The 72,089-nt window shown below is 37.9% G+C and overlaps 3 protein-coding genes across 3 annotated transcripts; all 3 read right to left on the bottom strand.

The window, feature by feature from the left end:
* Nucleotides 1–32,399: 32,399 nt before the first annotated feature.
* On the bottom strand, nt 32,400–34,147 carry LOC128870558 (UDP-glycosyltransferase UGT5-like). The gene is made up of 2 exons (XM_054113212.1): nt 33,855–34,147; nt 32,400–33,784 (listed from the first exon to the last, which is right to left on the bottom strand). The coding sequence occupies exons 1-2, from the start codon at nt 34,102–34,104 to the stop codon at nt 32,463–32,465; spliced, it is 1,572 nt and encodes a 523-aa protein (XP_053969187.1). The 5' UTR covers nt 34,105–34,147; the 3' UTR covers nt 32,400–32,462.
* Nucleotides 34,148–50,886: 16,739 nt separating this feature from the next.
* Nucleotides 50,887–53,092, bottom strand: LOC128870548 (uncharacterized). The gene is made up of 2 exons (XM_054113204.1): nt 52,837–53,092; nt 50,887–52,776 (listed from the first exon to the last, which is right to left on the bottom strand). Exons 1-2 carry the CDS (start codon nt 52,990–52,992, stop codon nt 52,219–52,221), a joined length of 714 nt encoding a protein of 237 aa, XP_053969179.1. The 5' UTR covers nt 52,993–53,092; the 3' UTR covers nt 50,887–52,218.
* A 42-nt stretch (nt 53,093–53,134) lies between these two features.
* Nucleotides 53,135–55,270, bottom strand: LOC128870536 (UDP-glycosyltransferase UGT5-like). Its single transcript, XM_054113198.1, has 2 exons — nt 54,985–55,270; nt 53,135–54,914 (listed from the first exon to the last, which is right to left on the bottom strand). The coding sequence occupies exons 1-2, from the start codon at nt 55,232–55,234 to the stop codon at nt 53,596–53,598; spliced, it is 1,569 nt and encodes a 522-aa protein (XP_053969173.1). The 5' UTR covers nt 55,235–55,270; the 3' UTR covers nt 53,135–53,595.
* Nucleotides 55,271–72,089: the final 16,819 nt, after the last annotated feature.

Here is a 72,089-nt window from a genome sequence, read left to right as displayed (position 1 = left end):
GTTACTGTACATTAGGCCGGGTCGATTTGTGGGAAGGCAAAAAAATCGCCCATTGCTCTGTGAAAATCATATTCTAGGGATCAGAATAAGAAATTTTGCCGAAGGAACCATACCTCTAAAACGATTTCTGATGTCCCCCAATATGGGTCGAACTTTTTAGTTTCTTTTCTATAACTCACATTCATTCATTTACATATTTCTGACTAAATAAATTTCTTAAGAGAAAAAATAGATAATATTATAAATAAATAAAAATAAAGAAAAAACATAGCCATTTAGATGATTTTTTCATGTAAAGGCCAAAAATGGTGATATTTTGAAATTGGGGGACATCAGAATTCGTTTTAGAGGTATGGTTCCTTCGGCAAAGTTTCTTATTTTGATCCCTAGAATACGATTTTCATAGAGCAATGAGCGATTTTTAAATCGACCCGCCCTACTGTACATGCAATGCTGTGCCTATGAATGTGCGCTGTGCCTATGAATGCGCGCTGGATTTCTTGAGAAATTTTACCGTATGTTTTGCTGTGGCGAGGCACATATGTACATACACACAACATCTATATGTACATATATCCGCATATATACATACATATATAAATTCACAAATTTAAATTTGCTTATGCCATCCTTCTGTGTGCCTGGTAATGAAGCATTTTCTATACATACATAATATACGTATATCTTTTTTCTTTTTCTTTTTGGTGTCGCTTTTTCGTTTCATCGAGTCTCAAATCACTCCCAACGATTCTAAAGAAGTTTTCACTTCATGGTAGGTAGGTTGGGTGGTTGTCGTAGCGACACACTTAGACCTTTCGCAGGTCCATTGTGATACCACTGGATCTTATCCGTACCCTACGTGTTCCTTTTCAAATCAACCGGTAACTTTAATAAACTAGCAGAGCTTCGTTAGTTTTATATGCGCTATGTCCGCTACATCAGTTAAAAATGCTGTATCAAGAGTGCACAGCCCTCTCATAGCTAAGCTTTCACACTCACATAAAAGGTGTCTGACTGTTTCCTCTTCTTCTGTATTAAGACAGCTTCTACAGAAATCGAAGGAGTCCTAACCTTCTAGCGTGGCTGCCTATTAAACAATGACCAGTTAATACCCCTATCATTTTTCTTATAGCTTTTCTGTTAAATCTTAACAAGATCTTCGATCGACCGCTGTTCCAGTTCGCCCATGTCTGTCTGCTTAGTTCCCGTGCTGTGAGGTATTGCCAGCTTGTATTTACCTTTTTGATGGTTTCCCTGTCTATAAGTAATTTACAAGTGGCTATTGGCATGGGTATCAGCGCCTTATCCGGGTGGAGATCAAGCGTTGTACCGGTTCGAGCAAGCTCATCCGCCTTGCAGTTTCCAGCTATATTCCTGTGGCCTGGCACCCAGATAAGGTGCACTTTGTAGCACTTAGATACGTAATTTAGAAGTTTAAAACATTCTAAAACTGTTTCTGACGAGTGTGTTTTAGATTCAAGCGCTTTTATTGCCGCTTGATTGTCCGAGTAAATGAAAACTTCATTTGTGGATAATACTCTCGTTTTTATTACCGTAAGTCCCTCTTCTCTGGCAGTGACTTCCGCCTGAATTACACTCCAATGATCAGGTAGGCGAAATGATTGGCTAACTCCGAGTTTATTGGAGGGACTACTCTGTTATCTAGTTTTGAACCATATGTATAGATGTTTATACCATTTTTCTTAACAATAAGCCCGTTATCCTCTTTGGAAGGAAATACTGTGACGAAGGATTTATTTAAGTTGATATCCTTGGCCTTACAGAAATCCGTTGTGCTAGGAATGCAGAGGAATTTTTCTTGAAGAGTGTCCTCTTTGGTTCGTTCTGAGTAGGCCAATTTCTCCTAGTCTGAGAGCTGCTTCGGCAGCTGTTTGCTTACCGAATTGCTCTATTGATAAAAGGTTAAGCACAATATTTAGTGCCTCTGTGGGTGTAGTCCTAAGGGCCCCGCAGATGCAAAGACTGGCCATTCTTTGTACATGTACCATGGTTCTTTTAATATATAACTTATCTAAAGCCGGCCACCATACTAGTATGCCGTATGTTAGAATTGGTCTGACAATTGCTGTAAAAAGCCTAAAGGGTGGTTAAATTTTAAAGGCCGATATTGAATGTATACCACACCTAAACGTCAAGTTTTTTTCTGCATTTGATTTAACATTTTCTACTCCCAGACTAACTCAATTTGAACCATGGAAAGATACACAATCGAGCAACGCGTTAAAGTTATTCAGGCTTATTATGAAAACGGGCGTGCAAATCAAAATGCATATCGCGCACTTCGTGAAGAAAATTATCTTCAGTGAAGAGGCACAGGATGGTTCCATGTGTAGAAGTCCACGCAAGTGGGGAAAGTTACTGATCGCCATTCACTTGGGAATGGCCAGGACGATTCTTCTGCATATGGTTCAAGCAGCTCACAACGGCCGGGATTAGCCCACGTATCCTCTGGGTAGCTTCCGAACACCCGTTCGGGAGTGAGCTAACGTGAGAAGGCGAAACATTCCAGGATAGCTGGTTGTGCGTTGGGTTTGGGACCCACCACTTAAAAATCCCCCCCCAATGAAAAATTTGAAAAAGCCTCGGATGAGACCTCCCTATACTGATGACGACCCCTGCAAACGAAATAAGGAATATGATTTGAGGGCATGCACCTGGAATGTCCGGTCCCTTAATGGGGAAGGTGCCTCTGCCCGGCTGGTTGATGTCCTCGTGAGAGTAAAGGCTGACATCACTGCCATCCAAGAGATGCGATGGACGGGGCAAGGTAAGAAAACCATAGGACCTTGCGACGTCTACTACAGCTGCCATGTAAAGGAGCGCAAATTCGGTGTCGGATTTGTTGTGGGAGAGAGACTTCGTCGCCAAGTACTGTCGTTCACTCCGGTGGACGAGCGTCTCGCAACAATCCGCATCAAAGCCCGTTTTTTTAACATATCGCTAATTTGCGCCCACGCCCCGACGGAAGAGAAGGACGATGCGACCAAAGATTCTTTCTATGAGCGCCTGGAACGCTCCTATGAGCGCTGCCCCCGCCACGACATAAAAATCGTGCTTGGCGACTTCAACGCCAGGGTGGGCAAGGAGGGAATTTTTGGTCCCACAGTCGGAAAATTCAGCCTGCACAACGAAACATCCGGTAACGGACAGAGGCTGATCGACTTCGCCGGGGCCCGAAACGTGGTAGTCTGCAGCACCAGATTCCAGCATAAGAAGATTCACCAAGCCACCTGGCTGTCTCCTGATCGAAAAACACGAAACCAGATCGATCATGTTGTGATAGATGGAAGACACGCTTCTAGTGTATTAGATGTACGTACGATCCGAGGACCCAACATCGACTCGGATCACTACCTTGTTGCGGCCAAACTGCGCACACGCCTCTGTGCAGCAAAAAACGTGCATCTACCTACGCAAAGAATGTTCGACATCGAAAAGCTGCAATCACAACAGACAGCCAGAAGATTCGCCACTCGACTCTCACTCCTGCTCTCAGAGAGTACTGCCCAACAAACCGGCATCCACGAACAATGGAGCAACATTTCTCGTTCTTTACGTACCGCCGCCGAAGAAGAAATCGGATTCCGGCGAGCCCGAAAAAACAATTGGTACGACGAGGAATGTCATGCTGCCGCAGAAAGAAAGGATGCCGCCTATAGAGCCACGCTGCGATCGGGCGCAACGCGAGCCATGTGGGATCGCTACAGAGAGCTGAAAAAGGAAGAGAGACGTATTATCCGAAAGAAGAAACGAGAGGCCGAAATACGTGAGTGCGAAGAGCTTGAGATGCTGGCCAACAGGAACAACGCCCGAAAATTCTACCAGAAAGTTCGGCGGCTTACAGAAGGTTTTAAGACCGGGGCGTTTTCCTGTAAGAACAAAGACGGCGAACTGGTGACTGACGTACAGAGCAATCTTAAATTATGGAGGGAACACTTCTCGAACTTATTAAACAGTGACAGCTGCGCATGTCACCGAGAAAGTGAAGATCCCGATACCCCAATCGTTGACGACGGAATTGTCGTTCCGCTGCCCGATCATGACGAGGTGAGAATAGCGATAACGCGGCTAAAGAACAACAAAGCCGCGGGCGCCGACGGACTGCCGGGTGAGCTATTCAAACATGGCGGCGAGGAGCTGGTAAGGTGCATGCATCAGCTTCTATGCAAAATATGGTCGGATGAAAGCATGCCTGCCGATTGGAATTTAAGTGTGCTCTGCCCAATCCATAAGAAGGGCGATCCTGCAATTTGTGCCAATTACCGCGGGATTAGTCTTCTAAATATCGCCTATAAGGTTCTAGCGAGCGTATTGTGTGAAAGGCTGAAGCCCACCGTCAACCAACTGATTGGGCCTTATCAGTGTGGCTTCAGACCTGGAAAGTCTACCATCGACCAAATATTCTCAATACGCCAAATCTTGGAAAAGACCCATGAAAGGAGAATCGACACACACCATCTTTTCGTCGACTTCAAAGCTGCATTCGACAGTACGGAAAGGAGTTACCTGTATGCCGCGATGTCTGAATTTGGTATCCCCGCAAAACTAATACGGCTATGTAAGATGACGTTGCTCAACACCAGCAGCGCCGTCAGAATTGGGAAGGACCTCTCCGAGCCGTTTGATACCAAACGAGGTTTCAGACAGGGTGACTCGCTGTCGTGTGACTTCTTTAACCTGATGTTGGAGAGCATCGTACGAGCCGCAGAACTTAATCGCTCAGGCACAATTTTTTACAAGAGCGTACAATTGTTGGCGTATGCCGATGATATTGACATCATCGGCCTTAACAACCGCGCTGTTAGTTCTGCCTTCTCCAAACTGGACAAAGAGGCAAAGCGAATGGGTCTGGCGGTGAACGAGGACAAAACGAAGTACCTCCTGTCTTCAAACAAACAGTCGGCGCACTCGCGTATCGGCACCCACGTCACTGTAGACAGTTATAATTTCGAGGTTGTAAAAGACTTCGTCTATTTAGGAACCAGCATTAACACCGATAACAATGTCAGCCTTGAAATCCAACGTAGAATCTCTCTTGCCAACAAGTGCTACTTTGGACTAAGTAGGCAACTGAGCAGTAAAGTCCTCTCTCGACGAACAAAACTAACACTCTACAAGACTCTCATCATGCCCGTCCTAACGTATGACGCAGAAGCTTAGATGATGATAACATCCGATGAAGCGACGCTTGGAGTGTTCGAGAGAAAGATTCTGCGTAAGATTTTTGGACCTTTGCACGTTGGCAACGGCGAATATCGCAGACGATGGAACGATGAGCTGTATGAGCTTTACGACGACATAGACATAGCGCAGCGAATAAAGATCCAGCGGCTACGTTGGCTGGGTCATGTCGTCCGAATGGATACAAACGCTCCGGCTTTGAAAGTATTCGATGCGGTACCAGCTGGTGGTAGCAGAGGAAGGGGGCGGCCTCCTCTGCGTTGGAAAGATCAGGTGGAGAAGGACTTGGCTTCACTTGGTGTGTCCAACTGGCGCCGGTTAGCACGAGAAAGAAACGACTGGCGCGCTTTGCTAAACTCGGCCAAAATCGCGTAAGCGGTCTTTTTATGGCCCGAATTGGAAGATATGGATGTGGACGATATGTGGTTTCAACCGAACGGTGCCACTTGTGACACAGCTAACAAAACAATGGCTCTTTTGTGCGAAAAATTTGATGACCGAATAATCTCACGTCGCGGCGATGACAATTGGCCGCCAGATCATGTGATTTGTCACCGTTGGACTTCTTTCTTTGAGGTTATTTGAAAGAAAAGGTGTACGTCGATAAGTCAGCAACAATTCAAGAGCTAAAGGATGAGATAATTCGGCACATTAACGGCATAGAACCTCAATTATGCCTCAGCGTCATCGAAAATTTGGACCATCGGATGGAGGTGTGCCGCCGAGACTGCGGCGGCCATTTGGCCGATATTTTATTTCATTCGTAATTGAACCATACCAATATTATCATAATAAAGAGAAATGATAATAATTTCTTAAACAAATTGTATTTTATTCAAAATCAACACCGGCCCTTAAAACTTAACCACCCTTTACGATAGATGGGGAAAGACCCCAACTTAGTCCTATCAGCTGTTTACAAGAGTAGAGTGCTATTGTCGCTCTTTTTACTCTATCTTCGACATTTGCCTTCCAACTTAGTTTTCCGTCTATTATTAGACCTAAGTAGCGGGCCTCATCACTGAATGACAGTGCCGTTCCACCTAGAGTCGGGGGAGCTATATTTGGAATTTTATGTTTCCTGGTAAATAGGATGAGTTCAGTTTTACTGGGGTTGACGCTTATTTGGAATTTTATGTTTCCTGGTAAATAGGATGAGTTCAGTTTTATTGGGGTTGACGCTTAGCCCATTTGCTTTTGACCAGTTTTCAACCATGTTTAATAAATCTTGTATGACTTCTCTAAGTGTATTGGGAAATTTCCCTCTTGCTACCATTGCAACATCATCCGCATATGCTACGACGTGTTGTCCTCTCTCCTTTAGGCTCTTTAGCAAGAAGTTTAATGCCACCACCCATAGGAGAGGGCACAGCATACCACCTTGAGGTGTTCCTCTGCTAACTTTTTTATTGATCTTGATCCCTAGGGACCTCGAGTTGCGATAACAAATCTGCTCAAGAGCATGTTTTTGATGAACTCAACCAGAGCGCCAGAGATGCCGAAATCCGTCAGTGCCTTTATTATGGTATTCGGTAGGATGTTGTTGAACGCGCCCTCGATATAAAGGAAGGCTACCAGTGTGAATTCTTTATTATAAATTGACTTCTCGATTTCTGTAACAAGAGAGTTAGGTGCTGTTTCAGTAGATTATTAAAAATCAACATAATTTTTAAGTACTCACGCTTGAACCTATTTTTCGCTAAAAATTCTTTACATACAAACAAATTTTATAAAAATTCAGATTACAGATTTAAAAACGTAAATGAAAAGTGGTTGCATTATTTTAAATTTTGTATAAAGTTTAAAAGTATGAGTTATATGATATCGGTTTAAATATGAGCAAATATTTTTTCAAAGATATAATAAATAATTTTTTAACTCGAAAAACGTTGCAAATATTTTGAAAAAATCACCAGGTATCCAGTCAGACGGTCGCTGTAGCCAATTATATGTGTATCTATAGTTACTTGTAACGTACCAGGCCGTAACTGGTCTAAAAATTTATTCTACCTGACTTGACTTTTGAAAGAATGGCGCCTGGATAAAAAAAATACCGGAATAAACGCCAGGTGACGCTTTAACTAAGGCACATTGTCAAGCCAAATTATTGGCAAATTAGAAAACAAATAATGAATTTGTCTTGTTTCATTATGGGCTGACAGCCACATGGACACGGCGAAAGAAAAAAGCAAACCAGCTGATTTACCGATGTAACCTTTAACAGATTCGCCTTGGCTCTAACTCAACTGATTTGAGCTTTGCTTTTTTTGCCACATCTGTGGTTAAATTTCCCACTAAAATTGCTTGACATTTGTAAAAGTTACGCCCTCTTGAGTAAGTCTACCTTAGTACGTGTTTTCGATTTTTTAGTTTTAAAAATAGACCTGAATTTGCAACAATAAGTTTGTATTAATTTTGAACTAAAATTGGGTCCAATGGTGCGAAAACATTAGAAAGGTTGGGAAGGTGTTTCGAAAATAGCTATTTTAAAGTGGTTTCAACGCTTCAGAAGAGATCGTGATTCCATCGAGGATGACGAATGTATGACTAGGCCGTCGGCATCGAAAACAAATGAAAACATCAATAAATTGAAAGAAAATTATCAAAACGCAAATTAACCATCACAGAACTGGCAGAGGACTTGAAAACTGCTCTGTTCACAGATCCGTTCAGGGCATTCTAGTTAATGATTTGGGTTTGCACCGTGCACCAAAGAACCTGAATTTCATGCAAAATGGGACGCGTTGATATCACCAAAGACATTATTTCCAAGATGTTGTACACCACGAATTTTTGCCAATCTCTTAATAAGGATTATTATTTGGGCGTTATGAGGCAGTTCGCCAAAAATTGAAGGATTTGTGGGAAAACATTTTAGTAGTTTTGTACCGGCGCACAGTGCTATAATTTTCCGTGAAGTTTTGACCAAAAACGAAACGAATACCATCCAACAACCATCGAATTCACCTAATATGGTTCCTTGTGATTTTTTTGTGTTTGATAGGGTCAAAAAACCATTCCTATAAACCATTGCTCAATTTAACAGCCAAATACGGCTCTGATGGCTATTCCAAAAATAGAACTCCAGAAATGTTTCGAGAGCTGGATCAAACGCATAGCATAAGTGCGTTGCATTTGATGGCGCGTACTTTGAAGACGATAATATCAATTTTGAGGAATAAATTTGTATATTGCATTTTCTGAATATATTCTGAGAACTTATTTTTATTCGTACTTTTCACATATTGTTTTATTTAATAAGATCAGAGTCCATCAAGTGCGAGTTTTTTCGCGTTTTTTATTGGTAGTTTATTTTGGCTGATATAGGGTACTGAAAATCTACATGTCATTCAAGAAAAAACTATGCAAACAACGAGTCCCTGTTTGGTGTGGTTTTTGGGCTGGCGGAGTCAGTGGGAAGTTCTTCTTTGAAAATAATGCCGTTAATGCTGTTACTGAACGGGTGAATCGTAATGTGATAACAAAATTTTTACGGTATGAATGAGATGACATGGACTTGGAAAATATTTGGTTTCAACAGCACTCTGAAGGAAGTTCTTACGACGCGCTATCTCACGAAACAACGAGGTTAAATAGCAGCAGAGATTGACACCAATGGACTTCTTTCTCCGGCGCTACCTGAGAAGTATGGCCTATGGCAGTCTATTCCAATACTGAAGAACGAAATCATAAGTGATATAAATTATAAATTTATCGCACGAACTAAGCCAAAAAGTCATGGAAAATTTTGATATGAGCATCCTATGGAACCAAAGGAGTTATGCCGTCAATTGCTGTTAGGTGTTCCCTCCTTTCGTTGCTTTGTCAGCTATCAAACACCAAGTCCATGAATCCACTTTCGTCAACTTATTATATTGCAAATGTAACTATTGTCTCTGTTAATAAAATTCGGGATCTTGGTTTTATTTTTGAGTCATCTTTTATGTCCATTCTGGTGATTTTAAAGACGTATACACTAGAAAAATCGTATATAATGCTTTAGTTCGATCGAAGCTGAAGTATCCCTCCGTCTTCTGAAATCCGATGCACTCCTCACATTCTCTTAGAATTGAAAGAGTTCATCACAAGTTTCTACGTTTTGCTCTTCAACCTTTACACTTTGATAGTCCCTTGTCATTCTACAGTGCTAGGTGCATGCTTATCAATGTGTCATCACTTGAGATTCGACGGCATGTTCACAGTTTAATGTTTATATATTATATAATATACAGGGTCCGGTACTCGAAGCGTAACCAACTTAATACTGCTCGCACAGCTCGATGCACGGGATTAAGCTGTCTGTTAGTTGGCTAAATGACAGTCCAGAGTATTGTTTACAAGTGCGCGGAAGCATTTTGCCGAGAGTAAACGCGAAAAAAGAAAATCAATAATGGATTTCAAATGTAAAAGTGTGATTGCATTATATTTGGCTAGAAAATCACAACCAGCGATTGTTTGTGAGCTCGAGGACCTTAAAGTAAATAAACTTTTTGTTCATCGCACCATTACTCGATACAATGAAACTGGTAGCATCGTGAAACCTCATGGAGGTGGTCATCAAAAGACTGCAACGTCACGTGAAATGGTCCAAAACGTGAAGAAGCGACTTGAGCGAAATCCTCGACGAAGTGTCCGCCGTACACTAAAAAATGATCTCAAAGTCAAACCTTACAAGATCCAAAAGGCGCATAATCTCACACCAAAGCACCAAAAAGTCAGACTTGAGAGAGCGAAGGAGTTGCTTCGCTTGGCCGAACGCTATAAATTTCCGAACATTGTGTTTTCTGATGAGGAAATGTTTCAAATTGAGCAATTCGTAAACTACCGAAACCATAGAGTTTATTTGACCGACCATTCATACGAGAATATGAGTCATTGATTGGCCTCCAGGAGGTAGCACCCGCCACAAGTAATGGCTTGAGCCACTGTAAGCGCAGATGGGCGCTCTCCAATCGTTTTCATCGAGCCTGGTGTCAAGGTAAATGCGAAATATTATCGGGAAAGTATTCTGGAACTTGCTTTGAAGCCGTGGGCAGACAAACTTTTCAGTGGCAGACCATGGACGTTTCAACAGGACTCGGCACCATCTCACAAAGCTCGAGTAAACCAAGAATTGCTAAATAACAACGCCCGGACTTCATAACGTCGCTCTCAAATTCACAAGACGTGAATCCGATGGATTATTCTTTTTGGGCCATTTTGGGTAGTATGGTCCGAGCTAAAAAATTCACCAGTCTCCAGGCGCTGAAAAAAGCCATTGTCTGCGAGTGGGTCAAAACACCTGCAAGTCACATTCGGGCAGCTTGCGGTTCATTTCTGGACCATCTCAAGGCCATAGTCAAGGCGAAAGGTGGTTACATCGAGCAAAAGTAAATTGATTCTTTAAGGGGGGAAGCTGGTCTAGAATTTTGAAAAAATCGAAAAATTTTTTTTTGTCTTAAAAGGTGCTTTAGGGTCTTAGAAATAATATACCAAATGAGGGATACCAGCAAAAATGTCTAAATGTCCAAATTTTTCATTAGACGGCAGTGCCTCGCAGGTATGCCCCGAACGCTACTTACAACTTTAAACGCGTTTTTCTCGAAATCACTTTTTTTAAACTGGCCGAAGACATAACTCGAACAAATCTTTACCGATTCTTACGAAATTTTGACAATACATTCGAAATACCTTTCTCCGGAGACGTACGTAGGATTTTTTATTTATATTACATAGCTTTTTTTTTTAATCAACAATTTTATGTCGTTCTTTATACTGAAAATTGTAACTTTTTGTTCAAACGTGCACCATTTCGCGAAAAAACAAAATATCGAAAAAATCCTACGTACGTCTCTTTCTGTTGTTATATAGAAACTAAAAAAATTTTATTTTTTGATCCAGGACAAAAATTAAGGAGTTTACGTCTTCGGCAATGGGCCCACTAGAAAAAAAGGCGCCTTAGGAGAACTGCTGGACAGCGGCCATTTTGAAATTAATTCAGACGAAAAATTTTGTATTTGTACCATGAAAGCTATATTATTAAACCTATTTCACAGATTTTCGATTGATTCCTTTGTTGAGTCAAAATAAATTCATAAAATATGCCCATTTTTTGCGCTCTAGACCAGCTTCCCCCCTTAATTGTTTCACATATTTTTTAATTTGAATTGAATAAAAGTAATTTTCCCAACTAAATTTATGGACTTTTTAATTGGTTACACTTCGAGTGCCGGACCCTGTAATAACTGATACCTTTGACGGTTCAGACCTACTCGGCCAAATAAAGTACTTCGCTCTTATAATTCATTTTAGGTTGAAGTTCTCAGATCTAAATACCTTAATTTCGCCCATTTTATATTACAAGAGGGCTTGAAGAGGTATATTGGCTTCCAAGAAGTCGGCATCTTGATTTTGCGATGTCAAGGCCTCTTTTAAGTCACTTACTGCGACTTATCATAAATTAATTAAACTATCTATTTAATTCTAGTTCTTATTTGCTTTTGTTTATTTTACCCTGTAAATCTAGTTTGTAAGGTTGTAACCATTGACTTAAATAAAGAAATAAAATTGTGGACGTTTTCGGTCATATGCGGTCACTGTTCGGAAAGTGAGGATTGCATTTGCTAATAATGCAGTACAGTATTTTGTAGAGGCTTGGGAAATCCATTAGAAATATGATATAAAGTTATTGCAGGATCACTGGGATAAGTATACTGAAAATGAGAGTGATTTTTTTTAGTGAAAAATAATAATTTTATTACAAAACTGGCATTATTTGATTACTGATTTCTTAGTTTTCAATCAACTTGTATTTTCCTGATAGCTAAAGACTGTGATTTCATTCAAAATTAAATCAGTAGACTCAATATACTCTTACGCATTATTTGTTGTTCATTTCTAAACGATTATTTAGACAAACGAATAGCCTAAATTACATTTTTTTATATCTTGAGCTGTTTAATAAAGATTGGCAAGCAAACTCCATTGAATTACGTAGAAATATAAAATAAAACTCACGAGCAATCTTTGCCTTAAAATAAACATTCCTCGTATTTTGTACCAATTGTGCAACATAGAAAAACCAAACCATAAACCAAAATAATAAAACAAAGGTGTGCTGCTGCAGCTGTGTGAGCGAAGGAGTGCAGAAGCAGCGCGGAGAGCGGCATTATGTGCATTTTAGTGTCATGTCTGCACATAAATTTAATACGAATAATATATACTTCTCATCATGTTTATGTGCGGTGGTGTACGTACAAACAAGAAATGAGAATAATAATAAAATCTCAAATGAAATACAAAATTGCATAAACGTAAATAAGTCAAAGAAAAAAATAAAAATAAAAATAGGAAATAGTATTATATAAAAACAAAAAAGGAAGCACCACAAATGAAACACGAGCAATCACAAAAGGATACATAATTTTCTGCAATATAAAATTTGCGCATATCAGCAATCCTTCCACCGCCTTCGAGAAGTTTGCTTCACATTTTACCTCATGCGTTTCTCTCACGCAATGTTGCATTTGACGCATCATTTGCTGTTGACTTTTGACTACATGCATACGCACATAATATATGTATGTATGAGGTGGTTCGCTGATGAAGATGGTAACTTGGTCATGTTACGAGTACTCACTGAGCATACGAGTACAGTAAATTCTGTGTAAGTTAGACACTGCCGATGCTGGAAATTCTGTTTAATTTATGCAGACGAAACTCCTTTTGCAATAGCAAGATTTTTTTTGATCAATGCACTGCTCTTCAGATTCAGAGGTTTGCAATTCGTTTTCTACATTTAAAAAATACTGCTTGGCTAACGAGCTGGAACTTATGAGATAGTTCAACCGCGCATGGAGAGCATTTTTGTTTCCCTTGACTACCTGTACTTTGCTGCTGAAAAGCTGGGCATCGTGTTAACTCAGCGAGCGCTGAGCTGGAAGGCCAACTTGCAAAGTCGCGATATCCATCTGGTCGTGCGTGGATTGAAGATACTCGAGATAACTTCTAAGGCTAACGAAGTGCGGAAGCTTTCAATTGCTGCAGGTGTTCTATGCAGACTATATTGTGGCGAGACTTGATATTACTTCGTGTTTCTTTTGCATCAGCTATCTGGAAGTTGGATTGGAATCATCTTACTCTCGCGAGACTCAGATGAAGACATCGTGGCTCCTACTGTTTTGTTAATCTTGGGGAAATAACAGTTTTGTATATCTGCTTGATTTGCATCAGCAACACGAAGCGGTTAGTACATACGTAAATGGGCATCGTTCGGTCTTTTCCCCTTACCAACTTTTCCCTGGCAATGTTACAACAGTGGATGAATTTGTTCAAATGAGCCTTACTATCCTAGGGAGCAATCTGATCTAACCTAACCTAATCTTATCGTAGCCAAGTATGATAAAACATTTACAAGATTACGCAGGATCTGAAAGAATTGAGCGTGAAATTGCTGTGGCGTTTTTACCGATAAAATGTGAGAGAACTATGAAGAAAGTATCAAAATAGTCAGCTTTTGTAAGTCAAAACTCAAAAGTTAAATTAGGTTAAAATAAATACGGAAGATTATATAAAAGAGAATAGAGAGAAAAACGTTTTTTTTTGCAAAAAAGAAACAGAACTTTTAAATTACTTCAGCTAAACGGCTGATTATGCCAAAGCCAAGGCCTAGTAGCGGTACCGAGATGTACGCAACCACGTCTTATAAAAAATTCCGCTCACAAGTGAACTTCAATGCATTTGACTGAAAATTTCAAAGAAATTTACTCGGAAGTGAATTAGAAATCCTGCCCAACTGGAATTAACATAGTTAGAGCTCTTCGAATTAGATACAATTTTCGCAGCACGATAACTTTTGTATATAATATTTAAGAGAAAATTTCATAATACCGGAATTCAAAGAGCACTTGTCTCTATTAGTAAAAAACTTGACCAACTCATTTTGAACAACTCTTTTGAGGCCAGTTTTGTACTATTAAGAATATTTAAAAGCTGGTAAGCCCTTAAAATCAGATATGGACTATTCGGCGCTTGTGATAGAACCTTCCGTTCAAGCTCTAGGAGTTCGCTAAAAATGTTTGAGGTCAGACGTTGTCTTAAAGGAAATCACCCTTCTTTCTATTCCTAATTTTTTTTTGCAGTGTCTGGTGTATCGCCTGTTCCAATATGGTAAGTTTTGTGTAGTAGATATACGAATTGAGCGTTTGTTTCAAACGGAGTAGCTCAGAGTAGATGATTCTTATTCGATTCCATCAAATAAATACATAGCTAAATCTTCTTTGTTGTCAATCCCGGTTTGACATTTGTTTGGGCCGGCTCAACGCGATTTCACTACGATCTTTTACAGCTGTTGTGCTTTATGAAACCCATTCTTCACCATCAGTTATCATTCGCTCCAAAACTGGGTGTACTCCGCAATGTTTCAGCAAAGAATTGCAGACATTAATTTGGACTACGAGAATCTTGAGCGTCAATTATTGTGACACTTACTATGACTATTATTGGGACATAACGGACTGCGAGTTGACTTGTACTTGACCACAAGCCTATATAGTAATTAAAGGCCTCCGACTTGGACTTTTTGTTCCATATCCCCAATGAAATTAGAGTCGCATCACCTACACGGGTGCACGAGTGTGTATTCAAATGGTTCATAACGAGTTTCTGACTAAAGTTCCTGGGAAATGGAATAAGAAGTGCACATATGCCAGTCCGACTGGATGATTTCCATAATTTTATCAATATTTTCGACGATTCGATAACACGAGCGTGTCGACGTCTATATTACCAGAACAGGCTATATCACTTCTCTGTTGCAGTCGACACCTTACTGAGACCATGAGAAGCATACAATTTTTGGGTGCGTGCTTCGACATTTCATCTTGTGCACGGTGGATTCGAATAATCAATGAGATTTTCTCTATTTTTGACGCCATTTTGGAATGCTGTAATATACAGGTATACTAGGTTCATCAAACACGAAAGAGTTTGATTGCCATATAGTGGGACCTAATGCGATGTATGCAACGAGAGATATGGCTATGGCAGAAAATGGAAGCAAATTTTTACTTCCCCTAATATCAATGATTCTTTTTGAAAAAAAATAGACAAATTGTGCCCCATTTGTTGTACTAATTTATTTTGGTGTAGCACTTTTGCCCAATATTTGTGAGTGTTCAAATTATTGGGTATGGGAATAAGTTTCCGCCCTCGTAGAAGAGATGGTGCTACTGATACTGTTTTTGTGTTCACTGGTGATTTGAAGGTGTATATGTGAGGTCTCGATCGCAGTAGTTGACATTCGTTTGAAGCGTAAATATCCTTTCTAAGCTGATGTCAAAAATGTCTACGTTCATCCCGAAAAAACAGCATTTGCGTGAAGTCATGCTTTATTATTACTTTTTAAAGAAAAGAAAAGGTGAAACGTTTCGTATATTGATCAATATTTACGGTAATCGCGCTCCATCAAATACAACTTGTAAAGAGTGGTTTCGACGCTTCCAAAGTGGCAATTTCAACGTGAGTGATAAAGATTGCGAAGAGGCACCGAAAAAATTCGAAGGTACTCAACTACAACAATTATTGAATGAAGACAAATGTCGCACTCTTAAAGATATGTCTAAAGAGTTGGATGTTGACAGATCAATCGTCGGTAAACGTTTGCACGCGATCGGAATGGTCCAGAAAGCAGATAGGTGCCACATCAATTGAAGGAGAGGGATATCGAGAGACGTTTGGTGACGGGTGAGATGCTTCTTGAACATTGAAAAATGAATTTATTATGATAACCCTAAGTGTCGATAATGTTGGAGTCTTTCAGGTGAACCACAGGTCCATTGACAACGAGAAAAAATATTCATGCTTCAAAGGTTATGTTGTGCATCTGGTGGGATCAGAAGGGTGGCATCTATTATGAGCTCCTTAAACCATTTGAAACCACACTGGCGATCCTTACCGACTACAGCTAATGCGTTTGAATCGAGCTCTCAAAGAAAAGCGGTCGGAATGGAACGGTAGACATGACAAACTGATTTTGCTGCATGACAACGCCATGCCACACGTTGCTAAATCGGTCCAGAAATAGTTAGAGGGACTGAATTGGGAAGTCTTGCTCCACCCGCCGTATTCCCCAGACATTGCACCTTCGGATTACCATCATTTCCGAGCAATGCAGTCAGCCTTTATTGGAGAGCGGTTCCCTTCTTACGAGAGCATCCCAAACTGGCTCAATGAATAGATCAAGTCAAAAGAACTCGAATTTTTCGTCAGAGGAATCCGCATATTGCCTAAAAGATGTAGCTGCCAAAGGCACATATTTTACATAATATCATGTATTATTTCATTGTTTAAATAATTCGTAACTTTGGCTAAGACGGAAACTTATTCCCATACCCATATAAAAGTGCCCAATTACACGTGGTTTTACTGTATATCCGAGATGATATACACGCGCACATTTCCGCTTTTGATTTGCAATGATTTTTCTTCTGCGTCTGTACAGTGCAGTAGTAAAAATACAAGTATATGTGTGTGTGTGAGTGCCGTCATATAAATATAAGCACGCATTCGTATATAAATGTTTAGCGTATGTATTATATATTGTATATGTATGCATTTGTATCTCCGCCATAAAACGACTGTAGCCAATTTTGTCGCGTTTTTATTGCACACATTTTTATTAGATTTTATTAGAGCTGTGAGATGTCATGGCAAAAACCAAAAAAGCAAATGTGACTTGCGTGTGTAAGTATGTGCTCTGCCACGCCCAAAACAGCAGCTGCTGCGTACAGGAAGCACATAAATGTCATGATTCGCCACAGAAAAGAGTTCATCATAATTTTGTAAATTTGCCAAATTTCATGAGCTAAATCATAAATTCAATGTTGTTCATTTTGGTTTGTGTGTGAAAGTTAAATTTAAAAGGAAATGAAAATCTGTTATGACACATGGAATGTTGTCAGCATAAATAGAGATCCTAATTGTGTGCGATGCGAGTTGTACTAAATTCAAAGTTATGCTCCACTTAAACAGTGCATTCATTTTAAAATCTGAGCTCAGTATTAATTTTGCAGTAAAGTAAATATGTTTAAAAATACGTAATAACTCTTTGTGGCGCACTATATGGATATATCAACTTAGTAGGAGGAAACATTTTGCGAGGAAACGTTGCTCGTTCCCACTTCTGCAAGAGGATTACCTTGTAAATATGTAGTAATTTTGATTCTTCAGATAAAACCCTTTTCGTTCCAGTTAAATTTTGCCTTAAAATATGTACCTCTGTGGTAGCTCTGTGTTTATTTGTACTTCTCTTCCATTAATTTTTATATATTTCATCAAATAAGCAGTTAATTAATTCTCAGGTTGGCTCTCATGACATAACTGGTAGCTAAAATTTCTAAAAAGCTGGTTAGTTAGTTGCAGTGTCTTCCAAGTGACTACTCAGAAGTTAATAAGTTGCGGATGGGTCCAGTTCTGGCAAATACCATTAAGATATTTTTTTAATCGTTTTTGTAAAAATTTCAATAGTCTCCTCACCAGCGACAATTTACTTCAATTTAACTTAGAGATTGATCAACTTAATTTAATTTACCAATTAACCATATTAACCATTTGAATTGAATTTGAAAAGGTCGTGCCAAGGAGCACCAGGAGATTTGGAAGAGGGGGTAGATAGTCAAGGAGGGAAGGAGAAAAGTATCAGAGAAAGAGATAGGAAAGAATAGAGACAGAGATAGAGATAGTTAGCATATTAATCATACTAAGGCCATTGGCTGCCGACGGGCGACAGCTATTAGAAAAACTACTTCTATCATTCAATGTCTCACAATGGGATGCAAGCCTGGGTTTTACCTAATCGTAGTAACGCACAAACTATTCGATTCAAACTACAAATTGGTGATGGGCTTGGCTGTAGGCTTTTCAGACAATTTTGACTCTAATACATTTACTCAAGTATACCCAATATATGACGCTTTTCACAGTAAATGGTGGTCAGTTTCTTCGACCAAAGTGAAAAGTCGAAGCGGATGGTAAAAAAAATTGGTCTGTATGTATATATACGCAATATAGCATTGAGGACAAGAGAAAAGCGGGGATTTAAGCGGTTCCATTCTCCTAAGCCAATCGGTGAAAAAAGAACCTGAGAGTTTTTAGTTCACCTAAGAGTTACTTAAATTCTAAGTACGTTAGCTCTTTGTCCTAGTTTTGTCTTAGCAGATCTGAAGCCTTAGCTTCTGTAGAAGTTAAGTCAAAGCTAACTCTTTGTATTAAACCGAGAGAGCGTCCGAACGAATTCATCTTCGCTTAATTTTCTACTGTCTTGAGAACCGAGATCTGAGAGGAAAAATGATGGCATGTGAAACAAAGTTTTTCGTCTTTAACCACCAGCACCGCAGTCCACCTTACCAGTATCTACGTCAAAATCGCAGTTACTTTGTTTTTACCGCTGACTTGATCTCACATAGATAGAAAACACACCTGGTCGTGCCACTGTGAAGTCCAAAGCTGCATCACTCTAATCATCTAAAATTTCTTAAGCCACGGATTATATTCTAAAGTGCAAGACATTCACGGAACAGGCTGCCCCTGTTACCTCATTGCCGTGATTCAAATAAACTGTCTATTAACTACACGCTTCAGGTAACCTGTGACAGAGCCAAACGTCATCAGTGCTAATTGGATGTCTAAATATATCAATAAGCTTTTATTTGTAATGACTTGTCATTTTGATTGAGCACCTTGTAAAATTTACTTTCCCGAGTTTTTAGACCCGAAATCTTCCTAACCTTTCCACAGTTCTTTGTTTCATTGAAAGTTTGTGTTGCCACAAATTACAGTCTGAGTCAGAAGAAGAGATCCGGTTTCGTTCAGCTTTTTTCTGCGTAATAGTTCCACTCAAGGGCTACAACGCCAGTGCTAAATCAAGTTAGTGTCGTTCGAAACTTTCCCGTAAGCGCAACCGAAAAAAAATGAGTGAGAAGTACGCGAGGCGTTTTTTATGCACGCATTCGAAAGGGCCGAAATTATCTTACGCCGCGGCTGCAAACGTAATTAAAAAATCAAAAAAATTTGTTGTGATGTGGAATCAGCGGTATAAGGTGTACAAAAACTTTGATGACTTTTCCGAGAGCGGCTTGAAGCGAATGACGACAAAAAAGCAGGATAAAGGATCGTCTAATTTTTTAAGCGGGACCCTTCTTTGTGACTACGCCAAGCACACACAATTCTTGCCAAAAAGGGAATAGATGTGAGTATCAACACCATCGAACGTCGACTGAAAGAGGCGAACAGATCCTACCGTCCCACATCATCAGAAAAACGCATGAGAAACAACAAAAAAAAAAAAAAAAGAAAATGGCGTCACAGTATGGGACTGGCCTTCCCAGTCTCCAGGCGCCCACCCCATTGAAAATGTGTGGGGAACTATGAAAACGCATCTTGACGGAAGGCCAGTCCATGATTTAAAGCAACTCGTGCATCAAGTTCGCAAAATCTAGTCCTGTTTGTCGACGAGCTACGCAGAAAAGCTGGTTCATAGCATGAAGAAGATGTCAGGCTATACTCGACAATGATGAAGACTACTTTGCTTATTGAGTAATTGCGATTCGAAGTTGTGTACATACTTTCATGTAAAAATAATTTTAAATATATATCTTTTATACTTCATGAATAATCGCGGTTCCTTTTTTCTGACGCAGACTGTATTTTGTTATACTTACTAGGTGTATTTCATGAAGTTTTATAGAGCGCTCATATCGTGCAGCTATGCATCTGGATACCTTCTTTAACCTTTGTATTCCCGTAAAATCGAATATGCTAGTTCCCTTTCAATAAGGTTTCCTGTAGCGAGAAAAGCGAGAACTTATCCGTAGTCCCCTTTTTTGGCTCACGTTCAAGTCACCACCAAATCGTCGGAATATGCTATGAACTTGTAGGGAATCATCTAACTAAGGTCCAAAACCGCAACAAAGCTCTCAAGTCAGTAACTGGTAACATTTTGGAAATTACCTAGAAACCTGGCGACATTCAAAGTAATTGAGCGGCTGGCATGAACTAGGCAGCGTCCATCTGTAGGACGCAGTGGACAAAGCTACAAGCCTGCCAAAGTACTACACACGGAAAAGCGACTGAACACGATTTTCGCAGTGAGGCGTCTAAGCTCCCCGTAAATGTGTATAGTATCATGGCCAGCGAGCAGTTTCTGTCAACTAACTACCCCATCCGTCTTCTCCTATTTCAAATTACGAGAACCAAATGTCAGATAAGCTTCTTATGACATTCACCTATATACCATTACCATCTTAATTCCGTGGGAGTGCAACCGCCATATAGTACATAGAAGATGATTTAAACTACCTTGCGAGATCCTAGATTTTCTGATACATATTACGTTGTGGATACTGTAGCAGGTTAAGCTCTTACTGATCCACGATTGACCTTGACATACTACATATTTGTGCGGCATACCGCCCCCCATCACACTGATCATCTCTTGACATGCTCGTCTAAACATGCTTGTAAAATCCTCTCCTCCCTTTGATCCCATCCTGTCGAAACAGTCAGTTGACTGGATCTAATTTAGATGAGATTTATGATCATAATGACTGATGGTTTCATCAAGTCAAGTAGAGATCTGTAAGCTATTAAAACTTTGCAACTTCCCTCGTCTTTCATGATTGTTAACGATGGATTCAGTGCCAGAATCTCTAAAGTAGTAGTACTCCATGAGGTATCTTACCGACAGATCTCCTTATTAATACTCTTTTTAGCTTTAGGTTAGGTTAGGTTTGGAAGCCGCATCGTACATAGAGACATCGATGCCACTTAGACCACGAAATGGGTCCGTTGTGAGCCGCAGGGGCTGGGCTACATTGACCCTTCCATATTGAACCATTCTGAGCTTTTGACAAAACGTAAAAGGTTGTTGATACCTAAAGTGTATATATTATTTACATTCATTAAGAAGTATTATCTTAGATATCGGTTCTTGCTTCTGGCTAGAGCCGGACATGTACAAAAAATGTGTTGAATTGTTTCCAACTCCTCCTCGTTCCTGCAGCTACGACAGAAATCATGCATGAAAACGCCTAATCTCCTTGCGTGATTTCCTATGAGACAATGCCCTGTGAGGGCCCCTACTAAGGTCCTAATTTGAAGTCTACTCAATTTTATAATATTCTTGGACAGACGTAGATTTAGCCTTGGCCATGTTTGCCTAGCAATTTTACAGGTATTGACACTAATCCATGATAAGAAGCTTGTGAGTTGCGAGTGGTACGCCCATAAAATTACTTATGTTTAGCATACAGGTACTTTCTCTTGCAAGTTGGTCAGTCTTACAGTTCCCTGGTATGTCTCTGTGGCGTGGTACCCCGCTTAAGATAATACTAATATATATAATAATATCTCATTAAGAGATTGGCGACAATGTAAGACACTCCTTGATGTTATTTGGAATGCGTCGAGGGCCCGTAGGGCAGCTTGACTGTCTGATAGAAGGTAGGTAGGTAGGTAGGTAGGGTGGTTGTCGTAAGACACACTTAGACCTTCGGCAGGTCCATTGTGATACCACTGAGGCTTATCCTTACTCTACGTGTTCCTTTTCAAACCATCCGGTTGCTTTAATAAACGAGCAGAGCTTCGTTAGTTTTAGATGGGCTATGCCCGCTACATCGGTTAGAAATGCTGTATCGAGAGTGCGCAGCCTTCTCATAGCTAGGCTTTCACACTCACATAAAAGGTGTCTGACTGTTTCCTCTTCTTCTGTATTAAGACAGCTTCTACAGAAATCGAAGTAAGGGAGTCCTAACCTTCTAGCGTGGCTGCCTATTAAACAATGACCAGTTAAAACACCTATCATTTTTCTTATAGATTCTCTGTTGAATCTTAGCAAGATCTTCGATCGACCGCTGTTCCAGTTCGGCCATATCTGATAGAAAGCAGATAATGAAATTCTGTTCATCTCTAACTAGTTTAAGCCTTCATGAATAGCGTTTATAACCGCTTGAAAAGCTCTACAGTGATCCGATAGTTTAAAGGATTCACTGATAGAAAACTCTTAGCAATATAACCCTGATCCTACACCGGTGTCAATTTTAGATCCATCCTTGTAGATCTTAACGGATGTGTTGGGTGATGGATCTTCTTCAAAGCAATCCGAGTCTAGAAGGGATATTCATTAAGAAATTCTTTTCGAAGCAGAGAATGGGAGGATGATAATCACAATCACTGGGCATATCCGTATAGGAGTTTAGGGTGGTTGAATGTCCATGTGTGACAGTCTTCCATTCTGAGCTCGCTCTGAGTCTTAAAACGGAACAGGCCGCTGAGTGTTTGCAAAAGAGATCTAGGGGTGGCAGAAGTAATATGTATGATATCCAAAGCCATGGATGGCGTGGTTTTCATGACGCCACATATTGCTAATTCTGCTAATCTCTGCACCTTATTCAATAAATTAGAATAGGTTCTTTTCTGCAAAGCACACCACCAGACAACACCCATGTAGAAGAATGGGTCTGAGGACAGCAGTATAAAGCCAATAAGCAACCTTGTGTTTAATTTCCCAGGTCTTACCTAAAGCTCTCTTACAGGCATAAAAAGCTAGGTTCGCTTTCCTAACTCTTTCTAAGATGTTTGACTTCCAAGTCAATTTCCTATCTATGTTTAGTCCCAAGTACTTGGTACTCTTTTTAGCTTAGTTCGCATTATCTTGTATTCCAAGTGCATTTTACATATTGTGAAATGTTTAAAAACCATGCATATCTCATTTTGGATATAATCTCTTTTAGCGCCGTTTCCATTGGATTTGCTTTCGTATAGACATGTAACATAATTGTGAGCTTATATCCAATCTCTTCTATGTTACTTTTAATTGAAAAAAGATACACTTATAGACCCGAAATTCTTTGATTTGGACGAGATCTCTCGTCTGTCTCAGAGATGAATACTTACCCAACCATTAACTTTCTATCTGTAATGAGTCCTTCAATAACATACACACCCATTTTTTATAGTCGTATGTATATATTTTTAGGGCTGCGTCCTAAGCCGGTTAGAATAGGCTTATTTTCTATCTTTTGGTGATAACTTCAAAAAACTGTTAAAAAAACGAATCAAAAGCAAAAGACTTACCGTTTCAACACACGGCTTTGTATGCTTTGAAAGTTCTTTTCGACTTCTTATGTGGGTTTGACACTCTACTTTTATTGGCTTTTCCAGCCGTTTATCAGTCCATTTATCAGCTGTAACTGGAAAATTACGGAAAATAAATGAAAGCTCAGTTTTGAGTTGATGCTAGTGCAGAGCTATGCAATTAATCTGTGAAAGATGTATTTATTAATTTATTACACGTGAAATGATGCTTTATTTCTCAAGTTTTCTAATTTCATATTCTGCTACAAAGATTATATAACTCATTTTGGACACCGACACTAAACGTAGAATCATCATAGTTGGCTATCCCACAAGGCTCAATTAATTGAAAGCAAACAGCTACCAATTTTACGATCATTAACCAGTAAAATTTCAGCAATGGCTCAAAATATTGTCCACATAAATGACACATTCTGCTGTGGTGAATATACAAATGATGCCACACAGATTCAATGACGCAAGCCATGTGCGCTCTGGTGCTGTGTAAATATGTATTTATATTAGCTAATCGCCATTGGGCTTTCGCAGGGGCGGCAATTCACAGCTAGCAAGTTCATTTTGTTGATTTTTTTTTCATGTGCGCAAATAAACCGTTGATATCGTTAAATAACCCGCCGATGCTGGTAAGCACACACACATATGTAGTATGTACACACACATGTCCCTCCAGCGGGCTAAAATGCCGATTAATTAAAAGCTTAACGCAACTTTACTATTTTATGTCCCGAAGCGCTAGGCAGTAAGGTTGCAGAAATGTGTGTAAGCAAAAAATAAAAATAAAAGCAAACAAAATCTCTTATATGAGTTAGGGAAAGTTTGCCAAAATGTTACAAATCATTTCGAATAGCCCTTACGCTTTTTTTTTTTTCGGGGAGGATGGGTGCAAAAATTAGTCACGCTTGAAATTTTATGCTACCGAATATTGAATATAACCAACAACAAGTTTAGTAAAGTTTGCAAATTAGTTGGCCGCTTTTGGGAATTTGCGTAGAGCAGCAGGGGCGGCTTAGTTAGCTCACATGGCTCACTGGCTATGGAAAAAAGCTTAACAACAGAGTTGTGGTCACAAGTGACTACAACAATGAGCCGGTTAACTGAAGTGGTGGTGGTTGGTGGATGTAAAAGAGAACCTAATAAAGTTGAAGGAAAATTTAGGCAGGAAGATAACACCATAACCTTATTCCAACGGGTTGGCAAATAAAGTTTTATGCCCTTGACGTTTTTTGTGGAATGTGACTTCAGAGTAGCAAGAAAAATGACTTCATTCATATAAATTGGTGTGACTTGACAAGTTTATTTTTTCATTGAATGAAATGCGTCTTGTGAATGATATTTCTAATAAAAGTTTTTCGAGGAGCTCAGTTTTTCTGCCGAACATTCGTCTTTCACATGAGGTTTTGATTTTCCGCTTCAATCCGCAGAAATGTACGACTGGGGCTCAACGGACGCGCTTAAATACTTAAAGTGGGAACATAATTAGTGGAAAAATGTGTCATTAGTGCGTCAAAAGTGGTGGTTTTGATGTTGAAAACCGCTAGACAAGAAAATAATTTAATATTTCATGCCTAACGCAAAAATAATTGGCAGAAGCTCTGAGAGGCGGCCGTAGCCGAATCGATTTGTGTGTGTTTACAACTCGGTAGTGTCCGGTTTTGACACCCGCTGCGGGTATGAAACATCAAAGTTCCTCATAAAAAAACAATCATCTGCCATTCGGCTTTGTCATAAAACTGTAAGCCACCCCATTCGAGGAAAATAGCAAGACTTACACCAAAAGTTGGAGCAGTAAAATCATAGTAATAAATCAGAAGCAAGGACAATGGCTACCGTAAGAGTTGAAGCCAAATGAGTTTGAAAGGTTATATGTGTCCATATTATGAAAGTGGCTTAAGTCATATAATTCTTGCTTCAAGATATTTAATGAATTGCGTTTGAACGAGTTAAGAAATATTTTTATATTATGCGACATTTTAATTTATAATTTTCTTAGTCTTGATTAATGAAAATTTATTATCAATATGAAATTTTGCATGAATATCATATGAAAATATTGTTTTTAAAGCTCTAATTGACTTAGACCATTTTAATATTAATTGAATGCTCCATAAATGACTTAGTGCCATAAAGAACGATGAGTTGTGTGTGGAACAATAACTTCGCGGAATATAACGGAACTATTTATATTTTTTTGATATATTGTGCATTCATCAAGCGATTTTATTCGCGGATAGAAGCACGTGTTGTTAAAAAATAAAATGCAATCTTCGAACGCGTATAAGAGGCATATTTTGTATTATTTTATAAAAGTGGTAAAAATGCAACAAATGCTGCTGCAGAAATAAGCCCTGTTCACGGAGAGGATACCGTGAGTGTAAAGACTACGCGAAAGTGGTTTTCAAAATTCCGAAGTGGTAACTGCGACGTGGAGGATGCCCCGCGCGCTGGTCGTCCTGAAGTCTTTAACTCCGACGCCTTGCTCGAACTCGTGGAAGCTGAGCCAAATTTGACAGTCGATATGAAAGCTCAGAGGTTAAATTCATCGTATGGAACAGTTCACAGGCACCTGGTTCAGTTGGGAAAGGTTTGAAAGCTGGGAAAATAGGTTTCGCATAGACTTTCCGTCGTCAACCTTCAGCAGAGAGTGGATGTGTGTTCTCAGCGGCTGTAGTGGCTTGAAAATGAAAGTTTTTTGAACCGTATCGTTACTGATGATGAAAAATGGCTCCTTTACAATAGTCCTGTTCGCAAACGCCAATGGTTAGATAAAGATGAAACACCAGAACCGACACCTAGAGATGGCCTTCACCCCAAGAAGATTCTCCAGTCTACTTGGTGGGATATGGCCGGCATTGTTTATTATGAACTTCTGGAACCAAACCAAACGATAACTGCTGATTATTATTCCCATCAGCTATCAAAGCTGAATGCGGCACTTAAAAAAAATTGACCGTCTTTAGTGAATAGACGCAAAGTTCTGTTTCACCCCGACAACGCAAGACCTCATACCGCAAAGCAAACATAAGGCAAGCTGAACGATCTCGGATGGGAGCTAATGCCGCATCCACCATACTCTCCGGATATTGCACCTTGTGATTATCACCTTTTCCGTGGACTTCAATCCCATTTGAGTAACAAGAACTACTCCTCAAAAGAAGCTATAAAAAGGGATATCGAAGCGTATTTTGGCTACAAAGACAAACAATTTTTTGAGCAGGGAATTAATTAAAAATTTGCCCAAACGTTGGGAAGACATTGTAAATAATGAAGGAAAATATATTGTTGATTAATAAATACTTTAAACATCTTTTTTATTAACTTTAAAACCACCTTTAAAAAATGCACGAACTTATGGACTGAGAACATTTTGTTCCACCGTTAAACGTTGCTTTGGAGAAGAACAGAAGCAGAAACCCACAAATTTTTGGTATCGGGTCATTCCTTTCTACCGAATTGTCGTGATTTCGGTTTGATATTGATTTGATTTGAAAATAAAAAAAGAAACTTACTTATACAACCTCGTACAAACCTGAACATTATTATGAATTTATAGAAAAGTGTAGAAGGAAAAAGCCATATTCGGTAAAACGAATGTCGCAGCCGGATTTTATTTCAAAGAAGTCACTAGAAGAATCAATAACAAAAGGAGTAAGATGCGAACGACGAAAAGCGTGCCGGACGCCCGAGCACTTCAACATTAGACGAAAAAATTGATGAAGTGAAGAAAATGGTATTAGCCAATCGTCGAATCACCGTTAGAGAAGTTGCTGAGGGCTTAGACATATCGATTGGCTCGTGTCAATTTTTGTTCTTTTACAAATCCGGGCGTTTCTGGCGGTTTGCTTCACGCAAATTGCGCATATCTCGCAGGTAATAGTCCTTATTGACCGTTTTACCCAGTAGCAAGAACTCATGATGCACAACGCACCTACAATCAAAGATCTTAATCTCTCACAAAATTTGACACAGGTTCTTTGACCATCTTTTTGAATAGGTAAAAATCGAAGACGAGCCGAAAAACGTTCAAGCAAAGCCTCGTATGGTTAAGATAATAAAGATGTGAAACGAGTGATAAACTACAATAATTTTTTCGAAATTTTGACTAAGACCACTTTCATAATCATGGGCACATATATAAGTCTTTATTTTTATAATTTATTGTTTTGTGATTTTATTTGACTGTCCTTCATCTATTTTTTTCATCGTTTACAATTCTCTTTTTGTCGTCACCGTTGTTGCTCATCTATATATGGTTTCTCACCTATATATGGGTATATATAATTGGCGCTTACACTCTTTATTTGGGACTTGGCTGAGTTCCTCGTTTCGCTGTGGTGTTCGTTTTAATGTTTTTCCACAAAGGTTAGGTTAGGTTAGCCAGGTTGCTTATCTAAGACGAGACACTCGGTGGCCCTTAGGCTCATTGTGATATCTGTGTTTGATTTCCTTCCCTTTAGTCGATTACTTAAATCACTCAGATCTTTTTAAGAAGGCACGGCTTCTTTGAGGTGCAGGACATTCACAGAGGAGGTGTTGTATAAATTTGTGAGAGTATCTTTGGCTGCTAAGTCATATGGTAGTTGCCAGCAACTCTTCCAACAAGTCATTATTTAGGCCATAGATGACAAGAGGCGCGCTATCAAAATGTGTATTCTTTATAATATTAGCCATGGACGCCTCACCGGGAGAAACATTAATTGGGTATTTTTTAAGCAGATATTGGCAATTCAGTTTCAATATACAATACAAATAAGTTCAATCAGTGCATAAAACATAAATGAGCACAAACGCAAAAATTAAGATTGAATGAGAAATGAAATTACATTGAATTATTGAAAGGCAAAAATATTGAAGGTGGATACTATAATTATAAAAAAATATAAAAAATATGGCATTTTGAATATAAAATAAAAAGAGGACAAAAAAAAATTTTAAAACAATAAACAAATTAACACTGGTAACTTTTAATTTTTTATGGTCCAGAAAAAACATTTGTTTCGGAAAATATCACAAAGTAAATCCATTCAAGCCATAATTCAAGTATCTAAATTGCGGATACCATCATTTTTTATTTTATTTTTATTTATTCTGCCGTTGAAAACTCATTATTTCTGAAGCATCCTCAAACCCATTTCTTCTTTACTTTTGATATTTTCCTGCTGAAAAACAGTATTATAATATAATTTATTAGCTTAAAACATAAACTTTGCATCAATAATATTTATCTTCTTAATTTTTATTTATCTATCTTATTTCAATTCTTATTCATCTCCACAGCTCATGCAGAAGTCATTGTAGGGTATATCCATTCTACTGGCTAGTGTCAGATCTCAGCTTCGAAGATGCTACACCAGTCTGGGAGTTTAAAGGAGCAAAGTAAGGATAATTGTTCCCAGTAAACTCCCGATCCAGTGTCATTGTCGATCTTTGAGCCAGCAGCATAAATATGGTGACCACTATCATCTGATAGGACCCTGGCCTGCCAATCCTTTCCATCGGGAAAGATCTATCTTGGGATTGAGATAGTCTGTTTTCGATGCGTCTTGCAAGTGTTCCACAGATAGTAGAACTGCTGCCTGACCGTGAGTTTATTCCTTTAGCATGCCTGCTGCTTAAATTCTGGAAGCAGATTTGGCCGCTATTCCTCTTAATATATATACCCATGGGTGGAATATGTATGGTATCTTCCAGCGCCGCCTGAGGCATCGATCAGAGCGCATCTGTTATTCCTACACAAGTTAATCGTTCGACTTTTATGAGATTCTTTAGGCAGTATTGTGACTGCACCGCCTTCCACCACATGAATGCTCTATAAGTCAAAAAGGAGGCATCTACATTTTTATACTGCCTCCGAATGGCAGATGGTTTTTTATGAGGAGCTTTATCCTGCCAGAAGTACACTGGGGGCGCTCATTGCCTGTCGAGGGGCGACCGGTGCTAGAAAAAGCTTTTTCTCTCATTTGTTGCTTTATGTCCGCGGTTTCGAACCTCGCCACTTCCGAATGGCCTACATTTAAATAATTGAAAAGTATTTCTTTACATATGAAAATAAATATAATAGTTTATGCACTCAAAAAAAAGTGTTATTAAATTTTAAAATTTCATATCAACGATGTTCAACGTGACCAACTCTCTAGAAGCACCAAGATCACAAATCTATTTTTCAGTAAGGGATTTTTTATTTTAATTGTATGAAAGATGTCTGCTTCTACTCAATATTTTATGAGCTTTCTGCATGCACTTTCGACGCATTGATAACGAATGTTGTTTTGCAATGTCGCACGGGACATCGAAATAGATGATAATGCAAAGCAAAAGCTAGTAGTTATTTACGAGCGCATAATTTCTTATGAATTTGAGCTTTTATTTACTCTTTATTCACTCTTTGTACCCTCAGAATGATTTTTAAGGGCAAAAATGATTGCTTAGCGCCGCTCTTTAAGAACGTTTGTCACAACAAATCATGCAATAGAAATATCCAAAGGAGAAAAATTTTGCTTGCTCGACTTTCCATTTGAGTCTTTGGAAATCGGTACAATTCATTTCATTCAATTTATTTGTATAAAAAATAATCTTATCTGTATATACACAATAGCATATCACAGTAATAACAAACACTTAAAAACATTGTTTCCTATTTATTACTTATTATAGTTCGAACCACACCAAAAATGCTACTAGTAATAATTGCAACTTATCTGCTATTGAACTGAAATATAGCCAGACATTTAGTTTATTTATTTATTTTTTCATTATCAGTACTTTTGAACTTTTTGCAAGTCAGTTTAGCACAAAGCACGATAAGATTGAAGGCTAATATGTTGAAGCACATATTTAAATACATACTCGTACTACAGTGAAATTCCTTATAACCGGACACTCACCGTCGCAGTGTTTTTGTCCGGCTATGGGAGATGTCCGCTTATAAGGGATGAAGTCACAAAATATATACCACACATATAAATTGCATTGTATATTACATAGTTTATGTAAGAAATTTTTGGAAGTAAAGAATATTTGCATACTTTAGTATTACATATAAATACATACATATATGTACATATATCGATTAAGTACATTGTACAAGTCTTTAGATTTCAATACTAGTGTTTTAAAATTAAGCTTCTATACAAAGTTTTAAAATTTTGGATTATGCCTTGATCAAGGGGTTGGCTAACTGCCGTTGTATTTGGCGGCAAGAAAATAATGTTTATGTTGGTTAAGTTTAATTCCTTTGGGTGAGAAGCCGCGTTATCTAAAACCAAGATAATTTTTCGATTCTAGGCTTTCATTCTTCGATTGAACTGCTGCAGCCATTCACTCATTACTTCTCGAGTCACCCATGCTTTTTTATTAGACTTCCAATCCCCTCACAGTTTTGCGATTGGAACATGTTTAAAAGATCGAGGACGGGCTGCTTTACCTATAACCAAAAGCAGCTCCTTATCTCCAGCCATGTTAGCACAGAACAAAATTGTGAGTCTTTCCTTTGATAGTGTACCGCCCACGCATTTTTCGGGTTTAAGAGCGAGGGTTTTGTCAGGTAAGGCACGAAAAAAAAGCCCACTTTCGTCTGCGTTGTAAATGTCTTGAGGCTTGTAACCGGTCAACAGAGATGGCAGTTTTCTCCTAAACTGTTCGGCATCATCCGGGTTTACATCTGCAGCTTCACTAGATACGCATTTGTTTTCAAAATGGGACCAGAAATCGGAATGTTTTGACTTGTCTATTTCAGAGCCGCCTTCTTTAAGAAAGCTTCGCTTTTGATGAACATTAACTCCAGATTCCCATTTAGAACGAATTTTTTCTTTATTTTTATTGATTTCAGCAGCTAGTGTTTTGCCAATATTGAACCTTTCAAAGCAAAAGAAACGTGTACCTACCATTAAATTTTTGGGCTGACTATACTTTACCTTTTTGCAATTCCACGTACTGATAATTTATCTTTTTCGAAAACATTAATAATTTCCATTTTTTCTTTAATAGAAAGAAAGTACCTTCTTTTTCGGCGCCATATTATTACGAACTTTGAGCGCAACCATTCGCATGCAACTGACTAAACAAACTGAATGGAAAACTACTCTTAATTTAAAGCACAGGACTTGAATGTGTGCATACATGTTAAAAGGAGAATCACCTATTTCATTTTTATAATGAACAACAAAGCTTGCTGTGATATTTTTGAATTTTGTCCGTTTATGAGAAATTTTTTTATGAAAATGGTTTGAAATACTTTGTCCGCGTCCGGTTACTAGAGTGTCCGTTTATTAGGATGATATTAGTATGAAAAAATAAATGAAAAACCTGTGTGCCCAAAATTTGTCCGGTTATTGGAGCTGTCCGGTTGGGGGGAATTTCACTGTATATGTACTCGTATGTGTGCCTTCTATCTTTTTGTTAAGGCAGGTTACGCATGCCCTACAGATTTGCAGACCTTTTTTGCCGAAGCTGCTATAAAATTTACGAAGAATATGCAGGATAGTTGTTACACGCATATTGAGGAGAAATCAGATGAAACCATTAACTGGTTCTCAGTGCTTTTGAAGGAAACAGCTGATTTGTTGCTATCAGGAAATATCCCACAAGGCGGATTAAAGGTAACGACAGTAGGGTTGTAATTTTGACTTGCTTCTATTTATTTGGTTTTCAAGTTGCCAAACTTTTCTTAATCTACTTTAAACTGTCAATCTTTGTTCATAGATCTCGACATTCTAGGCTCCAAACAAAAACAAAAAAAAAAAACATACATTGCTCTTGTTTTTTTTTGTTTTGCTTTACTGCTGCTACCTGTTTAATGCGACTTGGGTTATTAATATACTTTTAAATATTTTGTATCTGAAGAAAAAATTTGTAGAATCGGACGTCTTTCAAAACCAAAAGTTAGGTATTTTCACGCGTGCTCTTCTCCTTGCACACATAGGCCATAAATAGATTCATAATTTCAGAAGGTTTCGCCTGAATACTAAAATCAACTTTAATTGGATCTTTTCTGTTTGATTTTTGTACCATTTCCTTACGTACATCTTAATTCTAATTCAACTTAAAAGTATTTGTTACTTATAAACGCTACGTCTCTTGCAGTTATTTAATTTAAAATTTTCCGAAAAATTCTAAACTCCCCTTCACAATTTGAACTATTCTTTCTTCGGCTTCTTACCCAGCGCACTACTATTATTATTCAATATCGCACTTAGCACTTTAAGAATCCCCAAAGCAATTAAAATCACTGCAAGCAGTGGAACGCCGAACAACACAGCCATTGTATCCAGACTGTGTCTTTGGAAGAAGTTCAAATGACGCGCTGCCACACGCATTTGCGGCGCTCCTTTATGACGCAGCACATATTCTGTCCAATAGATCGCCGTATCGAGCGGTGTCATCGGTCGATCGTGAAAACTCGCTGAGATCTCTTTTGCCTTCTCGGCATATTTTGGATTGTTCAACACTTCAAGAATGGCATTGCGTAACTCCTCGCTGGTGAACTCCTTTAAGTTAAGTTTCACACCCAAACCTTTTGCTTCAGCGCGTGCAATATTCAAATGCTGATCATAGAAGACGGGCATACCCACAAAGGGCTTGCCATGGTGCACCACCTCTATCAGACTATGCATGCCACCGTGTGTGACAAAGAGTTTTACATTGGGATGTGCTAGTATATCCGATTGTGGAAACCATTTACTGATGTAAACATTTTTTGGCTTGTCAGGTAAGTCAGTATTCTCAAATTTCCACAACACATTCACAGGCAGTTTGGCAAATGCATTCATAAGGGCAGCCAATTTTTGTTTGGGCAAAAATGCGCTCTTCACATTTGAGCCGAGCGAAAAGTAAATTGCGCCATTCGGAGATGCGTTGATGAAAGCTTCCATGTCAGCTGGTAGTTTATTCCGCTCATTATTGATATGCATACCAGCCACTTCGAAAGCGTTCGGCACAAGCGGACGCGGACAACTGTAGGAGTAGTGTTGATTCAACAGCAAAAGTGCGAAATCTCTGCGTATTTCTCTTAGATTTAATGTGGCATTTGGAAAATATTTTTCATATAATTGTTGTTGCTGGGGAATCGTAACTAAATGACTGTACATCAGTTCCATTGTGTAACTATATAAATTATCCAATCGTTGCCAGAAATTCATACGATCCACATTTTTTCCACTAGGTGCTGGTACGTACGCTACCGGTGAAATATTGTCCACCAACTGATCGATTACAACATCTGTGCCAAATGTGGCAACACCAATCATGGGCGCCTTAAAGTGATGACCCAAAGCATAAAGTGATTCTACAAAGAGTACTTCGACAATGATGAGATCGAAATGTTCGTTGGAGCGTAGTAGTTGCTGGAAATCTTCACTTGTCAATACTGACAAGGCACCCATCACAATATAGTCGTTCAAACGGCGCATCTCTGACAATTTGCTCCCAGATATTTCATCAATTGGGCTGTTGCCAAACTCTTAAGTTGCAAAAGATAAAACACTTTTCATAAAATATTTATATAATATCATTAATTAAAACTCACTAACCGTAAGGATTGACGCTTTCAATTTTTAATGTTATATCGCGAAAACTTTTAACTGACGTCTTTTGTGGAAACGCTGATACGGTAGTGATTTCATGGCCCCGTGCCGCCAAAGCCTTCAAAAACGGTTGCACGCCCAAATACTCGGAAGGTCCCATAAAGGGGAAAACCGCGAGTATTTTCGCGCATTCCAAAGAGTCAAATGCTAATGCAAAAATCGCCAACGCTAGTGTAACAAATTTGAATCGTCTCATTGTGTTTATTATCTTCACGACAATAGCTTGTAGACAACTACTGTGAAATGCTCACAGGAATTTAGTTTTTATGCGATTTTGCGAAGAACAAATGTACGAGTAATTTTATATTTGTATTGATACTCGTATTACATTCTAATTGCAATCTATAAAATACACACGGACCGGCAAACAACGACTTACCACTTCTTAAATTAGTATACTTGATTTTGTTTTTTTATATGGACGAAAACACCCAACAAAAAAAGGTCGGAAATAAATGCGATTTTGAGGCACTTGAAACTTGCCAAAATATATACTATATACACTACCGGTCAAAAGTTTGGGTTCACTTGAAAAATTGTAAAAAATCTTTAAGTAATCATGATTTTCTTCGTCAAATATTTTTTAATATTGTTATTTTACAGAAAGTAATTGTGTTCAATACAAAATATGTTAACTTTTAAAGAAACCCGCAAGTATTTGTTCATATTTTCGATTCCTCGAAATATCCGCCTTTTGCTCGTATTACAGCATCGCATATTCTGGGCATCCTATCAATTAATTTACGCAAAGATTCTGCTGTTATTTGATTCCAGCAATTTTGCAGAAATGTCCAAAGTTGTTTTGTATTAGTAGGTTGCAATTTTCGTACTTCTCTGTCCAACTCGCCCCACAGCAACTCGATCGGGTTACAATCCGGCGACTGAGGAGGCCATTCCATATATTTGAGTTGTTTTTGATTTTCTTTGGCTGCAATGTAATCCTGGCAAAATTATGAAGTGTGCTTAAGATCGTTATCCTGCTGGAAAACGAATTCGCTGCCCACAAGTCTTTTCCCACACGGAAAAGCGTGCCGTTGAAGTATGTTGCGGTAGACTATTTTGTCCATGATACCCTCAATTTGCACAATGTCTCCAACTTTGTCTCCATCAAAGCATCCCCAGACTAACACTAACCCTCCACCATGCTTAAATGTGGGAATAACCCATTGGTTCATCATGCGTTCACCGACAAAACGACGAACATATTGGCGGCGTCGTTTGTTGAAAATTTCAAATTTGGAACCGTCCGTGAACAAGACTTTAGACCATTGTTCAGTAGTCCACTCTTTATGTTTTTTAGCCCAATTAAGTCTCTTTACTTTATTTTACTTTCGAAGTAAAAGTTTTTTGGCGGTGACGCACCCTTTTAGGCCGTAGTTTCTTAGTCGTCGCTATACCGTCGAAACAGAAACTGGAGCCTCGCGCGAGGAATTGAGTTGTTCGCGAATTTCAGGGGCTGTTAGAAAACGATTTGTTTTGCTTACAACACATATGAACTTATCCTCTCCTTTTGACGTAGTTTTAGGCCTCCCAGAACGATGACGACTCTGGTTGCACCCAGTATCGCTCTTTCTTTGTAACGTTCTCATGACAGCATTTTGAGAGACATTACATTTCGAAGCAAATTTTCGCGTTGAATAGCCTTCTTCACGTAGTGCTACAATGACTGCTCGTGTTTCAACACTAAACTTTGCTTTCCGACCCATTTTAAATAATAAAACAGGAAATATGTAGTTTTATTTAAATTTTAATAATTAGAAGATACCTTTTTGTCTAACGTCGACTTGTATGTAAGTTTTTGTAAAACAATTATTTTTTGGAATACAAAAAATTGTTTTACTTACCTTTTTGATAACAAAGATTACATCAACAATTAGAAATATAACTCTTGAAGCGAGTTTTGCAGCAATAAGATGTTACTCTTGAAGCGAGTTTTGCAGCAATAAGATGTTACGCGTAATAGGCACTAGACGCACTGACAGAATGCAGCAAGTCATAACACGTTTATGCTTGTTCTACGCGCCTCCCACAGTCACTTTGTAAACAATAACAATCTCCTAAACTCAAATTAGTAGCAGAACGCACGTTTAAAAAACAAAACCACTAATAAGCCGACTTCATTGTGTAAAATTCCAAAATAATGTAAGTGAACCCAAACTTTTGACCGGTAGTGTATAACAAGTTGGAAATGTTGATGAAAATTTTTCGAAATTTTTTTAAATTTATACAAAGTTTAAAATTTTGGTATACTTATATGATTTTTGTGGAAAATAAACTGTTCTTCATTAAATAATTATTAAAGGTAAGTAAAAAACAAATAAATGGTTAAAACTAGCCAATAAGCGCCTGTGCATAGTAACTTGAAAGTATGTTTACATATGCAGTGATTAGCTATAAAAAAAATTCCTCATAAATGTTTTGGGAATGCTGCTGGAATGACAGTTCTTGATCAGATATAATTCCAGGTCGTTCCACTAACGAAGCACCAACTCTCGTGATTCTATTGCTCGTTAATGGTCGTCAATCGAGTTACAGGTTATATAATTTTTCGTATGTTGAAATATTGTCGATAACCGTCCGTTGTGTGTTTTTTTGAAAGTTTTATATTCTTTCATTGTTTAAAATGGCCTGGCCAGGCCACCTATGAGAACACGTGCTTTATTTATAGGCTGGTACGAAAATTATGTCGGTAATCAATTTAAGTGTAATACCGATTAATAAAAAAGCATATTGATTAGTGTTAAAAGAAATTTATTTTTCAAGGTTCATCCTTCTTACTATTTTTTAAAAATTATTTGAAAAATTCAATTTATAAATATTAAAAATATAAAATTTTAAAAGTTGCTTATGAAGTTGACGTAGTTACTGCAGCTAGACATATGCTGCAAGTGTAGGTTTTGGTTTCTAAACCGTGAGTTAACCACATTGCATCTTTGCAAATGTGGCAAGTAAATCGGGTTTTTCTTTTAAACTTATCCAGTTTGGTACATAGCTTGCACAATGGCCGGTACTGTAAGCTTACGGGTTTTGGTGCAGTTTTTTGTGCAGTTTTTTGTGCTGGGGCCGTCGAAGTTGATGGTGGATCCTGTGAGAGATACATTATTTAAATTAATTATATATTTCAATACGAATTCGGATGTTTGTATAAATACTTACATAAAATACAAAGAACTTTTGCATTGCTATTTTAATTCCTGGTCTACCATATCCCCTGGGATTTGCTGCACGTGTTTCCATAAGGGGGATTGTCAGGTGTTCAGCCAATTCTAATATAAAATCCCTTCGTTGGTCTGACTTCTTGCTTGGTCGCAAATGCTTGTATATAATATAAGAAGCCAAGCCAGTAATGTCAAGCATATTAAAAAAAATGGCCAATGGCCACCGGTATGTTGCGCGTTTGCAACTGTAGCCAGAAAGCATTTTGTCCATTGTATCAACCCCAGATTTATTTTCATTGTAGTCTAAGACAGCTGCAGGTTTATATTTGTTTGAAGTTTCTGTGGCTTGCGAGTAATGTTGTGTCGACAATACTAGCACATATTTGTCTACTTTGGCAACGTATGATAACATAGATACATTTTCATTCAGGAAAGCAAACAAAGTCTGATATAGAGGTCGACATTTTTTATACGGCCTTGTCTTTTTGTTCAGCGGAAAGCATAGAGGAACAAATTTTCTATGTCGTAGGCACACAGCTAATCCCTTCTGCATAAGAGACTTGGCCAATTCGAGTGTTGTGAAAAAGTTATCGCAATACACCGTTCGGCCGGAATTACGATACCTCTCTACCAAATCCAGTACCACTCTTTCACCTTGGTTAATTTCTCGTTCTTCATTTGGTCGTTTTCCTGTGTAAATCTGTCCCTTGAGAGGGTAGTTTGTTGAAGAATCGCAGACCCACCAAATTTTTATTCCGTACTTTGCCGGCTTGGACAAAATATACTGCGTAAATCAATTCGCCCACGGTACGGAAATAGTTGCTCATCTACTGCTATTGCTGCATTTGGAGTATATGCTTCTTGCAGATTGTGATTAATCATAGTCCAAATGTCGTCGATTGGTGCAGATTTACTCAACAGCATACGTTCAGAACGAGTATTAGCTCCATCAAAACGAACAAACGAAGCAACATTTTGAATCGATCTAACGACATTGTTGCATTATAAATATCAAAATGCCGAGAAGGTCATCTTTTGCTTGCATATTAATACAATGGAACACAGCGGAAAATAATAGCAATCCAAACCAAGCATACATTTCCATTTGGTCTGTGGGCTTCCACTCTTTTGGTTTACATGTTGGATTAGCCTCGTTCCAGGTCTTGATCATTTCTCCTGCTTTCCGATTCGTCTGACGAACAATTATATCGCCTATTTCAGGTGACATTATGTCACGCAAAATAGACACTGGATTTGGCAGAAATCGATGAGCAGGTCCTACTGGTCTGGTGCTGGTACTGGTAAATCGGTTCCAATGGCGTGCTCTAGGTGCTGGCGGCTCCTTTCTCCAAAACATATTGTCAATTTTGCCCTCGTAACATTGCTCTTTTACACCTAGATCGATTCAATCCACTGGTAAGATTTGAGACACTAGGCTCTGGTTCGATTACTTCATCCCATTCAACTTCATAAATTTCTTCGTTTTCAGGCAATTCTTCTTCAACCTCAAGCTCATTCTCAATATCAGACACCGCTCCGTCATCAACAGGAACATAATCCTTATCATTATCGTCGTCGGTGACAAACGGATCATCTTCCTGATCCTCCGCTGCAATAAATTTGCTCAACACTTCCTCGTGATGGCGCATTTGCTCACTTGATAGACGATTACTTCTTCTACCGATAGCTAATAGAGCCCTATCTACTTCGTTTGAATCAAAAAGCAAAATCAATCATACACAATAAAATGTGCACCTGAATAAATAGAACCAAATTCAATTCTAACGGCATATATCTGGCCCCTGTTCTCGCTGTGAGAGCGACTAAAGTTTCAACTTCTGAGTAAGAGAGAACCGTATTCACTCTTTCTTGTACTCTAATTAGTCAGAAGACCAAGGACGGTGCATGACTATACTAAAATTGCAGTGGTGGCCTGTGCAGGCCATTTACCCTAACATATGAAATTTTTGTGTAAAATGGTATTTTTTTCATAATCACTTTGCTGGAAATGGTTATAAAATTTTCAGAAGATTCATATAACAGACCTGTATGGTATATTTTCGCCGTTTTTTGAAAACTTTACGAAACAAAAAGATATACCCCTCTAAAATTCGGAATGGCCTGCGTAGGCCACATCACACAACGGACGGTTAAAAATGAAATTATTTAACGAAAATATGATATTTTTATATACAAGTAAATTGATTTGAAATATTATTAATTTCTGTTTTCAGAAACCCTTTAGTGTCTCCTTGATTGTGACTTTTTAACTCTTTTGTTGTAAAATAAATTCTTTAATAGTTTTAAAGAAAGGCAGTTAGGGTGTTTAAATATTATATTACACAAATAGAAGATTTTTCTGCGTACGAATGCGGTCTAATGAAACTTGCCTAATATCAAAAGAGAGATTAGGTAGCATTGAATATGGTGAGTTATATCAGTTTTATGAGGTATATGTATAGTAAAAATGGTGAAAAGATTTTTAGAGATGTACTACCTAGCAGACTGTTATTCGGCTCTGAACGAATTTGACAGATACGTTGGCGGCATTCGTTTTGTGTTTCATTAAGCTAAATCTAAATTTTGTGAAACACAAAACGAATGACGTAGAATCCAAAGTTCCTCTCAAAAAATTTTTTTTCACCATACCTAACAAGCAAACCTGGTATTTATCATCGTGTGCAGTTACTATACTCACTGAGTGGAAGAGCGTAATAATACGTGTAAAATGAGGGGGTAGAACTCTGCTGCTGAATTCTCTATGACTTGTCAGTCGAAGTTAATCTTACAGTTTTGATTTTGATAGCGAAAACCTGGTACTTTCTCATCCTTGATAAGTATCGACACATACCGCAAATGGTTTTTATGATAAGCTTTTTCATGATGAAATTTGCAAGTGAAAGTAACAACAATAGAGTTTCATTAGACCGCGCTCATACAAGGACACTCCTGTTGCTTCAACTTTGTGAATTCTCTTTTGGTGATGACTGTTGTGTTCGAGGCAGCTCCGTTGCTTGCAGTAGTTTACCTCTTGGTCGACAGTCAACAGCGGCATTGAGAAAAAAGAAAACACAAAGGGTGTTGACAGCTCTTTTTGCTACCAAATCCTATCAACAAATTGTATGTTAAATTATACGAGTTGCTTTATCTATTCGCCATTCATGTGTTAGAAACACATGGCGAATCGAGGGCGCTTTATAAAGGGTGGTTAAGTTTCAAGGCCGGTGTCGGTTTTGAATAAAATACAATTTTTTTAAGAAATTATTGTTATTTCTCTTTATTATGATAATATGGGTATAGCTCAATTACGCATAGAACAAAATATCGGCGGCACACCTCCATCCGATGGTCCAAATTTTCAATGACGCTGAGGCATAATTGAGGTTCTATGCCGTTAATGTGCCGAATTATCTCATCCTTTAGCTCTTAAATTGTTGCTGGCGATGCACACCTATTCTTTCAAATAACTCCAAAGAAAGAGGTCTAACGGTGTCAAATCACATGATCTTGGCGGCCAATTGACATCGCCGCGACGTGAGATTATTCAGCCATCAAAGGGGTCATTGTTTCGTTAGCTTTGTGACAAGTGGCACCGTCCTGTTGAAACCACATATCGTCCACATCCATACCTTCCAATTGGGGCCATAAAAAGTTCGTTATCATCTCACATTAGCGAACACTATTCACAGTTACCACCTGGGCACGACGACGAGTTGAGGTGGACGGCTCTTCAACCACACTATCGCGAACAGCAGCAATATTTTCTGCAGTACGAGCTGTCCGAGAATGCACTGGTATTTTCACATCTTCTACAGACCCGGTTTGTTCAAACTGTTGCACAATTTTTCCGATTGTACGCACATTTGGACGATTAAATTGACCGAAAAAATCACGACGTGCGCGATATGCATTTTGATTTGAAAGCCTGTTTTCATAATAGGCCTGAATAACTTTAACGCGTTGCTCGATTGTGTATCTTTCCATGGTTCAAATTGAGTTAGTTTGAAATTGAAAAATGTCAAATGAAAGGCAATGAAACTTGACGTTTAGGTGTGGTTCACATTCAACATCGGCCCTTGAAATTTAAAGGATTTGCAATGAGCCCGAGACGGATCAAATGGCAGTCTCACAAAAGTCCTCTCGGCTACGAAGATCCTTTGAAAAACACGCGGAGTAAACATTGAAAGCCACAGTGGGCGTTGAATTCGGTCTCAATTGCGGATATTAAACCTCAAATAGTCCCTATACCAGTGGTCGTCTCTCAGCAGGCTATGACAAACCGCCGAGGGCATTTCTACTATAAAATTGAAAGAAAATTATTGAAAGAAAATCAAAGTAATAAAGACTGCTGAAACAACTTTAATGAAGCAAGAATTGCTAATACCAACAGTAATAATCCAGTTAGTTGCAATTTTGTTGCCTTTTATGGTTTATTCTTTTCTTTGAAGCTCATAAGCTGTGACGGCTCGGCTCGGTGGCTTTCAGCTTCACTTTGATGTTTCAAAATTGGTCTGCATTTCCGTTTTCTGCATTCTTTTAGCTTTAGCTCTTCAAATACGCTAATCACAAGAGAAGTCTAACTTTCTGAACTCAAATAAAACACGCAGCAGAGAAAGCCGCCATGACGGCATCCCTACTTAGTTCATAGATGGCACACAAAGGGTTACATTGCTCTCCGTTCACTTATACGAACCTGTGGGCAAATGCGCTAAAGGCAAGTCACCGGTGTAAGCTCCTAGCATCCGTAAAACGATCGGCAGCTGTGAGAGTTTTGTCTGCTTACTGCACAATATTAGGACCAGCTGAACGAGTGATAAGCGATTCAAAACCGCCTTTGAGCGAAAAAAGTTTTGTGCATTAAAGAACGAGAGAATGGAATGGAGTTAGAAAACCTGCAGCGCGCGAAATAAAGGACGGAACGACGGCTGTAGAAACGAAACACGCGGAAGATAGACAGCTAGGCTAATAAAAGGTGGCGCTACATGGAACTTCGGTGTAGCAAATTTTTATACAACCCAAATGCATTCAGGGCACGAGTATTTCAAGAAATACCAGTTCAAAATAGGGAAATGCAAATGCGGTAATGCAGCCGAACATGATCGTCAAACGCTGGAGAAAGCAGTCGGTCACATAACCACTGAAAATGTAATCGTCAAGATGCTAAGCAGCTTGGAAGCTTGGGTTTCGCGGAAAGAATTCTCCGGATAAAAAAGTGGAGCCTGGAGGCAGGCACACAAAACATATACCTATTAATGAGGAAGATTGAATGCCACTCTGAAGCAATGCGAAAGTGGTTCCAGGGTGGGCGACGTTTGCAAACGAGTGGGACTCTTTTAATCTTCGGACATACCATTGCTGCGACGACAGCTTTGATGATGCATGTATGTATGTTTGCACATATAATATTTACCATTGCGTACTTACAAATGTACCTTTGCGTACACGAATATTTATACATGGCAACTCTAAATATTTTCATGTTTATACACAACGCAAACACACAAAAGGTTTCGTTTATTGTAAATGATACTTCCAACATCTAAATGATTTTTCATGTCATCGTGAATATTATCTGTAGAAAAATTCATTTACGCCAAACTGGCGCAGTTCTTATGAATTTGGAACCATGACTAGTTTTTGTTATTTCACATTTTCATGAAGTTGTACATAGTATAGAGTATAAAGGTATAGTAAAAATAAATCCATAATATTGAAAGCTTTATTTAGCACTATTATAATTATGCTATTTAGGTGAAATATGTGTAAACATATGAAAGCAAACTTTAATTTTACACCCACGCACTTGTGCTCAGGTTTTACATATTGTTCCCATACGGGTCTAAGTAATAGCATGGAAGAATAGTAAAGATATGCATATCTATTAGGCAGGGTCGATTTGTGGGGAGCCAAAAAAATCGCCCATTGCCCAAAATAAGACACTTTGCCGAAGGAACCATACCTCTAAAACGAATTCTGATGCCCCCCAATTTGGGTCGAACTTATAGTTTCTTTTGTGGGTAGGCAAAAAAATCGCCCATTGCTCTGTGAAAATCATATTCTAGGGATCAAAATAAGAAACTTTGCCGAAGGAACCATACCTCTAAACCGAATTCTGATGTCCCCTAATTTCGGTCGAACTTTTTAGTTTCTTTTCTATAACTCACTTAAATTAGTTTTTAAGAGATATGCCAACCAGTTCAAAAAACAATAATTTTTAATTTAATATGTAATATGACCTGTTTTTGAATAATTCAATCATGCTTTCGATGCAGATTTCTTAAGTTTATACATTTTTATACCATAAAACCATTTACTGGAAAATAATTTTCAAGTCGAATTCTAGCGATATTTCCACTTCATGAATAAGTCTTTACTAAAATATATACAATTTTATGTCTCGATTGAAAGAATAGTCGCATTTTTGGTGAGGTACGTACCGAAGAATTGCTCTTTATAACAATGCTCCACATAATTCAGTAAATTTTAAGATGTATATGTAAAGCCTACTAAATTACTTGAAGTGGTTAAGATCAGTAATTGGAGCGCAATAGACTGCGGTTAAGCAGCAAGAAGTCGACGAAAACTTAGTGCAAATGTACAGGGTGGGCCAAATAAGACCTACTAATGTTAAGCACAAATAACTTTTTTATTTTTTGACATATTTATTTTTCTCCTTTTGTAGGTTATAATTGGATTGTTGGAAATTTATTATGGAATCCTACAGTATAACACAACGCGTTAAAATTATCGAGCTTTTCTATTCTTGTCAACGATCAATTGTTTTAACGCAGCGTAAATATCGGCATATGTCGGATGAAGCGCATTTCCATTTCAATGGTTATGCCAACAAACAAAACTGTAGATTGTGGGGTTCTGAAAATCGAAGAGCAACACATCAACATCAGTTGCACCCAACTAAATGTACTGTTTGGTGCGGTGTTATGGCCACTAGAGTTGTCGTTCCATATTTCTTCGAAAATGAGGATGAAACGCCGGAATCGATTTCAGGAGCTTCTTACAGAACATTGATTGAAAACTTTTCGCGGAGAATGGCGGAGCAGTATCCTAATTTGTAGTTTCAACAAGATGGAGCAACTGCACATACTGCTAGGCAAACTATGGACCTGCTGCATAGTAGTAGTAGGTCGTATTTGGCCCACCCTGTACGATGCCAAGGAGTGTTCCTATGTTCCATATGACTGTCTACATAATATTACGCTTAACGAAGAAGGGCGGTTGCTGGTGAATGATTTGCAAACATTTTAAAACACTGATAACGAATAATCAGGCAATGAAACACAATTTCTAAATTTAATTTCAGTAGCAGATAAGATGTAATTATTTTGAAAGGCTAGCAAAAATACACATCTCAATGCCTGAGACAAAAAGTTTGTTTTGTTTGCTGTGAAAACAATGCATATAACATACGAGGTATGTTTAAAAAATAAGGCGAATTTTGAAATTTCTCTGGCTACATACATTCAACTTTCGATTATTATTATTGTTTATTTTGGTACACCCGACTCGAAGATATGTTCACGGTTTTAGCAATATATAATGTTAAGTTTGTTTGTGAGAGGCATAAATGAGACAAGTGTTTTCCGTGTTCGCGATTTTCTGCTATCGAAAAAAAAATTGATCAAAGAAGTCGCATCAAATTTTGTGTAAAAAATGCAATTTTTTTGTTCAAAAACACTTGAAATGTTGACAGTGGCATATGATGAGAATACTCTGAGTCAAAAAAATGTTTACAAGAGGCACAAGCCTTACAACGAAGGTCGAGAAGATGTGAATGACATTCTCGCTCTGGACGCCGCAGCGCATCAACAACCCCAGAAAATATGAGAAGGTGAAGAAAATTATTATGGAGAATCGTCGAATCACAATTAGAGAAGTTGCTAAGGATGTTTGCATATCAGCAATCTTTTCGGAAATTCTAGGCATGAAGTATATGGCAGCGAAGTTCCATCCAAAATTGCTGAATTTTGACCAAAAACAACTGAGCGATGCTCATATCGCTCAGGAATTGTTGAATGACGTCAACGATGATCCAGATTTGCTTAAAATGGTCATAACTGGTGACGCATCATGGTTATTTGGTCATGTGATTATGACATCGGAACCAAAGCTCAATCGTCCCAATGGAAGAGTCTAGGAGAGCCAAGAGTCGATAGCAGAAAATCTCCGAACAAGCATATCATTTGTCTCTCACAAATAAACGAAACTTGTTATATTGCTAAAACTGTGAACATATCTTCAAGTCGAGTGTAATAACATAAAAACAAAATAATAATCGAAAGTCGAATGTTCGTAGCCTGCGAAATTTGAAACCTTCACCTTATTTTTTGAACTCGTATGCTTATTACATCAAACCGAGGAAATATAATCACATTGTACGACAGCAGATAAAGTTACGAGTAAAAGTGGAAAATGTGTTGAGTAGTGTGGCTTTTAGGTTATTTATGGAACGGGTTTTCATTCTTCTGGCTACTTTCCCAGTAGCGTATCCTGTCAACCCAATTTTAAATTACATTTCTTTTCAAGAAGTATGACACTCATTATTCAGTTTTCGAGTATCCAAAAGGTGGCAGCGTCAAATTATATGTGCACCAAATCAACTTCTTTAAAAAGTCTGAGTTATAAAGTTTAACGATATTATTAATTTTCAGGTTTCCCTCCCTAATCAAAATCCCACCTACGCTCTTGGCGGGATTTACGAGCTTTTAGAGAAAAGCTTGCTCAAGTGCAGATCACTATTTCAGACCACTATTGCATGCTTTTTCACTCTTTATTTATTAAAAATTAATTCACAATAAAAATCATAAAGCGCGATCAACTAAGGTTATCGGCTTTCGAGCGTATGCATTTTGAAAGATGGCAGAGTACGTTTTTGCAAGGCGGGGGCACTGGGGTAGTATGGAGATGTTGCAAAAATAAAAGACGGGCTGCAGTTCCCGTTTTATGATGTAAAGATGAGTGGCCTAAGTATGACTAAGGCGAACCCTAGTATATATTTTATTTTGCATCATTGCAGTTGTTGAAGGTAGCCTTTAAGGAATATCAAGGGGTTTACTTGCTGGTAACTGTGTTTGTAGTTGATCCAGTCAGAGGCAATTTTATGTTTAAGTTTATTAAGAGGGTTTCTGATAATCAGCTCTTTAGTATTGTTTCCAAAGTTATGAATGGAGTACAGGTATACGGATTTGTCTGCTTGAGCGGCGTTCACATTTCCATGTATATTTGCATGTTTATGGCGATGATTGTCTATTTCGGGCCCGAGTTCATGAGTGGTTTACACGTTTCAGAGATGGTTGTGAGGACATACATTCTGTCAAAAAAATATCGGCAATTGTTCCGTTTAAAATGGCGCGTTATTCATATGTCTACACTTTTTTTGCTAGAATGTGGGTACAACTGTCCTCTATGGTGTCCCAGAGTTTGAGCATGATCTGTCAATTAGGGTTTTTTTGGCATTTAATTATATCAGTCAATCCCAGGTGTGTTTTGCGATTTTCACTATGGATAAAAATATCAAACAAATTTTTTGTCTTAAGTTTTGTGTTTTGAACGGAATTTCGTGTGCCGAATCATTGAAAATGTTGTAGAAAGCCTATGGCGAGTGTGCTTTATCAAAAATAAAGGTGTGCGAGTGGTATAAGGCTTTTGCAGAGAGTCGAGAAGTCGTGGAAGATTTTCCCTGATCTGGTCGCTCATCAACGTCTTCAACGGATGAAAACGTCAAACGTTGACAAAGTCAAGGAAATGGTGCTGGAAAACCATTATTTAAGTTTGAGGGAGGTAGCTCGTGACCATAGCGTGTATGACGAATCAATTCGCAACATTATACACCATCAATTGGGCATGAGACGCCTGGCTGCTCGACTCATTCCGAGAGAGTTTAACTTCTTTCAAAAAATTCATCGGAAGAAGGTGACTGAAGACATGCTTTAGCAAGTGAATTTGCACCCAACGCTTATCTAGCGCATCATAACAAGTGATGAGACGTGGGTGTATGAATTTGGCATGCAAACCAGTCAACAGGCGGCTGCATGGCGTTACCCACATGAGCCGAAACCCAAAAAACCACGTCAAAGAGTGTTGTGCACTCGGAATCTCGAAATTCGTTCCAAATGGTTGAACGGTAAATGAAGAATATTATTTGGAAGTTATGCGACATTTGAGAGAGAATGTGCGTAGAAAACGGCCCAATTTGTGGAAAAAAACTCATGGATCTTGCACCATGATAACACAACGTATTCACCGGATTTAGCCCCCTGTGACTTTTTCGTTTTCCCAAAACTTAAATTCCCACTCCGCGGATGCCGCTTTGAATCGATAGAGTCCATTAAGGAGAATTCGCTAAAGGAGCTGAAGAAGATCTCTTCAAACTCGTATAAAAGATGCTTTGATGACTGGACTAAATGTTGGCATATGTGTATTGCTTCGAATGGAGATTATTTTGAAGGCTACAAAATAAATTTTGATGATTAAACATTTATTTTGCGTTTTATTGAACAATTCCCGGTACTTTTTTGACAGAATATAAATGATAAAGAACATACGGGCCCCCCAAAATCAGTAATCACCGCAAATTCCATCGAAATTGTTCGTAAATTTATCAACCGAAATCATCGTTTAAATTCATGGAATCGGAGTTGAATATCCAATCTAAAACGTCGATTTATCGCATTTTAACTGATCATTTGGGCTTACGAAAGTTCTATGAACGTTTCATTCCGCACAAGTTAGCTAAGGACCAAAAATTGCTCAGTATTCAACATTCGAAAGACCCCATTAAAGAGGCGAGAAAAGACGAGAACTTCCTTTACAACATCGTAACTGGTCATGAAACGTGGTGTTCCCAATATGAACCAGAAACTAAGCGTCAAAGTGTCGAATGGAAGGCCTCAGACGAGCCAGCAACCAAAAAAATCGCGTTTGGAGAAGTCAAAAATCAAGTCGATGCTCATTTGTTTTTACGGTTCCAAGCGAATTGTCCACCAGGAGTTTGTGCCAACGGGCCAAACGGTCAATGCAATTGTCTATTTTGGCATTTTGAAACGTTTGTTACATCGCATTCGTTGTATTCGCCCTGAATACCGCAAATAAGGAAGCGACCATCTTATCGATCCACTCTTGTGACTAATTTTTTGACTAGAAATCGCATTTTAACCATCAATCACTCACCATATCCGCCTAATATGACTCCCTGTGACTTCTACCTATTCGGAAAATTGCATTTGGTCATGAAAGGAAAACGTTTTTCCATCCAAAGGCTTGAACCGACATCCTGAAGGTCATTCCGGTCAGTGACCTGAAACACATTTTAGATCGCGCGAATAGTGTATCGAGGAGAGGGGGACTATTTTGAATAAATAAACTCGAAGTTATCAGAACAAAGCTCCTGTCGTTTCCATTTTAGCTCTGTCTTGTTTATTTTGAACTTCACCTTGTATAATAACTAAAAATAATAGTAATAAAAGGTGTTGCCACAGAAGGGTTAAAGAGGTGTTGGTGGGTTTGAAATATAGGGTTATTCAATAGGTGCGCTTCAACTTTTTTCCGATAGGGAGGGCGAACGACGCAATATTTTTTATTTTTCGCTTGTCATTTGTAAACTTCATTAGTATACATTTCATTATGGAACGCTACACACTTGAGCAACGATTGCAAATCGTGCAAATTTTTTATGAAAATAATCGTTCTGTTGCCGCTACTTTAAGAGCATTACGGCCATTTTACGGTCCATTTAACAAGCCGTCCCGTTTTGGGGTTATGTGAAGTCATTGGTCTACAGTAACAAGCCGGCGACGATTTGTGAGCTCAGAGCCAATATTGAACGCGAAATTGCTGGAATTTCGGCCGATTTATGCAAAAGAGTGGTCGAAAATTGGGTTCAACGATTGGACTTCGTAAAACGTGCACGCGGTCATGCAAAAGAAATCGAATTTCATACTTAAATGTATATGTTCAAACTCGATAATAAAAAAGAAATTAGTTAAAAAAGTCAAACCGTTTGTGTTTTATTCAAAAAAGTTCAAAAGTTGAAACGCTCTTACTGAAAAAGCCGTTAGAGAGACATGCATTTGGATTTCTTACTTTGTTCTATTAACAACTTATACCGCTTTGGACTCGATTCTTGCGTTTCAAATTTTCAATAAAAATACCAGTAGATTCGGAGCTCGTAAAATTACTATTATTAATTAAATTTATTAATAGTTCCTTTATCAGCTATTTCGCTATAATAAGAATACCCAATGGAAGTTAAGTGCCTCTACTATTTCCTCTACTACCAATTACTTACTTTTTAAATTTTTATTGGCTGCTTTATAATACATACATACATCCATACACAGGTACTCGCTTTCTATAGCTGCAAATTGTTTTAGTCGCGTGCATAAACATAAATAACGCTCCGAATCGAAGCCATTTGCTATCAAGCAACCCACGTGAATTCGAAAGAGTTGTTGCCATACTAAAATTTTAATCTTTCACATTTCTAAATCAGCTGGCTTGGAATAAAAAAAAATAAACTAAAAAAGTAATTGCGAGTTATATCTGTTGGTTTAGTTAGTCATTTTTGTAATATGGATTCAGTGGGGTTTTCTACAATGGCAACTGAGGAAGAAACTGAAAACAAAAGAGGGAATATGAAAATTTTGCGAAAATCTTTAAGGGACGATGTCGACGAGCCAATGTAAGTACACTTGTATATATACACAACTTCATTGACTTTATTTTATTTAACGTATTTTTATAACACAGGTTTATCAAAAACTACCGCTTAAATAACTCGCCTTTTCCTCTGTCCTGAATGTTTTAGAAAGGAATGCAAGCGCTCAGAGGTCGTCCGCTATTTCTTTACTCCATCGTTTGTGTTCCGTTCTACGCTTTTTTTGCGGAAGGGGGGTACCAGCATAGAACCAGAAAATACTTTGACATTCCTATGGCTCAATCTACATTTTGATATGTGCTGAAAGATACGTTATCCACTCTTCAAAGGGATCTATGCCCTCAATGGATTAATCTTGACATTTCTTTATTTCAACCGCTATACTATACTATAGTATAGGGTACTATGGCATGAATACCATGATCGTGAGTTTTGCAAAATTATATTTCAAACATCTTATTTAATTTTTCTTTGCTTCACATATATGTTACGATAAAATGAAAATACGCTACGTGAATGCACTGTATCCCGGCAGCAATCATGATTCCGATATTTGGAATGTTAGTAACGCGCGATGTTTTCTTGAAAAGAAATATCTAGACGGAGAACGAAACATTTGGCTTTTGGGTATTATACACACCTATAAGCGCTGTTTAATTTAACTTTTGTTAAAATCTTAATGGTTTTAAGAAGGACATAGGAGATGCTGGATACGCTCTTGAGCCTTGGCTAATTACACCTTTTCGTTCACCTGCAACAGGAAGCCTCGAAAGTAGCTATAAGAGAGCTTATGCAAAAGCGAGAAACATCATAGAACGGACTACAGGTGTATTTAAAAACCGTTTCAGATGTTATGAACCCTGGAAGGTGTGCTAAATTGTTAACGTTGCTGCCGCCTTACACAATATTTGTATTCACTATGGCGTGGTTGATAATGTTTCAGAAAACGTAGAGTATAATTGTAACCAAACGTATGAACCTTCTCCATCAACATATAACGACGCAGCTTCACAGACAAGACAATCTATATCTAGTACACTTACACGAATATAATATCAGAAATAAAATAAAACAATGTATTTTTTTGGCTTAATAATATATATATATGTATTTATTATTATTGTTATATATACATATATAAATCAACTGTGTTTAATTTAATATTTTTAAAATGTTTTAATTCAAATTTTTAATTTTGACTATGTATTTTGTGTATAAAAAATATGCGTAAAAGTCTTTTCTATGATGGACCAGGGACCAACTTATGTTTGCTTGAAATTTGGTATATAAGCAGTTTTTTCCCAAAGTGAACCCATAGAGGATTACTTCTTTACGAAAAGTACACCAGTGCACCGAAAGAAAATCATTAATCATACAGCCCGATATTTTTTTTACATTTAAAACTCTTTTCTTCAATTAATACAAAATCCTAAAATAAAAACAAAAGTATTTTATCAGGGAAGGACCTCTCCTAGCCGTTTGATACCAAACGAGGTTTCAGACAGGGTGACTCGCTGTCGTGTAACTTCTTTAACCTGATGTTGGAGAGCATCGTACGAGCCGCAGAACTTAATCGCTGAGACACAATATTTTATAAGAGCGTACAATTGTTGGCGTATGCCGATAATATTGACATCATCGGCCTTAACAACAGCGCTGTTAGTTCTGCCTTCTCCAAACTGGATAAAGAGGCAAAGTGAATGGGTCTGGTGGTGAACGAGGACAAAACGAAGTAGTACCTCCTGTTTTCAAACAAACAGTCGGCGCACTCGCGTATCGGCACCCACGTCACTGTTGACAGTTATAATTTCGAGGTTGTAAAGGACTTTGTTTATTTAGGAACCAGCATTAACACCGATAACAATGTCAGCCTTGAAATCCAACGTAGAATATCTCTTGCCAACAAGTGCTACTTTGGACTAAGTAGGCAACTGAGTAGTAAAGTCCTCTCTCGACGAACAAAACTAACGCTCTACAAGGCTCTCATCATGCCCGTCCTAACGTATGACGCAGAAGCTTAGATGATGATAACATCCGATGAAGCGACGCTTGGAGTGTTTGAGAGAAAGATTCTGCGTAAGATTTTTGGACCTTTGCACGTTGGCAGCGGCGAATATCGCAGGCGGTGGAACGATGAGTTGTATGAGATTTACGACGACATAGATATAGCGCAGCGAATAAAGATCCAGCGGCTGCGTTGGCTGGGTCATTTCATCCAAATGGATACAAACGCTCTGGCTCTGAAAGTATTCGATGCGGTACCAGCTGGTGGTAGCAGAGGAAGAGGGCGGCCTCCTCTGCGTTGGAAAGATCAGGTGGAGAAGGACTTGGCTTCACTTGGTGTAACCAACTGGCACCGGTTAGCACGAGAAAGAAACGTTAAACGCGGGAAAAATTGCGTAACCAGTTATCGCGCTAATTAAGAAGAAGAAGACATGTATATGAAAGATAATTTTAAATCATTTTTTTGAAATTGCTTTTAAACTTTTTCCTCCACTAATAGCATTTGTCGTTTTATTGCGTTTTTAGCGTGAATCAATAGCGCAATAGCCTTATGGAGTTTTCGAGTTTCTTCAAATGTTGCGTTCTTTGGGTCGGCCTGCTTTTCAATTGCTTTATATAAGCGCCGCATACCTGAGCAGAGATTCTCAAGCTTTGCTTCTTGTTTGGAGAAATGTTCCAAAGTCATTTCTTGGAAATCTTTCTGCAGTATTATATGCTCGTTGAATATTTCTGCAGCATTTGTGTCGGTTGGCTTACGTGCAGAGAGATTACCCCTTCGAAGTGTTGGACTGCGGCTTACAGATGACATCGACACGTCAGCAACGTCATCTGCAACGTCGTCTGCCACAGATAGCTCAGCAGTTACGGTGTTTTGAATGCCATGTGTGCTGGTCTCAAGTGAGGCCAATCGCATGACGGCTTCCTCCATTTCTCTAAAATGGTGCTGCCTATGACCACCGCCCCCAGTAGCTGCTTGCTCTCTTTTGTTTTCCGCCAACTTCTTATTTATATAGGCCTTCCAGTCTTGCCAAACCTATTAAATAAGGAATAAATGACTACATAAGTGATGCATGCAATAAATTTCACATTTTACCTTTTTCCAGCTGGTGACTTCCTTGTTAGGTGCTTTTTCGTTGGAGCATTTTGTAAAACCGTGTGCCATATCTGGTTTTTGCTGTTTTGATTTGCCTCTATTTGCTTTACTGTTGCTACTTGTGTTGCGAAAAGTTGCAATGGCAACCCATCGCATTCTTCTATTTTCTCATTCAAACATTCGCAATTATATTCGTAAGTGTCACAGCTAACGTTATTTCTATTGCATTCATTTTCTGATTGTTCAAGTGCACACAGGCGCCGAAAATAAAACAAAAATGTAAGTTATTTTATAATATTTGTACATATTGAATTTTCAAAAACTTGTAACAATTGAATTCAATTAAGATTTCAGCTAATCGAAAAGGAGACTTAAATATTATATTAACTCCGCCGCCAATCGCCGGGACAACAACCTGTTTCATGTGACTTGGGTTATTACCTTTAAATATTTTGTACGTGAAGAAAAAATGTGTAGAATCGGACGTCTTTCAAAACCAAAAGTTAGGTATTTTCACGCGTGCTCTTCTCCTTGTACACATAGGCCAATCTATTTGATAATTTCAGAAGGTTTCGCCTGAATACACAAAATAACTTTGATTTTATCTTTTCTGTTTGATTTTTGTACCATTTCCTTACGTATGTACATCTTAATTCTAGTTCATCTTAAAAGTATTTGTTACTTATAAACGCTAGGTCTCTTGCAGTTATTTAATTTACAATTTTCCGAAAAATTCCAAACTCCCCTTCACAATCTGAACTATTCTCTCTTCGGCTTTTTACCCAACGCACTACTATTATTATTCAATATCGCACTTAGCACTTTAAGAATCCCCAAAGCAATTAAAATCACTGCAAGCAGTGGAACGCCGAACAACACAGCCATTGTATCCAGACTGTGTCTTTGGAAGAAGTTCAAATGACGCGCTGCCACACGCATTTGTGGCGCTCCTTTATGACGCAACACATATTCTGTCCAATAGATCGCCGTATCGAGCGGTGTCATCGGCCGATCGTGAAAACTCGCTGAGATCTCTTTTGCCTTCTCGGCATATTTTGGGTTGTTCAACACTTCAAGAATAGCATTGCGCATGTCCTCGCTGGTGAAATCTCTGAAGTTAAGTTTCACACCCAAACCTTTTCCTTCAGCACGCGCAATATTCAAGTGCTGATCATAGAAGACGGGCATTCCCACAAAGGGCTTGCCATGATGCACCACCTCTATCAGACTATGCATGCCACCGTGTGTAACAAAGAGTTTTACATTGGGATGGGCGAGTATATCCGATTGTGGAAACCATTTACTGATATAGACATTCTTTGGCTTGTCAGGTAAGTCAGTATTCTCAAATTTCCATAACACATTCACAGGCAGTTTGGCAAATGCATTTATAAGGGCAGCCAATTTTTGTTTGGGCAGAAATGCGCTCTTCAAATTTGAGCCTAGCGAAAAGTAGATTGCGCCCTTCGGAGAGGCGTTGATGAAAGCTTCCATGCCAGCTGGTAGTTTATTCCGCGTATTATTGATATGCATACCAGCCACTTCGATAGCGTTCGGCACAAGAGGACGCGGGCAACCGTAGGAGTAGTGGTGATTCAACAGCAAAAGTGCGAAATCTCTGCGTGCTTCTCTTAGATCCAATGTGGCATTTGGAAAATATTTTTCATATAATTGTTGTTGCTGGGGAATCGTAACTAAATGACTGTACATCAGTTCCATTGTGTAACTATACAAATTATCCAATCGTTGCCAGAAATTCATACGATCCAAATTTTTTCCACTAGGTGCTGGTACGTACGCCACCGGTGAAATATTGTCCACCAACTGATCGTTTACAACGGTTGTGCCAAATGTGGCAACACCAATCATGGGCGCCTTAAAGTGATGACCCAAAGCATAAAGTGAATCTACAAAAAGTACTTCGATAATGATGAGATCGAAGTGTTGATTGGAGCGTAGTAGTTGCTGGAAATCTTCACTTTCCAATGCAGCCAAAGCCCCCGCCACTACGTATTCGTTCAAAGAACGCAGCTCTTCCAATTTACTCTGAGTCATATCAAGTGAACTTTCGATATTCTCTAAAGTTGCAGAAGATAAAATACTTTTCAAAAAATATTTACATAAAGTCATTAATTAAAACTCACTAACCGTCATGATTGGTGTGTTCAACTTTTAATGTTACATCGCGAAAATTTTTAACTGGCGTCTTTTGTGGGAATGCTGATACTGCAGTGATTTCATGGCCGCGGGCCGCCAAAGCCTTCAAAAACGGTTGCACGCCCATATACTCGGAAGGGCCCATAAAGGGGAAAACCGCGAGTATTTTCGAGCATTCCAAAGAGTCAAATGCTAACGCAAAAATCGCCAACGCTAATGTAACACATTTGAATTGCCTCATTTTATGAAGTAAAGCTCATACCTTCACGACAATAGCTTAGAGACAACTACTGTTAAATGCTCAGAGAAAGTTGGTTTTTATGCGATTTTATTTTAAATAATTGTATTTCATAAATTTAGTAAATACATACGGATAGGCACAACAACGATTTACCTCTTCTTAATTTAGTTATGTGGGTGTAAGGTTGTGGCAAAGCGGGTACCTTGACTATGTGTTTGTACGTGGCATTTTGAATACAAAGTGAAGTGTTTGGTTCTGACTCTATTTGGGTAATGAAATATAAAAGGAAAATTATTCATATTTTTATTCATTTATTTTTATTATTATTCATATTTTATATTTTTGTATTCTTTTAATTTTTCAGTATATTTTTTTATACTTTTTTCTTACTTGAAGTAGGTGTGGTTTCTTTTATTTATTTCCAAATTATGTTATATCTTTTTTTTGTGATTTTATATGTTTTTTATATTTTTACGTTAACCAGTGTCCACTTTTTTATATATTTTATTAGTTCTATTTCATGCAATTTATTTTACTTAATTTATATATATTATATTTTGAATTTTTTAATTTCATTTTCAATTTCTTTCTCTAATAATTCCATTTTGGGGTTATTCTTTATTTTTGTTTTTAAATTTTTATGTATTCATATTTGTTTCATAATTTATTTCTTTTTTATTCTTTTTGAATTGAACCTTTTAATCCTTTCAATAATTCCATTCTGTATTTCTTATTTGGTTCATCATTATTATTATGTTTTAATTTAATTTGTTATAATTTTTTACTACAATAATTTTATATTTAATTAATTATTAATTTAATTAGTTTTTACTTTTATTATTTCTTTTGTGTATATAATAAGATTCTTTAATTAATATTAAATTAAAAATTATTTTAAAACTTTTTTATGAAGTCAATTCCATACTTATATTGTATTATATTTTTCTTATTCATATTTTTTTATATTATTTTTTTATTTTTTTATTGTTCAATGTAGGTTAAGTTAGGTTAGGTTTACCTGGTTGGCTGAAAGCCATCACATAGTGGTGGTACCAGATGGAGCTTGACCCTTACCTTGCCTTGTATGAGGCTTCTTGTAATAAGCCTGCGTCTTTTGCGAATCTAAGTAAGCTCTGAAACTCTGACCCCGAGAGACATTCTAACCTCTCATATTGTAGAGCTTCTAAACATTTCATTCGGGTTCAAGCTAATTAAGGGCAAGCACATAGAAGGCGTTCAAGAGTCTCCCTTTCTTCTAGCTCATTGCAAAATCTGCAGCTATCATTTGTTTGTAATTCCCATTTTTCAGTGTAATTTTTTATAATTCTTTCCCAACTCACTTAAGTTTGCTTTATCATATTTATTTTTTTTTGTTTTATTATTTTTATTTAATTTTTTTATATTTTTTCATATTTTATATATTTCGTTTGTTATTTTTGAATAACACTTTTTATCATTTTTAACATTTCCTTTAATTTTAATTATATTTTAATTAATTTAATTATATCTTATATGCTTTTTTCTTCACATAATTTTTTATACATTTTTTGCTGATTTAATTTCATATTTTTTTATGTTATTTATTTTTACATATTTTATTTTTATTATTTTTCTACTTATTTATTGTTTTTGTTGTAATTATTTTTTACTAATTCAATTCAATACATCCTACTTTATTTCATATTTATATATTTTTATTTTTATTATTTACAGTTTATTTTTTGTTATTTTTCGATTTAATTCTGTATAATTTTTTTACTGATTTCATTTATTATTTTAAAATATTATAGGATATTTACTAAAAACAAACATTGTTTTTTAGTTTAAGACGATTTATCTTCTAATCCAAATTTTCACATGAATTGAACGAATATAAATATACAAATTTGAGTAAAAACTGGGCCAATAACCGCCAATCGCATGCGCCATGCTGTTACCACTACAACAAAGGACATACTTTGATATGAGAACCATTCGATTTTATATTTGCCTTTCATTTACATATTTATATGCGTACGTGTGAGAATTCAGTGATTTCAGCTGCGTGGACATATTTGGTAATCATATGCGAGCGCCATGTTTGGATAACGTCAAAGTAGTGTTTCGTTTTACTTAATCACAATGCGAGCCAATTTTATAGCAGTTTAGTTACCTTAAATGAAACGCGGATTATATGGATCTGTCACAAAATATCAGAGACCAATACAACTTGAGAGAGTGGACCGGGACGGGTTATCATATGGCGCAGAAGCTTAGACGATAATCACGTCCGATAAGGCGTCCCTTGGAGATCCTGCTTCTTCTGAAGATTTTGCGGAAGATCTTTGGACCTTGACGGCGACGGCTCCATAGTCATTAACTGTAGGAGCTTTACGGCGGCATAGACTTGCGGCAGCGAGTAAAGGTGCAGCGGCTTTGTTGGCTGGGTTATGTCGGCCGAATTATACAAGCGCTCTAGCTCTAAAAGTATTCGATGCGCCTCCTATTGGTAGTAACAGAGGCAGAGAAAGGCCTCCTTTGCTTTCGAAAGATTATTGGTTTCACTTAGTTTGTCAGTTAGCACGAGAGAATAAGGACTAGCGCGCTTTGTTGAACTCGGCCAAAATTGCTTAAAAGGCAATCGTGTCAATCAAACAGAGACGTATGTATACATTAAGTAATTTTTGTAAATAAATTGATTTAATATTTTGTTTTAAATATTTTTCTCTCATTTCAATGTGTGATGAATTTACTTATATTCCTAAAATGTGTCTACCTTCCACAAAGTAGAGAAAATGACATTGAAATCTGTTTTGGTCTTTGACAGGTGGTTTATCAGCTAACAAAGAACATCTAAAAGTGAGTCGAATGAGTGGGCATTATTGGCTCTAACTGATTAGCGCCAGAAATTGATTTGTCTCTAATATCGAGTGGTTTGGACTACCTTTGGTGAAGTTCTATGAAGTCTCCTCAAGTGTCTGCCAACATTGGCGCTTCAGAATGAACTTCTTAAGATGCCTATAGGGTAGTAATGTTCCGATTTCGTGAATGTGACATTAATGCCATTAAACATTATTTACCGAAAGCTAAAACTATCTTTTCTCCATCACCTGTGTTTTTCCAACATTTTTATTTCATCATAAGCTGAACGACTGTTTGACTCTTACAAAAGCACCCTTATGCAAATTTGTGGCTGATAACCTACTTTATGATAAATACGCTTAATCATCTCAGCAAACTTCTTTTATGTACCGAAGAATTTTATTTATTACGACGCGCCATAAAATCTTAAAATAGGTAAAATATTATTCCGTTAATTTGTACGCCTAGTAAAGTTTGTACTCGTTTGCCTTGTAATGTTCATAAGAACTCGTAGTAGGGCAACTTATTTTGGCACATCTGTCATTCTTTATAAAATTTGCAATCTAATTTCGCGATAACTTTTTTTGTTGCTTTTTTTTTGTTTTTGTCGAGACAACTAGCAAGTGCAGCACTTAGACATTAATTAAGTCCATTGTACGACACTTGGATTCCCTTTTAAGTTTCTTTAAATCTACCCGATCTCCGAACAAATCTAAGTAGATCTTGTGGTACCAAGGAGCCAAGATGGTCGCTTCTTAACACATCAGTGCCAAAGACCTCAAACCTGATTCGAGCGATGGCGGGGTAGACTCACAGGAAGTGGTCCGCCGTCTCATCCTCCTCTTCACAAGCTGGACAGAGTACACTGTCTGAGATACCCAACCTTACCATGTGCTTCGCCCACAGAAAGTGGCCCGTCATCAGTCCAACTAGCTGTCTGCACTCCCTTCTGCTTAACGACAGACTCGTTTGCGACAGTCGATCGGACATGACAGGTTACATCAGTTTAGTCTATCTGTAGCCTCTCTCAGCCTGCCAAGCTCGCTTGTGGGTTGTAGTTATCCATTTGCTAACCGTGGCCGTGATGGCCGCAGAAGGGAGTGACAAAACGGGCTCTGGGCCAAAGAAGTTGGCCTCAGAGCCCATCTTAGGTAAGGAGTCATAGGTCACGTTACCCACGATACCCACGTGTCCTGGGAACAATGTTAGCATCAGGTTATTATGTCTACCGACATAGTTCAGCCTGGATTTACAGAACGACTACCCCTGATGTGGTTGAGGGGCTGTCTAAGGCCATAAGCGCAGCTTGGCTGTCGCTGCAGACAAATAGAGATCTGCCTCTCCATCGGTTTTCCACAACAAAGTTCATCGCTTCTTGACCTGCATACACCTCCGCTTGAAACACACATGCATGCATTCCAAGAGCAAAGTGCTCGGTCCTGGAGCCATCCGTGAAAATGCGAAAACAGTGTTCGCCGGTCTCATTTTCTGAGTTTGACCACAGCTGAGCCTCTGGCAGCACTACATTGTATCTCTTTTCAAGTACGACTCTTGAAGGCATGGAGTCAAGGAAAAGCTCCGGTGCAACAGATGGCCACAGTGCGTTGTAGTCTCGATAGGGCTCTCCTGACTCCCATGAGAGAGAGTCTACTCATTCAGCCAATTATGCATAGGTGATAATAGGTCTTATCATAGCCGTGTATATCCATAGGACCGTGCTAGAAGAAAGACCCTACGTTTTCCCAAAGACACCTTTGCACTGCCAGAAAGCTGTCAGTGCTTTGGATGTCTTTGTTTCAACTTGTGATTTCCATAGAAGCTTACTATCGAGGATTACTCCAAGATGTTTCATTTCCTTGGATAGCTGGATTGTGAGTCCTTTTAGCTTTACCATCAAGCTTCCTCCTTGTGGTGAAGAGGACAATACCAGTCTTGGTGGGATTTGCTGTTAGCCCATTCGCACAGCACCAATTGTCAATCAGTTCCAGAGTTTTACAGAGTGCACTTTCCTGCAGATGTTCATAAGCGAAGGACCTGTTACCAAACAAGCACCATCGCCCGCATATGATTGTGCGTAGACTCCCGAATCGTTTAAGGTGGTGAGTAGAGGATCGCAACTACGGGCATAGTACATTTAAAAATGAGTGTGATTAAAATTAAATATGAAGCGTAAATTTTACTACGCACGTAACTATAATACCTATAAAAAATAGTCATTCTTAATATGCTGCACAGTAAAATTGAATATGAATATTCCTTCAAACAAATATGGTGTCACTTAAACAAATATGGTGACTCAAGGCATATTCGTTTTATAAAAAATATATTTGAAACAAATATGAAACATATTTCATTCTACTACGAAGCATAGTTGATACATAGTACACTTCTAAACATTTTCTCCACCTGGTATCATCCGAAGTTCCCCTCACAAGTTTCTTTTTCACCATAGTTAAAGAGCAAACCTTGTAAATCATACTGGGGCATACACATCACTCGATAGATTTGATCCGAATGCTAGCACACAACGTGAAATATTGAATAAAAACGAATTCGTTGGGCTTCTCAGACACAGTTTAGTGTTGTAGTATTAAACAATTTCTTTAAATGTCTCTCTATTGCGAGAAAAAAGACATGAATTCAAAGGAATTTTTATTTCTTTATATTAACTAACTATTATTAATCATAACCAGTGAAGCGTAGCTTAAGATACGGGCAGATATGCATTTTGGCCTACGTCATGAAAAATTAAAAACAAATTCTGGAGAAAAATTGTTGTCATTAAAATAAAAATTTATTGATTCAAGGGATGTGACCAAGGAGTTTAATAAGAAAAAAAATGTATTAGTTCAGGAGGGAACTTTTTTCATTGATTTGCTTTGTGTTATTTAATCGTAATTCATTCATTTATTGTAATTCATTCTTTGAATCTTTCTTTGTTGGATGAGACTTGGAGTGCCTTGGAATACCTAAGGTATTAAGGTACATTGTGTCAGTATAATTTCCTATGATTCTGTGTAGTTATTCGGAAAAAATTTATAACCAAGAAGAGTCTTCTATCTTAATCAAGAAGCATACGCACATATGTACCCATGGCGAAAAGAATTCAGAAGGTGTGGTCAATTTCTGACCGTAAACCTGCTCTCAGAGATTTTGAAGGTATCAGCTGATTTGTTGACGTAACAGGGGATGCGATGGGGGCTTGTTTACGACAAAACAGAGATTGTATTGGTAATGTAAGAAAACATCAACGCGGCAAGTGTAGTTTATCATCCAAAATCGTGTAATGTATCATCCTCGATAATTATGGCCATATATGGGAAATAGTTTTTGAAAGAAGCTTTTCTACAACTGAAATGTACTTGGAAGTTTAAGAGCCTAGATATTAGGTCATAAAAGAACGTTTACAGTAAACTCGACAGTACGTTCAATGACAGTCTTGCAAAAGCCTACTCCGCTACAGAGACCAATTGAAAAAAAAAAACCGTGAAGTAAATATTGGAAGCCACAATACGACGTCCGCTGTTGTCTTATGTACAATCCAGTTTTATTTTTAAATACCAAATAAAAAATAATTTTCAGTGAAAAAAATCTTTATTTTCACCTTTACGAGCGCCGTTGCATGTCTGTTTGTACTCGCATACTGCAGCTGCCTAGTCGGCAAGTGTGAAATATGATTAACATGTGATGCCATTTGCAAAAATTATAAATGTTCCGATAGGTTGATCAATTTTTCACCACCTCAAATCTGCGCGTTATGCGCGGAGAGTGTGCATAGAATTTGGTCTCCTTTGCGGAGATTAAACCTCAAAAAGTCCTCTCTACCGGTGGTCACCTCTCTGCAGGCTATGACAAACCACCAAGTGCATTTCTACTATAAAAATGTGAAAAGAAAATAAAAGTACCAAAGACTGCTGAAGCAATTTTAATGAAGCAGTAATTGCTAAACACAACAATAATAATCCAGTTAGTTGCAGATTTGTTGCCTTTTATGGTTTCCTCCTTTCTTTGCCGCTCATAAGCTGTGACGGCTCGGTGGCTTTCAGTTTCACTTTGATGTTTCAAAATTTGTCTGCAATTTCTTTTTCTGCATTCTTTTAGCTTTAGAAAAAGGTTTAGAATTAATAGAGCAATGCTATGTAACCATTCGCTTTATTGTTTTTGTAACCCAAGTGAACGCTTTGTTTAGCATCGATTGATTGAAAAACAAAGAAAAGTGCAAAAGGAATTCCAGATTAAGTTATTAAGGAAAATTCATTAAAATTTTGGGTCGCTTAGTTTTGGTTTCTTTTATGGTGGTAGGCAGTTTTAAGTAGTTTAGAGAAATAATTTCATGTATAAAATTGAAGTTTACGGGTGGTAGCCTTAGGTAGAACTCATTTTTCACTTCTCTACAATAACAGTTATAACAGAAGTGACTCGGATTGCTCTACGAAGTAGTTAATTTACAAATTATTATTAGAAGTGCTCAAATATAAATTTTAATTAAAAAAAAAATTTAGAAAATACAGATTTCGTTAAAAAAGGGATTTATATTTTTTAAAGAATGCAATATTTTCACCCAGAACTTTAACACTTCTTTACTTATTATCGTTCATTTGTTTCAGTATCTGAGCGATTTCAATGCAAGTGAGGCAAGTATTTTTGATATAGCTTATCATACATATGACATAGTCATCTATTCTTAAAAAAATTGTTTATTCGTAGGCTTGAGTGTAATATCCTATGATCTGAAAGTACCGGGAATGTTTAAATAAAACAAAATAGAGTTAAATTTCAGGCAAATTTATTTTATCTCTTTCAAAATATGACCCGTCTGAAACAACACACATGTGCCAACGTTTAATCCAGTCCTCCATGCACCTCTGGTAGGCCGACGAACGGATGGCCTTCATCTCCTTCGTCACATTCTCTTTAATCTCTTCTATCGCTTGGCTAAAGGAAGCAGTAAAAACGCTTCAAGGCCTGTGGGAGGGGGCATCACTAGAAATTGTTGATCGCAGTTGCATTCCCTCAATACCGAAGGCAAAGGTTTTCATTCCGCGAGTGGTAAAATCGGAAAATGTACTGCGACTACTACAAAGACAGACACGGACGAGCCGACAGACGACTGGAAAGTGTTGAGCATGGCAAAACCAGCAACTGCTGATCGGCGACATTATCCAGATCAATAAGCCGGCAGAGGACCTGCTTTATGCGCGATTCGGGAGGATGGCTTGGGGAGTTGGTAGCGTGCACCTTCGCCTCAAAAAGCGCAACCCGGCAGATGACAACCACAACACGCTCGCTGCGGGGGAGGTGGAAAAGGGTCTCGGTATAGAAGAGATCCTGGAAGCCTCCTTGAATATAAAGAAAATGGAGAAGGGTGAGCTGGAGGAACTATCCAACCCCGAGAAGGTACTGAGGCCAGATGCTGAAGGTTCTTCAGATTAACCTCCCCAAGAGTAAGAACGCCTCAGCCGAGCTCCTGCTCAACATAGAGGGAGTCGGCCACGATGTGGCTCTAGTCCAGGAACCATGAATAGCATCGGGCAACATAGTCTTCGGTCTAAAGTCACATAACTACAACACCTACATCCCGTTTGCAAATAATAAGGTAAGAACAGCGATGATGGTTAAAAAAAGTATATGTTCTTATATTGATCATAATCTCTCTTCAGACGATCTAACAGTGCTGGCGCTGAAGGGCTGATAGGCAATTGTTTTTAAAAATATTTTTTTTTAAGTTTTTTACTTCAATTGAAAAAAAATTAATTTTCTTAATTTAATTAAAAGAAAAATTTAAAATTTTTTTTTTCAAAATTTGTTTCGTTTTAAGTATGTAGTTAAGGTATTTCACTTTAAATACCCTCTACCAAAAATTCCAACTCCAATTCCAAAATAAAAATAAATTTATAGGTACGCAAACCTACCAATAAACCAATTTGTAGTAGAATTGAAAACAACGACCGAAATACCTGAATCACAAGGAATCGCTCTCCTGGTAAATATTAAGAAAATAAATAAATAATTGGCGCGTACACTTCTGTTACATAGGTGTTTGGCCGAGCTCCTGCTCCTAGGTGCTTGTGTCGTGCGTCTTGATGTTGTTTCACAAATGGAGGGATCTACAGTTTTAAACCGATTCCAAACGGCAAATGGTTTTTTATGAGTACCTTTTTTTCATGACAAAAATACGGTCGGAGGTTTGCCGTTGCCTGTCGAGGTGCAACTGCTATGAGAAAAAAAATATGGTAAATATTATATTAGTACGGAGAAATATGCAGAATCATTTAAAGTGATGTTTAAAAAAAAATCGTAAATTTAAGAGTCTGTTTTCTTTCTTTTGTAACATTTTTCCTTATTATTTTCGTTCCTGTATTACATTTATTTCGCTCAATTTTGTACTTAATTTGCTGCATTCTCTTTCTCTTAATTTTTACAGAAGACTCATGCGAAAATGAATTAAATGGAAAAAATATATGCATGTATAAAAATTTAGATATTCTTTGGACAGCACCTACGTTTTATATGTATCATATAACCAGTTTGTATGTGTGTGGGCACATATTTACCGTAGCGTATTTGCAAATGAACCTTTGGGGATACGAATATTTACACATACCAGCTCCAAATATTTTCATGTTTATATACACCGGAAACACACAAAAGGTTTCTTTTATTTACCGTGTTCTTATGAATTTGCAACCAAGACTAGTTCTTGTTAGTTCATATTTTCCTAAAAGTATAAGGTGTAGTAAAAATAAACCCATAGCGTTCAAGGCTTTATTTAGTACAGTTAGAATGATTCGATTTGTTGTAGTTTGGTCAAATATGTGTAAACTTAATTTTTACACCCACGTTCTTGTGTAAGTAACAGTATAGAAGAAGTGGACTCACAAAAGGCCACATTAATGAATTCCTTAGGAAATGTGAAGAAAGAAAATTTGTTGCACACTGGCTAAACTGTGCTGGTCAGCGTCAAGCCAAACTATTCCTAAGTCCCAACAAAGGAACATCTGACAAACTTCTCTCACTAAGCAGAGTAGATCTGCGTCTTTTAGCAGGATATCATACAGGTCACTGCTGCCTGAGGTATAATCTAACTAATATTGGTCTATCTGAGACCAATGTCTGCCGCTTTTGCGAAATGGACGTAGAAAGCTCAGAACATGTGCTTTGTGAATGTCCTGCGTTGGGCAGACAGAGACTTCATCACCTTGGTGGTATCGTAGCATCTCCATGCAATCTTTGGAACAACAAACCCAACATTTTAAGAAGCCTAAAACTCTAGGGTTACAAAAATAGGCCTTTCACAAGAGATCAGCTCTGGTTGCAGTACAAAACGGCCTTCTAATAATAATAATAATAATAATAATAATACAAAGTAGATTGGCTGTTGAGATGAATTCGCCCAAGAAGGATGTTTCCATTATTTCCCTAGAATGATCTTTTGAATAGAACATCAAGGTCATGCTGTTGGTGGGGTTAAGAAATCCGCGTCAAAGTTTTTAAGAGATATGCCAATCAGTTCAAAAAAATTAAATTTCTATGGCAATATTGGATGACCTGGTTTCAATAATTTAATTCAATAATGTCTTCGATGCAGATTTCTTAAGTTTATACTTTTCTATAACATAAATCCATTTACTGAAAAATAATTTTCGACATAAGAGAACGAAATTTAGCGAGACATCCAAAATAACTAAATAAACTAATAACAAAACATAAATATAATATAAAATTTTATGGCTCGATTGGAGTAAAAGCAACTTTTCGGGGAGGCACCTGTGCCTGTGCGTGCCAAAGAATAGCTCTTTATAAAAGTGCTCCACATAATTCAGTAAACTTCAAAATATGTATGTAAGACCTGAAAAATTACTTGACGTTGCGAAGATCAGTGATTGCGAGCAGAATAGACTGTGGCCAAGCAGTCGAAGAAAAATTAGTGTAAATGTGCGATGCCGGGGTACATACGAAATGACTGTCTGCATAATATTTTTGGTAGAGAAGAAGGCCGTTTGTTGGTGAATGACTTGCAAAAATATTTAAACACTGATAACGTATAATCAGACAATAAAATACAATCCTTAAATTTAACTTCGGTATCAGATAAGATAGCGCCCGCCGTAGCCGATTGGGTTGGTGCGTGACTACCATTCGGAATTCACAGAGAGAACGTTGGTTCAAATCTCGGTGAAGACGCCAAAATGAAGAAAAAACATTTTTCTAAAGCGGTCGACCCTCAGCAGGCAATGGCAAACCTCCGAGTGTATTTCTGCCATGAAAAAGCTCCTCATAAAAATATCTGCCGTTCGGAGGGGGCTTAAAACTGTAGGTCCCTCCATTTGTGGAACAACATCAAGACGCACACCACAAATAGGAGGAGGAGCTCGGCCAAACACCCAAAAAGGGTGTACGCGCCAATTACATATGTATATATATACATATATCAGATAAGATGTAATTATTTTGAAAGGCTAAAAGCTTGAGAAAACATGTTCAAGGGTTTGTTTTTACTCTTTTGCTTTGTAAAAACAAAAACATGCGGCGAGTTAAAATCAGCTTGAAGTAACATTAAATATTTACTACATAAATTTAATTGCAAATTCTTTCAGAGCATTTAAATACAATTGTAGCAGATTATTCAGGAGTATTCAGGCCAGAATCGGTCACATGACAATTCGGTATTTGGTAAGTCAGTAAAATAAAGGTAAACCAGCTAAAACTAACTGATATTTGAAGTGAATGAAATTGCCGATGAATTGATCAACTGTGGAGTAGCGGTTCCATTGGAATCAGTTTTCTAGGAATCAAGAAGTGGATCAGCGATTATGTATGAAACGATGGTCCGGTCTTATACGCTGCACGACTGCAAAGTATTTTGTGGCAAGCCCGAACAGAAAACCGTCGGACTTTCTTCTAAAATTTGGAAGAAAAGACGTTCGGTTGATGGTTGGTATTGTTACAGGACATAATCCATGGGGTCAAAATATCACCACCATTGGAATCATTGATGACCCGATTTGCCTGTCTTGCTTAGAGGAGGCGGATAGTACTGAACATTTTCCCTGTGAGTTTTTTGCATTTGCTAAAGCAAGGCTACGAATTTTAGTTTCCAATGTCATGAGTACGAGTAAAATTCGTTCTCTCAAACTGGAGGATATTTTCAGATATATCAAAGAATCAGGAAAATTTTCACAGGTCTAATCACCTCCATATCTCTATTCTATCCTATTTTCTTCCTTCTGTTACTTCTCTCCTTTCTTTGATTCTTTGACTATCTACCCTTTGATTTTCCAGAGTTTTAAATGTAATAGGCTGTTTAGCCGGGGTGTTTTAGGTGTTACCAAATCTCTCGGTGCTTCTTGGCTCGACCTTTCAAATTTCAATTACAACTTATATTTGAATTTTATTACCATAAATGTCCATGCCCTTAACTAAGCTTCACACTTGTTAATTTAAAAATATCACTGCAGCTTTAAGCAACAAAAAACTGCAAACAATTAGTGACTACTCAACATTACTCCACACCAAGTTGGCTACACCAAGAGCCACTACTACTATCAAGTAGCCAACTTGGTAAATCGGTGTTAGTTTATTCGGTATGAGAAGAATTTTAGAAAAATAAAGTACACGGAAAGTATTACCGAATATCGTACTGCAATATTATCGAACTCGGCCTGAAAATTCCTGTTTTTCAAAGAGTCCCTTTGTTGAAGCATTTTGAGCATTCATTCACTCACTGGGAGAGATGTGGGAGGTGATTTTTGTGATAGTGGTAGTGATATCTACTAACAACAACAATAAACATTTGTAGGGAAAATAATATAAGTTAATAAGCTAAAGGGGGAAGACATTTCAAAGCACCCACTATTTACACCGCCAGAAATCTATAAAAACTTTCTGTAGAACTTAATCGTATAATAGCCACATTTACAGTGCAATAGGCAAGGTCTATGGTATGCTTTTTTTACCAACCTTTACCAGAGGTCTCTCGCTATTCTCGGCAGAAAAAGCAAAAATGAGGCCGAAGGTAAAACTCATCACAAAGATGCGGCCGATAAGGCAAGGTGCCAAAAGGTGGTCGATGAGTACCTGGCGTTCCAGGCCAACCAGAAGACAGAAGCCGTAAATCGCAATCGTTCGCAGGGCGAGGGTAGTAAAACTGCGAAAAAGCATAATCCGTCACCCACTGCTTTGACGCCGAAACCAGCCAAACGCGCGTTTAACGAGGTGGTACGGGATCACCTGCAAACGGCGTTGATGGACGAGTTAACGAATAAGAAACAAAATTGACAAAATGACGCGATTTTTAATTTGACACTCAAGAAATCGGGGTTTTTTCAGTTTTTTAATAAAAAAAACGAAATAATTGAAATAATAATATGATTCCAGTACGGGCGATAGCCATTGACGTTGTGAACAATATGTTAAAATTTAAGACGACTCGGTTTAACAGTTTTTTTTTTGTTTTTTGACAACACCAGGCCAAAAAAAGTAGCTTTGAAATAATGGAGTTTAAAATTTTGACCATTTAAATGCGACCAGTAAAGCCACCGCGTGACGAATCTGACTCCATCTGCTAAAGCGGCTGTAGAATCGAAAATTCTAAGAAAATCCTTCCTAAATTTGACAGTATATTTCTAAGATACTATACAATAAAAAAAAAATCGACTTTTTGAAAATTCTAGACCACCGGGACTCCTTCAAATGCTTAGTATGAAATACCGTTGCGTTGTATCTGAACGTGACTCAATCAAACACTATTAGTTTGTATATTTTGACCATCAGAAAAGAACTCGGAATAAATGGAGCGTTCCTAAATAGCGTTTTTATAGTGTGGCCCTAGGATGAAATTAAAAATGTCATTTGGTATGTCAGTAGTATGCACTGAGCGAACGAACCATGCAACCGATTGCTATTTTCGTCTAATGCAATTGAAGAGATTTTCTGAATAATCTAAACCAGAAACTATAAAATTACTTTTACCCCATCATATATCCAATTGGAACAATATTTTAAAGGTGTTTCTGTTTTTCATTATCTGAAGTAAAAACTTCCTAAATTGACTTTTGCGAAAAAATAAAAATGTTATATTATTGGACTGCTATTATAGAATGGGCGAACAATTTCCAGAAAATATCAGTTAGTGAGGAACACAGAGAACATGGACAAGGAGATATCTCTCATCTTTTTGCTCGTAGATTACTCATGAGAAATATTCCTGAGTTCCAATACAAGAGGAAAGCCAGCTGTACCAAAAAATATTGCTGTAGCAATCAAAAAATTTTTAAAAGTCGAAATAGTTATTTTAATTTACAAGGAAATCGCGAATTTAGACTTGGCTTTCTGTCTGGGAACTGAGATAGGATAGAAAATTCACATACATACATACTATATTCTTATTATATCAACATCAAGAAATAATAAACACATTGTACGACGGCATATAAAATCAAAAATTGGAAATTTGTTGAGTGGCGTTATGATTTTATAAGAAATAGTAAATATTTTCATTATTTAAGGAACATTTTCCATTCTTGCGTCTAGTTTTCCAGTAGCGCATTCGAGAAGTAAAGGATTTTCCAATAACAGGTGTTATCTATCGCTATCGAGAGATGATTAACAATTTTTTATGGCCGGAATTATATGGTATTGATCTGAACAACGTTTATTTTCAACAAGACGGCGCTACGTGCCACACAAGCAACGAAACCTTTGAGCTTTTGCGGGAAAAGTTTCCGGACCGTGTTATCTCTCGAAGAGAGAAAAATATGTCAACAAATTTTTAGAACGTAAATTGAAGTATATCTTGTACTATTGATCGTCAACCGTGACGACTCTATTCTTTGCGTTCGAGCGCTGGGAGAGGTATAGTTATGTATTCAAACTTTAGGCGCGTTTTTCTCAAAACTATATTTTTCGAATTGGCGTACACGATAACTCGAAAAGTTATTGACCGGTCACCCTGAAATTTTGCACACATCTTTTTTTGATATTACTTTCTATGTGAATATACAAGGTGGCGCAAAAGTAACATTGCGATGTTTTTTGGCTGTAATTAAAAAAAAATGGAAAACTTTGATTCTTCATGTGAATTATTTGTATTTGGTCTTTTAATTTTTTTTACATCAAGTCGAGAATATGATATCATGTAAATGACCGCCGCCACAGTTGATTGCCATTTGAGCCCTTTTTATGGCATTTTCCATCACTTTGGCCAAAACTTCCGGCGATAGGTCCTCACATTCTTGACGGATATTGTCTTTAAGAGCTGCAAGAGTCTGAGGCTTGTTGACATAAACCCGCGACTTCAAAAAGCCCCACAAAAAGAAGTATGGAGCGCTCAAATCAGGCGATCTTGCTGGCCAGTGCAAATCGCCAAAACGGGAGATTAGGCGCCTGGGAAATGCATCCTTCAGCATATCGGTTGTGGCACGTGCAGTGTGTGCCGTTGCACCGTCCTGTTGGAACCACATGTTTTCCAATCCCAATTCATCAAGTTGCGGCAAAAAGAACTCGTTGATCATTGCTCTGTAGCGCTCACCATTCACAGTAACCGTTTGGCCCGCGACGTCTTCGAAGAAAAAAGGTCCGATGACTCCTCCAGCGAAAACAGCACACCATACAGTGACTTTGAGCGGGTGTAATGGCTCTTCATGGGTTACACGCGGATTTTCAGTACCCCAGAAGCGTAAATTTTGCTTATTTACGTACCCGCTAAGATGGAAATGGGCCTCATCACTCATGATTATTTTTGATGAAAAATCATCTTCCTCTTGGTGGTGATTAAGGATGGCTTGAGCGTATGTTAGACGCGATTGGCGGTCAGCAGCTAACAGCTGATGCACCGTCTGGACTTTGTACGGAAACATCTTCAAATCTTGTACCAAAATTCGCTGTAAAGACCGTCGACTGATACCCATTTGCATGGCACGTCCTCTGGTCGATGTCGACGGCGCTTCCATGACATCCTCGGCTACAGCAGCAATATTCTCTGCAGAATGGCTACTCCGGGGTCTGCCACGCCTGGCAGCATCTCGTGTTGTGCCAGTCTCTTCGAGGCGTTGTGCCAAAGTCACCGACCGATTATTGGTCAAATAAATAGTCAGCAATATTCCGCGTTCTGGAGCAGTGTAGCGTAACATTGCTTATAAACGGGTATTTCGCATGTGTTTACTACACAAATGTCAAAACAGAACTGACATTAGGGGCCAATCGCAAAATTTATTGCATTTTCTGATAGGAGGATTACTTTAGCGCCACCTGTTATAATTCGAAAATTTTTCAAAAAAATAATTTTTTCGCAGCAAAAATAGTAGTAAGAAATTCGCCCCAAAATTCATTTCATATATATTTACATATTAAGCATTTTATTCCGTGAACTTTTTTTTCCCTTCATAGTTAATTCATATAGAAATAATGACATTAATAAACAAACAAAATTTTGGTTTTTTGTATTCAGGTCACTGACGCCGATGCTACAATGCCCGCTGATTGAGAAGCCCCGCTGCAACCTTCCTGGAAGAATTGAGTGTACATCCGCCATTTTAAATGATTAAAAAAGAAAAAAATGATATTATTTTAGTGTATAAATAAACTGTATGCCAATTTTGAAAAAAATATATCGGCCTCTTCATTTTAAATAATTTTAATGAAAATCAGGAAAAATATGGCAGTTTATAGGTATCTGTCCCCTTAAGGTCCTTTAAAATTTTTTCAATTCAAAATTGTGACTCTGTGAAATGTTTGCAATATTTGACCTGTAATTTCGCGCATATATTGGTTTTCTCATCTGTGATTAAAAACAATCAAATTATAAAGTTACAAGTATCAGTCAGTCATAATAGATCCTTAGCCCCTATATACCTTAGAGTAATCAAGTTAAAGTGATGGCATTTGGGTGGGTGATAGTGCATATAATAGTCCGCAAAGTACATTTTTCTTAAAGGATTTGAATGGTCCCAAAGATTTGAATGATCCAAAGATATCTAAGGAAAAAATTGTACACCATATTTTTGAGCTGTTTTAC

Source organism: Anastrepha ludens, chromosome 2 (genome assembly GCF_028408465.1).
Source record: "Anastrepha ludens isolate Willacy chromosome 2, idAnaLude1.1, whole genome shotgun sequence".
In the NCBI taxonomy this organism is placed as follows: Eukaryota; Metazoa; Arthropoda; class Insecta; order Diptera; family Tephritidae; genus Anastrepha; species Anastrepha ludens.
This window is presented reverse-complemented; position numbering and strand designations above follow the sequence as displayed.

What these genes read in the sequence shown, in the direction of transcription:
- LOC128870558 (XM_054113212.1), bottom strand. Translation starts at nt 34,104, where the DNA reads ATGAGACGATTCAAATTTGTTACACTAGCGTTGGCGATTTTTGCATTA. An exon ending in TGAAAGCGTCAATCCTTACG is followed by an intron (nt 33,785 to 33,854) that starts GTTAGTGAGTTT and finishes TTGCAACTTAAG; the next exon opens with AGTTTGGCAACAGCCCAATT.
- LOC128870548 (XM_054113204.1), bottom strand. Translation starts at nt 52,992, where the DNA reads ATGCGATGGGTTGCCATTGCAACTTTTCGCAACACAAGTAGCAACAGT. An exon ending in AAGTCACCAGCTGGAAAAAG is followed by an intron (nt 52,777 to 52,836) that starts GTAAAATGTGAA and finishes CTTATTTAATAG; the next exon opens with GTTTGGCAAGACTGGAAGGC.
- LOC128870536 (XM_054113198.1), bottom strand. Translation starts at nt 55,234, where the DNA reads ATGAGGCAATTCAAATGTGTTACATTAGCGTTGGCGATTTTTGCGTTA. An exon ending in TGAACACACCAATCATGACG is followed by an intron (nt 54,915 to 54,984) that starts GTTAGTGAGTTT and finishes CTGCAACTTTAG; the next exon opens with AGAATATCGAAAGTTCACTT.